The sequence below is a fragment of the Dysidea avara genome, chromosome 13 (assembly GCF_963678975.1).
Source record: "Dysidea avara chromosome 13, odDysAvar1.4, whole genome shotgun sequence".
Lineage (NCBI taxonomy): Eukaryota > Metazoa > Porifera > Demospongiae > Dictyoceratida > Dysideidae > Dysidea > Dysidea avara.
In genome coordinates this window covers 9,126,525-9,198,613 of record NC_089284.1, presented here as the reverse complement: position 1 = coordinate 9,198,613, position 72,089 = coordinate 9,126,525, and the positions used below count along the sequence as shown (strand labels likewise).

Here is a 72,089-nt window from a genome sequence, read left to right as displayed (position 1 = left end):
CCTTAAAATTGTATAGCTAGATCTGGCTGTACAAAAATTCTATTGGAGATCCATCAGACCCTTTTTTTCCTCCACAAAAATAAAAAGTAGTCTGCATGGGCACAAATTGGTGGACATATCAAGAGTCCATGCCTATTAATTAGTGACGTAGTATTTTTCTTTGTCCATTAAGTAAATAAATAACCAATTATTCTAATTAAGCTATTTTCACAAATGATGACCTGAGCTGTTTATTTGATGTTATATTATAGCCAAATAAATTACCATTTGTGAGAGAAAAACCATCATGAATGATGAAAATATGTAGCCACAGTACACAACAAAAAAATGTAAGTATGTGCATCCACAGACAACATGCGACCACAAATAGGACCACAAATGGAACCAAAACAAGGAAAGGGAAAAATACAAAAATAAGATACTACTTAACTTACACTCCTTACAGTCCTTTGCCAGAAAACTTTCCAGAAGCCAACTTACTAGCAAAGGCAGAATTGCATGTCTAAACATTTCTTGATGAAAGACTTTGATGTACTCAACTCAGGATGAACAAAATTTAATTAATTAAGCAGATTCTTAATTATAGAAAGTTGGTACACTGTAAAAAATAAAGTGTGTCTGACATACCAAAAATGTTGCAGTATACACACCATGTGCAAATGTGCAAATAGTGTGTATATTGCAACATTTTTGGTGTGTCAAACACACTTCAAGTGTGCTTGAACATTTCATTTTTCACAGTGTAGTGTCCCAACACTGTTATCTCAATTGTCTCATACTGAGTAATTAGGGATGTTAAGATGGTCAAATTCAGCCAGTAAATGGAGATATTCAACTTTATTCTGTTTCCTGTCTCGTGCAGTCAAGACAGCAAGTTAACTCCAGAGGGAGAAAATGGGCTCTGGGAATTGTATATCACAATATCTAGACAGTAAGGAGTTATTAGTAGGTTAGTTCGAATGGTTGTTTGGGGGGCATTATCAGCAAAGAAATTTGATAAATCAACATACACCTTGACAGATGGAGTATCAGCAAAGACCTCAGCAAGTGTAGAGGCGAGAATGGAAATAACTTGATTGTGCCTGTAAGTATATCATTGCTAGTTTAAAGCAGTAGGTAAGCTGCTTAAAATATGGGCTGTTGTAGGGCGATTTGAGTCACAAAGTGAGCACTTCGCATCACATTGAATTGACTGCCGCCGTAAATTAACAGCTGTTGGTAGAGTATCAGATGCTGCATGTAGGAGGAAGGATAGTTTACCAGGGTGGAAATCTCCCAATAGCCGATTCCAAGTTTTACGGAAATATTCTAAATCAGCTGAACCTTCAAACTTGGACTGAACAGTCAGTGTCTGTAAGTGATCTTTACATTGAGTTGTGGTATAATCTCTCAACAGATGTTTAGCTTTGATATTATTAACTATATAATTTCTAAAAACCAGGGTGCCAGCCTGTTTGACCATCACCTTTATTCTTCCCTTGACTACCACTGAGACGTGCACCATTATTGTGATGTGGGGTGAGCCTGACTGACTAGGTTAAATTGTCAAATGGCAGTGTTTTGATGTGAATGTCAGTTTAAGTAGTATACCTCGGGTGTCCGGAGTTTAAGTAGTATACCTCGGGTGTCCGGAGTTTAAGTAGTATACCTCGGGTGTCCGGAGTAGTCAGCTATCTAGAATATGTCAGTGCATTCTGCATGTTTATGTTTACAAGATCATATATTTATTTTTAATACAGGTTCAACAGACGTTTACAGTATGCTTTAAATAGCTAGCTACAGTATACCTACTGCGTCGTGCTGCATGATACTGTCGATTGTCAAAGGAGCTAGCATCCTCGCTAGTGTGGGACTTCACCCTAAAGCCAGGCATACTCGGTTACTTGTTTCTCATCCACACAAATAAAATGAATTTCCATGTGGGCGAGAGGTCATTTTTGATTATTCATTATTAAAGAAAATGCTCCAAATCAAGCTGTCTGTTACTATAAAAGTTAGCTAAAGCCTTTTTAAGAACTAGTACTTACGTTTTACCACCATTTCTGAGGTGCAAGTGACATTTACTGTGCTGTAAAATGTTAGCCAGCCTTCTTAGCATCAAAATACGTGTGCACGTGATTGATAACAGCAATAATGAAATTAGAGGCGGCGGTGGGGTAATAAGGAATGCAGGCGGGGATGAGAACAATTAATCAAGTTTGCCTGGCCTAATTAACACTCTATGGTTGCTTATTAACATATAGCACCTGCAGCATAACCAGGCACTTCGTTACAGCTAAGGGCTTGTGGATGCAAAGGAATATTCCACAATGGTTTAAACACAGCTAGCTTGTTGCGCCCATTGCGGCTCATATGCGGCATGAGTTCCTGGTTTAGTACATACTCTGCTGCATAGCTAGATCTATGAGTATTTACATAAATCACGACACGTTCAACCACCCCCTTAGACTAATTGCTATTAGCTACAGATACGTAACTATTTTACCTACAACTGAATTTCTTACCGGCATCAATGGCTGATGTCACAACTAAGAAAAGTAGAGCCACTCCTTGCCACATTAACATTACATAAGGCATCTTTAGTGCCAAGTAACCTATAAAGTGTTGCTGTTTCACCTTTTGATGTTAGACAGAGGAGTGTTGATAGGTCTAGAGGGATTACCTCTGTTTCCTGTTTGTGTCTAAATTCTCGCAGTATTGTTGCCAAATGTTCTGATTTGTTTGCCTACCTCTGTTGTCATCATGTTGATATTTTAGCTATTACTGAAACATTTCTGGATGAATCAATTTTGGATACTGAGATTTGTCCATGTAACTATGTCACATTTCGGAGAGATCGTTCTCGACATGGTGGTGGTATCCTCCTTATGTTTAAACAAGACCTGCAAGTGTCTCATCGAGCTGACTTCGACTCCATTTGTAGTGAGCTCTTGTGGATGGAGGTGGCTACTTTAAATGTACCACTTCTTTTTGGAGTTTATTATAGATCGCCTTCCCAAAGCAACAGTGATATCATTTCTTTGAACTATTGTTTATTGTCCATATCTGATTATCCTATTGTATTATGTGGTGACTTCAATGTCCCTAACATAGATTGGTCAGTTGGGTTCCATACGGTTTCTTCACTTCCAGCTAATAGTTTATGTGACTTGGTCAATGATAACTATCTTTCTCAACTAGTAACCGTTCCTACTAGAGGTGACAACATTTTGGATTTATTGTTTTCTAATTCTCCTAATTTTATTACAAATGTTCAAGTAACTGATAATCTCCCTGGTACTGATCATGATGCTATTAAGTTTACTTTATCAGTGGTCTTACCTGGAAAGTCTTCATGTAAGAGGTTACCTTATAATTATAAGAGAGCCGACCTCTCTCTATTGTCAAATGTTATGTGTCAGGTACCATGGAACACTATGGAGTTAGCTGGCACCATTGAAAGCTCTTGGATGCTGTTTAAAGATCTCTTTTTCAGCTGTAGATTCTGTTGTCCCAAAAGTCCAATGGAAAAAGAGTAAAATGAAGCATTGGTTCTTTTGTGATACAATCCATCTCATTTACAAGAAGCGACGTATGTATCAACGTCTTCAGTAATTTCAACGTCTTCGACACTCACCACCTCCAGAGTTATTGGCTGTTTACAGGAAACTCAGTAATAGAGTTTGCTTCCTTACTAGATTAGATTCTCGCAACTATGCTGAGTCACTCTCTAAGCAATACTCTTCTAATCCTAAGAAATTTTGGAGCTGGCTAAATTCTTCCAAGGGTAAAAGGGATCCTATTCCCTTACTGAGACACGATGATGTGCCTATACTAGAGGACTCTGCTAAAGCAAATATTTTCAATCAATATTTTCAGTCAGTTTTTACGAAAGAGGATGTTTCTAACCTTCCTGAGCTTCGTAAGTCATTGAATTTTGTTCCTCCACTTATTTTATCAGTGGAGTTCAGTCCTACTGTTGTATGTGATTATCTATGTGCTATTGATGATAGTAAGGCTTGTGGACCTGATCTGATTACTGGATTTTTGCTAAAGTTCTGTGCTGAGAGTATATCTATATACAAAGTCAATGGAAACTGGTACCTTGCCACGTGACTGGGTCGCAGCCAACATTGTCCCAGTTCAAGGGTGATAAATGTGATGCTTCTAATTATCGCCCAATTAGCCTTACCTCTATTGTTGTTAAAATTATGGAGCATATAATTCACTCACAGCTAACTTCATGCTTAGAGGCTCATGGTCTCATATTAAATCATCAATATGGTTTTTGTAGACATCATTCAACAACTCATTTGTTGTTGGAAGCTACCTATGATTGGGCACATACTTTAGAATTACGTCAGAGCTGCCATTGTTTGTTCCTTGACTTTTCTAAGGCATTTGACACTGTCCCTCATTCACGTTTATTATTAAAGTTGGAGAGTCTTGGAATAACTGGTGATTTGTTGAACTGGATCAAGGCTTTTTTAACTACTCGAGCTCAGCGAGTTGTTGTCAATGGATCTCATGCTAGTTGGTTGCCTGTTATTTCAGGAGTGCCGCAAGGCTCTATCTTGGGCCCACTGTTGTTTATTTTATATGCAATGATATAAAATCTGTGATCTCACACTGGCTCCTATCTAAAGATGTTCGCTGATGATCTTACTTTGTATCGGAACATTGCCAGTGTGAGTGATTGTGAGTTGTTGCAATGGGACCTTAGGAGGATATATGAGTGGACCTTGACTTGGTTGTTACGACTAAATCCACTCAAGTGCGAAGCCTTGAACATTACCAACAAGCGCTGTCCTTTACATTTTAATTACTATATTGGATCTCATTTGATAAGCTGGGTTCAGAAGGTGAAGTATCTTGGTGTTTTTGTAACTTCAAAATTGAACTGGTCTGACCATTGCAAATATTGTGTGCATAAGGCTACAGTTTGTCTCAATCATCTTCGTTGTATTATGTTTGGTGCTTCATTTTCGGCTAAGAATATTGTGTACAAGTGCCTTGTGAGACCTTGAATATGCCTGCCCTGTTTGGTCTCCCTTTACTTCTTCTAACATTAAATTGATTGAATCAGTGCAGTGCAGAGCAGAACGCTGGATCTGTAGCACCTGGAATCCACAATCACATCAGTGGTCCAAATCATTGGATGACTGTATTAGTGAATTGCAATGGCCATCCCTGCAGTCTAGACAGCAATTCTTGTCACTGTCAATTTTGTATGATATTTGGAAGGGGCGTACTGGAGTAAGCTTTAGTGATTACTTTGAGTTCAATACACTATGTACAAGGTCGCACTCCCTAACTTTAAAAGTGTTTCTTCTACTATCAATGCTTTCTGTTATTGTTTTTTTGCATCTGTGGCATTCTTGTGGAACACTATTCCTGAGGAAATTTTGGCCCGAAGCTAGGTTAAACATTTCAGATCTAGATTGAAACAGTTTATTTTAATGTGATTGTTTAATTCTGTACTTGTATTGTGTATGTTGTTCTGTTTTTGTAATTGTATTTTTGTAACTGTAAGGATTGTATGTAAGGGTATCACCTTGTACAGGCACGTGCCTTTTGTGTATCCCTTTAAACAATTTGATAATAATAATAATAAGCTCTTGTACGTATCCGTAGTCTGGCGCGGCTTCTGGCGCTTATCGATTGGAAATTGTAAGCGTTTGCTCGAGAAAGCGCGGACGCTTATCTCCACTAAACTGCGTGTAGTGGAGAGCCGAATCAGTTATTTACAATAGCGTTTCTACACTTGCTGTATTATTTAATTTTACAGTATACTAGCTAGGCCATACCTATTGGATTTTATGTTGCACGGGCCCGACCGACTGTCTTTTTCATGACCTGAAATGATAATCACGTGATATAGGATCACGTGTACCAAGATGGTCAATCTCGTTTGTGCTAGTGAAAATCAGCTATTGGGATAATTCCTCTAGGGATTAAGCTCTTCAAAAAGTTGAGCTTTAATGGTGAAGCTAGATACTCCAAACGAAGTAGTTCTCAGTTATACTCAAGAGGTTTGTTTCATTGTACAGTAATACATTACGGTGCTGCAGAACACCCTATATGTTTCATGCAACGTTTTTTTTGTAGTTGTTGCTCTTTTTGTATAGTAAATTTCACCATAATACTTGAATTTTCTATTATGTACTAATTATTATTATCATTATCAAATCGACCTACCTACCCAAATTCTCTGAGGTTTTGCCTGCTCACATCCTGAATACTTGTAACAAAGCAAATCGAACACTGGGATTCCTACCAAGAAATCTAAGAGCCTGCCCTACTTACTTGAAAGAACAAGCATACAACAACTAGTGCTTCCACTACTTGAATATTGTGCTCCTATTTGGGACCCTCACCATCAAACAGACATCAACAAACTAGAGTCAGTGCAACGCAGAGCAGCAAGATTTATTCTCAATAACCATGTAATACTTGAATAATTTGGACAGTGTAACTGTGATGCTAAATGATTTGAAATGGCCAACACTCCAAAGTCATCATAAATATCTTAGATTGATCCACTATTTAAAGTTGTAAATCGTCTTCAATTAATACCTGAGCAATATTTACCCTCACACTGTAAATTTAAATGGGTACAAATGACCCAAATTTTTGGGTTGTTTTACCTGCAATTTAAACAACCGATTTTTTGGTAGTAATGACCCAAGGATGTATTGGTTTATTTTAACTTTGTAAGATACAGTCATATTACCCAGATGCTCTATAGTCTCTTCAACCTCTAGCCAGGTGTTTGAAATAACCTTGCCATCATGGTCATTTTAACCATCTGTGGTAAAATTAATCCATGCCACAAAAGATTTATTTATTTGTTTGTTTACATTAATTAACAAGTCAGTCATCATTAGTAATAACATACATTAATCTATCTATGACACATATTCACAATAATTGTTACATACTGCATTTTAATACTTTAAACATACCTGGTCTTATAGAGTTTTCAAATTGTATTTAAAACCTATGTTCTCCATGTTCACTTTTGATTGTGGGATGTAACACAACTGTTATAACGGCCAGTGTACTGTAAATTTAACCATGTAGCTGGTCATCTAAACTTTACCATAGTAGACTTGATAATTCACATTCAAATCACCAAAATATGTTATTTCAACATCTTAAGTGAACAGATGTATTGACCTTCCCTGGTTATTTTGACTGATTTAGTTCAAACACCTACCCGGGTTACAACCACTTTTAGATGGTCATTTTAACCAAAACTTCTGCAGGTCAAATTGATCCATTTGAATTTACTGTGCACCTGCAAGACTGACATCAACTAGATCAAATCATCCTTGTAAATTTTACCACGTTCAAACCTCTTGTGATACTTACAATTTTTTTCTCCTTCTTCCCCAGAACGATACCTGAATGGAACAGTCTCCAAATCAATAACATTAATAACCTATCCCTTGCAGATTTTAAACTTGTATTAACTAATAACTAACTTAATTTTTGTATTAGCGTTTTATCCCTTTAGGGGCTTTGCTAATTAATGAAATGAAACATGTTACCTCCTAAGTCGACGATATGATAAGATGAGTAACCTCAACTCCCAAATATTTGTGTTGAGTAACTTCCTCTAATTGCTGAGCAAGTAGAGGAAGGCTCAACACAAATATTTGGGATAGTTGGCCATCACTGGTATAGCTGAAGCCCATATGCATGACCATACAGTTAGGTAATTTAATGGTTATCATGAATGCCAAGGAAGAGACCATCCCCAAACAAATCATTTAAATAAGTCAGCAATTCTACTTAGTATCATCAGCATGCAAGCACAGACACTGAGTTCATTTCCTCTAATAACATCAGGTATGTAGATCATTAATTAACAAAGATGAGGGAAAGCTGTGTGCCTATGACAGGCCCTTGTGGGACACCACTTGTAACTCCTGCACAATCAGAAACCTATCTCCATCTACAGCACATAATAAGCCTGGATCTATATATAGCTATACTGAAGTATATAGTCTTCCTCCAAAGCCTATTTTTTTCAACAGTCTCACGATGTTTTGCAGAAATCTAAATATACAACATCCACCAAGAGTGACTCTCACCACTCTCAAGAATAGTAGTCATCTTATTAAGAACACTTAGTAGCTTAATATGACCCATACATAGCACAACCTGTCAGTTGTTCGCTTGTTGGTCTACGATGATTAAGCATGAAATCTTAATCATAGATTCAAAGATAATAATCAAACTTAAATCAAGATCATTAGAGATCATTTGTATTATTAATAAATGGCTATAGAGCAGACTAAACAGTTTATAAACAAATATAACCTTGCCTGTGTTCAACTGCATTAATATTAGCCAGTGTTTATTCTAGAATTTCTCTTTTGATGGGAATCAGGAATTTGGGAAGTGACCAGGTGAAAGTCTACATAAAACTATAGTTGTCCAAATTCACAACTATGTAAAACAGATATAACTCTGCCAGCCTACATTGATATTAGGTTTATAAGCTGATTTTTGAGTATTGGTGGATGAGAACCTAATATGTACATGAACACAAAAACAGCAATCCTATTCAGAGCACATAGAGGAAAACATATTCCAAAGAAACTTTTTTAAACTAGAAGACAGAAGAACATGACAATATAGTTAGTGTTAACCCAACTAAACAGAAAACCTCAAGTAAAAAGGCACTACTTTAACTGAAGCCAAACAAGCAAAAGAACAAAGGCTGAAGCTTAAGAAATCAGTACCAACTGAAAAAAGACCAACCAGCTAGGACCTACTCAAGGTACATAGGACAGTAGTCTAAGGATTTGAACTCAAACACCTCTTTTTATATATTAGTTGAGTTTGAACGCCCCTGTTTTCATTTGCCTGTAGCATGACTAGTATAAATATTTTCCCATAATTTGATTATTATACCTTTTAGTTATATTTCCAACAATAATACACTACTGTATATACCATTGTGCCTTTAACTAATGGAAGTAGCTACTTTGTTTTTCAATTGATGGACTAAGATTAATTGTTTGGCTACAGGCTTGTCTCTGTGGTGTGGGAAGAAAACTATTACCTTAACTTTTGCTGAGGTACAAGCAAGGGGTCAGCAACCAACTAATTAGCACACAATATCGCCTACCAAATTTCACTGAGATGTTAACAAAGATTTCAAGAATTCCGATCAGTTTCACAGAGATTTTGATCATCTAAAAAACATAGACACGAAAACTAATGTATGTTCACATAATTTCCACGGATATCTGACAGATTCCAGAAAAAACAATGAAAGGTTTCAGATTTCAAGAATTAACTTACAAGATTTTAAGCTTGTTGTTGACCCCACGGGTATGAGCTACTGGACTTTAAGGAGTGCCCAGACTATATGTGGCATTAGTTTATAGGTTCAAAGATGGTGCCATCATTGACAATACAACTTGATATTCAGTATGTTATAGTTTTCTGATTTTGTAAAATAGATAAAGTGCACTGTAAATATCATACACAGTAATTGGAACTTAACAAATTCAGCAAATCAGTTTTACCTATGAAATAACAATACAAATTTTATTTTATTTTGCCCTTGGATCAGAAATACCATAATGCTTAATAATGAAGATATTGTCAAATCCGCAAAGATTGCACAAATCATCTACCAAGATATCCACACTACTCTAGCAAGAGTAATCCATCTGTCTAAAGCAGCCACCTGCTTAAAATTTCAGCCCAAAAGTGATTGGCTTTAGACAAGCTTCACTGTATATGCAAATACAAAGCCAGGAATTAACAAGGTCAGCATTAGTACTTACAAAACATTGTAGATGACACTCACTATAAATGGGCATTACATTGATATCAGTGATATATCATCATCAGTGTTGTAAAACATTGTGATTTATTTAGTAAAAATAGAGGATATTAGTTAATGTGATGTGAGGGTGAAGAAAAGGAAGACATCCATTACATGAAAGACAAGGGAGACATTTGACAGGAAAAGTCAAGGAAGACATCAACATGAGTGACATGAAAGACAGGTGGTACAAGGAAGACAAATATGTAAAGAAAAAGACATGTGTGACGAGGAAGACAAGGCAGACATGGATGACAGGGTAGACATGGAAGACATGCAAGACATAAAAGACAGATAAGAAATGGCCAAGGAAGAAAAGAAGACATAATTTTTTTTTATGTGTGACATAAAGGAAGAGGGTTAGGCTAGGTAGACATGGAGTGACAGGAGTTGTACTGCATGAAAGATCGGGGAAGTGGGCAGCATTAAGACACATTAGTATACACTAGTTTAGTCACTTGTATAATCACTAGGATGTATGTACTGTGACTTCAATAAGTGACAATCACTAGAATTGGCTTCTGTTGGAATAGCTACATGGGCTTCTGCTACGTTGGCTGGTAGTTGCTGACTTCTGCTGGTGCTGCTACATAACTACCAGTTATGTTTATACACTGTGTAATTGAATTCCTCTGAACTGGTAAGGAATCTGTATTACTACGTCTCCTCAGGGGTGGGTCCAGGGCAAGGGGTGCACCATGACCAGTGTGGTAGGTACATATTCTATATGTTTCCTGACTGATATTTTTGATACAAAAGTTTTATGCACAGCTAATCTAATAAAATTATACTTTCTAAGAGCTGCATGTAGAAAATAGAAACAATCATGCATGAGTTTATGAGTCCATATGAAGTAACAAGTAGCCATAAGAAAAAATAAGGGATCATAGAAAAAAGGCTCTATTCACCTGGGGAAATCCAATCCGGTCATGTCTGGGAGTTAGTCATTTATGTATTGGATGAAAATCAGCCAATGGTGGTAGTTAGATCAATCAGTAACACATATCTAATCAAAAACAGCTAAGCTGTAAAAAAAGGAGTGCGACCCTTGTAAAAGCTATGGTGAAAAAAGATGTGAAATCCAAGGTGGCGGCCAAGAAATGGCTGTGATGGTAGGTTAATGGTAAAAATTTTAATAACGATAATTCAGGTGAATTTGGTGCCGCTTGGTCAATTGGCATAAAATTCACCTGAATTGTCGTTATTAAAATTTTTACCATTAACCTACCATCACAGCCATTTCTTGGCCGCCACCTTGGATTTCACATCTTTTTTCACCATAGCTTTTTCAAGGGCCGCACTCCTTTTTTACAGCTTAGCTGTTTTTGATTAGATTTCACTTCTTTTTGTATTTGTATACTCAAAGCCGGCCTATGGCCAGCTTTGGGGCTTTTTAACCTATATATTTTTCTTTACCACAGGAAAAAGAAAAAGATGAAGCAGATTTTATAAATACTTTAACTCATTCTGATTTTATCAGTAAATATACAAATTATATATATAATGCATATATCAAGAGTTCATTATATTATGAACTCTTGCATATATTTATTACATATCAATTAATCCCCACAGGATAATTTGCAGCTGATCTCTCTACTGGGTGACTTGAAATGTAGCTGAACTCTCTACAGGGTGATCTGCTTCTACGTAAATGAACTCTTTACAGGATTCTCTCTACAGGGTGACTTGACTCTAGCTGAACTCTCTGCAGGGTTATCTGTTTGTAGTTGAATTCTCTACAGGGTGATTTGTTTGCAGCTGTACTCTCTACATGGTGGTTGTTTTGTAGCTGAACTCTCTAAAAGGTGACTTCTTATAGCTGAACTCTCTAACAGGGTGATCTTTTCATAGCTGAACTCTCTACAGGATGATTTGTTTGCAGCTGAACTCTCTACATGATGATTTCTTTGTAGCTGAACTCTCTACAGGGTGATTTGTTTGTAGCTGAAATCCCTACAGGTGATTTGTTTGTAGCTGAACTCTCTACAAGGTAACTTCTTCTAGCTGATATTTTTACAGGGCATATTTGTTTGTAGCTGAGTTCTCTACAGGGTGATTTGTTTGCAGCTGAACTCTCTACATGGGAGTTTCATTGTAGCTGAACTCTCTACAATGTGACTTCTTCTAGCTGAACTCTCTACAGGGTGACTTGTTTCTAGCTGATCTCTCTACAGGGTGACTTGTTTCTAGCTGATCTCTCTACAGGGTGACTTGTTTCTAGCTGAACTCTCTACAGGTGATTTGTTTGCAGCTGAACTCTCTACATGGTGGTTTCTTTGTAGCTGAACTCTCTACAAGGTAACTTCTTCTAGCTGATCTTTCTACAGGGTGATTTGTTTGTAGCTGGATTCTCTACAGGGTGATTTATTTGCAGCTGAACTCTCTACAAGGTGACTTCTTCTAGCTGAACTTTCTACAGAGTGATTGATTTGTTTTTTTGCAATTGAACTCTCTACATGGTGGTTGCTTTGTAGCTGAACTCTCTAAAAGGTGACTTCTTCTAGTTGAACTCTCTACAGGGTGATGTTTTCATAGCTGAACTCTCTACAGGATGATTTGTTTGCAGCTGAACTCTCTACATGATGATTTCTTTGTAGCTGAACTCTCTACAGGGTGATTTTTTTGTAGCTGAACTCCCTACAAGGTAACTTCTTCTAGCTAATCTTTCTACAGGCGATTTGTTTGTAGCTGCATGAGCTCTCTACAGGGTGTTCGTTTGCAGCTGAACTCTCTACATGCATGGTGGTTTCTTTGTAGCTGAACTCTCTACAATGTGACTTCTTCTAGCTGAACTCTCTACAGGGTGACTTGTTTCTAGCTGATCTCTCTACAGGGTGACTTGTTTCTAGCTGAACTCTCTACTGGTGATTTGTTTGTAGCTGAACTCTCTACGGGGTGATCTGTTCGTAGCTGAACTCCCTACAAGGTAACTTCTTCTAGCTGATCTTTCTACAGGGTGATTTGTTTGTAGCTGAATTCTCTACAAGGTGATTTATTTGCAGCTCAACTCTCTATAAGGTGACTTCTTCTAGCTGAACTCTCTACAGAGTGATTGATTTTTTTGCAGCTGAACTCTCTACATGGTGGTTTCTTTGTAACTGAACTCTCTACAGGGTGATTTGTTTGTAGCTGAACTCTCTACAGGGTGATCTGTTCATAGCTAAACTCACTACAAGGTAACTTCTTCTAGCTGATCTTTCTACAGGGCATATTTGTTTGTAGCTGACTTCTCTACAGGTTGATTTGTTTGCAGCTGAACTCTCTACATGGTAGTTTCTTTGTAGCTGAACTCTCTACAATGTGACTTCTTCTAGCTGAACTCTCTACAGGGTGACTTGTTTCTAGCTGATCTCTCTACAGGGTGACTTGTTTCTAGCTGAACTCTCTACTGGTGATTTGTTTGCAGCTGAACTCTCTACATGGTAGTTTCTTTGTAACTGAACTCTTTACGGGGTGATTTGTTTGTAGCTGAACTCTCTACAGGGTGATCTGTTCGTAGCTGAACTCCCTACAAGGTAACTTCTTCTAGCTGATCTTTCTACAGGGCATATTTGTTTGTAGCTGAGTTCTATACAGGGTGATTTGTTTGCAGCTGAACTCTTTGCATGATTGTTTCTTTGTAACTGAACTCTCTACAAGGTAACTTCTTCTAGCTGATCTCTCTACAGGGCAATTTGTTTGAGCTGAACTCTCTACATGATGGTTTCTTTGTAGCTGAACTCTCTATTAGGTACCTTTTCTGGCTGATCTGACTACAGGGTGACTTGTTTGTAGCTGAATTCCCTACAGAATAACTTGCAATGTAATATAATTGAGTAAATTATAAATGCAGCTGAATGCTTTATTAGGGTGACTGTTCTATTAGAGTATCTCGATCTCGCATTTGTTACACGTAGTTGTCTTTCGAATCATAACTCAGTGGTTTGTAATCCGATTCTTCTGTACTACTGCAAGGACTTTCTATGATGATTATTCCAGCTACATACTGATTTTCAGCTCGTTGCTCTAAGCGGTTTGCCTGGTAGACACGAAAACTAATAGTTTTTTTATTCATAAAAATCGATTGCGTAATTTTGACACAGGTCGGGTTTTGTGTCATATCTCCATGGTCTTTATCCCGATTCCTTTCAAACCACAAAAAGGCACTCCTACGATGGTTGCTCCATCTACATATCAATTTTCAACTGATTCCTCAAAGGAGTTTACCCTGTAGGCGTGACAGACCTCCGACCTTATTTTACGCAAATAATCGATCATAACTCCGTGAATGTTCATCGGATTCCTACCAAAGTTGCAGGGGCGTAGGGAGGGGGGGTTCCGGGGGGTTCAGGAACCCCCCCCCTGTAAAATTTAGACTTCTGCAAGCAGGATCCTAACACACCATTTAGTGTGGCAGGACAAAATGAGTGAGTTGATAAAACTTACATTCATCTCTCAGGGAAGGATTTACAGAGGTAACATGAGCCCTCTTCAAAACGTGTTAAAAAGATCGATATACTCTAATAGAGCAGTCAGGTATATACTCTAATAGAACATGCATGTAAATATCCATGTCCATATGAAGTTTATCAGACATTCCAACATTAAATGCAAAACTTAGCATGACCTTATACTGCTATAGCTTTGGTGTGCAGTGTTTAAAGATATAGAGCTCCAATAATTTATCACTTTTGTTATGCAAAATTAATTCATGCTATGCATATTTGTATAGTTAGCTATATTGTTTTGATTGTCATTTGTATCAGTGGATTCATGGCTCCTATACCACAGTGAGATATAACCATCACTTACAGATTACTATATGTGTCTCTATGTGTTATGCTGTCTGTTTCCACTAGGTGACTTTATCTAGTACTACCTTCATCCCTGGGGCACTTAATGCATCATAATTAATGTACTTTTTGCATAAAATATAGTAATTTGCTGAGTTTTGATTTATTAAAATATTGAAAGTCTCTCAGCGGCTGGGGGCTGCGCCCCCAGACCCCTGCTTCTAGTAACTCAATGCTGGTGCTGGAACCCCCTCCAAAAAATCCTGGCTACGCCCCTGAAGTTGGTACAGAGATCCGCCTTAATGAGCCCTTTACGTGTGCCAAATGTCAGCCTGATCCGAGCACGCATTCGTGTTTTATGGCGGATTTTGCGAAGTGTGCGAAATAAAGTAGAAGAAAAAAAACGAAGAAATTAAAACGAAATTGTGTTCGCTCGTATCTCGGAAATGGCTGGAGCGATTTTCTTCAAATTTGGTGTGTAGACTCCCCTAGCTGGCCGGCACGTCTGTAGCAAATTTGGTTCCAATCGGATAAGGGATCACAGAGCTACATAGATGTGAAAATTGTGTTTTCTTTCTTCCTGTTAATATACTCACGGGTGGCACGCCGGCTTCTTGGGCCGCACGACACACTACCGTGTGTCTTGATACATAGAGTAACTCACCTAATATCGGACGGGCTCCAAAATCGGACGCGATTACTCGAACTACAACAAGAAATTTTGAACAACTTATATGTCTTTAGATAGTTCAAGGCTGTGGGACTTTGCACACCAAGTATCAGCTTTCTCGGCTTCTTTGTCTGGTGGCAGCAGCCCTGCAAAGTCATTTCCGATTAATACGTATAATCGGAAAAAAAGTCGATTCACGGACAGCCAGCATTTATAGACTAGATCTGCAATCCATCAACCATTCGTTATATTGGTGGTGAAGGGCAACTCTTCTACTTTCTAAATATCTATAGTTTATTTATTTTAAATCCCTTTCACTATGAATTACAACTGAAATAAAACAGGATGTCACTGGAGTGATGATCGCACGTGATTTTGTATTAGTTCCGGTTTTGTAATTAGTGAAGCGCGGTCCGCAGCGTGTGCTTTTGATTGCACGTCTACTGAAATGATTAATTCCCTGTTGAAGTGGTAGGTATTATATAGTATAAAACAAGCAGTTTTTCAGCTTTTATTAGCATGCGCGGCTTTTTCTGGTAGATTGAAATCCACACAATTTCAGCTAGTGGGTGGTTTTTTTGATTGAAAAAGGTTGCAACTATGCAAGTACAGCTGAGAACATGGAACAAAGCTCAAGAGGGAATTCATCGTACATAGCTGCCTACCCAGTAATAATAAAAATAGCTCACTGAGTACCAGGCAAGCTTGTCTGTCCAGTTAGCCACTTTTAAATGTATATAAACATCTCGTCACATTAAACTATGCTGAAGCCACTAAAATGATCACATTCTGCTCTAAACTAGCTAGCTAACTCTACACAATTCACAACAGTTTATCATAAACAACTTTTGTCCAAAAAACAAATGAACATCTGAGTGTAATTTAATTTCAACGAAAGTAATGTATAATCACAACATGACTCAGTAAATAGTTGAAACATGTTTAGGTTTTACAATCAGAACAATACCAGGAACCAGATGGCTTCCTTGATAATCCAACACAATTAAAGTGGAACCAGCCAAATTTGCAGCTTTTGTTTTCACACAAAATCATTCGACCATATTCTTCTTCACGACATATACACCATAGTTGATCATCTTCTTCTTCAATGACACTTATTTCTTTACTCTTCTCTTGATCCACTATTAAGAAATCAACAATGCATTACAGTAGCATCTCCATATAATGCACACTGTGGGACCAATCAGTGATTGCATAAGAAGGAAAACTTAAAACATATTTACTCAGATTATGCCACACACACTCCCAAATAGTACTGCAGTGGTGTGTGCTTTCAAATGTTTTTGTTTCAGTAAAATAATAAATATGTTCAATTACATCACACCCTTGAATAGTGTAACACCCCATTTTTACTGCTATCATTAGCCATCAATGGCATTTATTTCCGTCACTTTGATAGGCCATGACAGTCAAATTTCAATTACTGCTTCAATGTTATAGTCACCAAACAATGAAAGGAACAAGTCAAGCCATGCCGGATGTAGGCGAGCACTTGGAGAAATTACCACAGATAAACACTGTGACGGCAACTGGTCCAACTTGATACTTGAACTGTCATTACCTAAGAAGATATGGAAGCTGTTTTCAAGACAGAGGTTGGCAAGAATATAGTTGAGAACACTGTCAACAATCTAGCCAATTGCTAAGAGACACAATGTGTCCAATACTCATTTCCACTACTGGCGTGCTAACATCCAGAAACCACCAAGATAACCAGAACCGCGCAAAGAAAAGAACCTACCTATGGTAGGAAACTAGTTGCTCCACTATTAAAACAGTACTGTAGAGTTGTTAAATGACCACTGCGTGTTGAATTATCAAGCAATTTGTGTGCATTTTTATTTAAAAATTGTAACTGTGTGAAGCAATTTTACGTATTGAAAATTTGCATTGATGTCTGTTAGACACCTGGAATTTATCAATTTTTAGTGGTTGATGATGGCTGTAGGTGTGACATACTGGTCAGTAATTTGGTAATCTTCTGGTAATTGTATCATGCAAGCTAATGGCATTCCAGTGATTGAGCCAAGGTTCGGATAAACGATTACTTTGACTCTGCACATTGTCCTCTGTTACTGGTCAGGGGAGCCATCTATTGATACCAAACTTGGTACACAGGAAGATGAATACCTCTGCCAAAAATTGTGTTCCAGGAATGTTTGGATGAGAAGGTATGTGTGGCAGAATAAATGTCTATTAATCGGTTGCTTACGTTAGATAAGTAGCAATGTGTTGTGCCTATTAACAGGATGGCTAGTAGTCAGTAGATTTAAAATAGTAGCAGCACATCCTCAGATTATATTGCAGTGCAGCACTATTCACAGTTTGTACCCATGTGGTAAACATCCAAGTTATGCGGTATTTAGGCCACATGTATAGTGTTTGTGTGGCTGATAATACTGTGCCAAGAACTTTTAAGCTGTACAATACATAAGCAGTTTTAAACTCTTTGGACATACCACAGCACTTTTACCTGTGAAAAGGGCAGCCTCCTTAATTATATAAGTAATACTGAGTAAAATTTGATCTGCATCAACTGCTGCGGCAGTCCCAAAAGTGTGCATTATTTTGGGACCATGCAGTGCTAGGAAAAGGGTTAGACATTTAGGCAGCTAATTTGAAAGACATCGCTCAGTTTAATATACTACTGCTAAGCAAAGTCTTACAACTTTACAAAATATCAACATTGTATATATGTACATCATACATGTAGCTATAATGTAATTTTACCTTTATCTTTTACACTGTCCAATGTGGTAGGGTGTTGACTAGGAGCTTTAGCATTGTTGGCTGCTGTAATGTAAGAAAATTAGTTTTTACAATGCATAATACACATACATTGAGTATACGTATCCAATGCTCTATATTCCTAGATTGACCAGTACATTTTCACATATATTAATAATCACAAAGATCATTCCAGACGCATTTAACTTTGGCCAGCAAGCACAGTGTTGTTGTACTATATGATAACCTTGAGGGTAACTCAATGAGAATAACATCTGAAAAACCAATAAGAGGGGTTTGGGCAGAGTAACACTCAGAATTATCAACTGCATCTCACCATATTAACAAGTATATAGTGTACAGTTACAAAACAAGGCGAGAAACAAGTTAATAGCATGTTCTGTGTTAATTTGTAAAGAGCTGATAAATTCAAGGAATAGTATTTACAGGGAGTCTAGTTAGCACAGCATCAACTTGTTACATAAGAAATTTAGTTAACTATGAAAGAAGCTATTACAGTATTTGGCAGTTAATACATACAGTACACATGATTTATAAGTAAAGTACCACAATGTCTAATTGCTATATAGGTTTTGCAAATGATAAAAGCATTACTACAATGCTTTGGTGTAAGCACCATGCCCTTATTGTAAAAAAAAAAACAACAAAAAAAACATTCAGTTATATACTTGTCAGTCAACAATGTAGCTAGATAAATTAAGTTTTATAGCCAACAAAATTTATCTAATATAACTAGTAATAAATTCCTACCTTTTTTCTTTTCTTTATCCATTTTAACCTTCTCCTTTTCTTTTCTCTTCTTTTCTGCTTCATCCTTACGCTGTCTCTTCCTCTCAGCTTCTTCCATCTTCTTCTTTTCTGCTTCATCCTTACGCTGTCTCTTCTTTTCAGCCTCTTCTATTTTCATCTTTTCTTTCTCTTCTAACATTTTAAGGTTCTCAGTACTTGTTAATATGCGAGCTGATGTTTTAGGGTGTTTGGCAACAGTCTTGACATCTATATGTTGTGAAGACAGAACTTTAGAAAGTGCTGATGAGCGCTTCAGCAGAACAGGAATACTTTTAGCAGCACCATCATTCTGAGTCTCCTTTGTTGTAAGTCCCTTGTCAGCAGCAAGATCAACATTTTCCAAGTGCTTGGGCACTATCTGTACCTCAGAATTAGGCTCAACCTCTTTTGATGTATCTTTGGGTGGTATCAAAGACTTAACCACTGGACACTCCTCTACAAATCCAGTGCCACCTCCATCGGTATTTTTTCCATCCTCATCCAATACATTACTTTTATCTGCTTTCAACTGAAGCCACCGATTGTAGCGCTTGTCATGAGTAAGATCATACCCTTCCTCATACCTACGAGTGAAAAGCATAGTTTCTTCTTCGCTGAAATAAGTTGATGGTATTGATTTGCTGCTTGATGGACTGTAAACAGGGAGGAATTTCAACTTTGTGCCTTTGACCAGATGTTCAGGATTAAATTTTGAAGGTGTTAAAGCTGCTAGTGGTGTTAAAGCATTTCTGTTAAATGGGAATATTCCAGTTGTGTGAAAGCCTGCAGTTATATTGGCCATGGTCATGCTTTGAGCCCATGCCTTAGCAAACAATTCTGAGAAATTGTAGCGTGTTATGACTTTACCTGGGTTGTTTGTCATGTATTCATGGCATACCTCTTTCCAGGCAGCCTTCAGTGGCCCAAAACACCCTTTGTCTAGTGGTTGAGTCAAATGGGTGGAATGAGGTGGTAAACAAAATAATATTACATCCTCCTTCGCTGCCATACGAACAACACATGGTTGTAAATGTGTTGAGTGACCATCCATTATAAGTAGAAGAGGTCTACAGGAAGGTGCATGAATAAGAAAATGATGCTTGAACCATTCTTCAAAGAGTTCGGTATCCATCCATCCATTTGATGATAGTGCATACATGGTTCCTGGTACTTCGCCAAATGCATATTCTGGTCTCAAAGTTTTTCTATCAAGTACCACTAATGGTGGAATTGCATATCCAGCAGCACTACAACAAGCAAGAACTGTGATCTGAGATTTATCATTTGAGGTGACAGAAGTGGAGTGCTTTGCGCCTTTTGCAACCACGATTTTTGGTGAAATTGGATTTAATGACATTCCTGATTCATCTAAGTTGAATATCTGATTTGGTCTGCCTTCAAGCTCATGATCAAGCAATGTTTGCTGCAACAAGTCATAGTAGTGATTGAGAATTTCTGGTTGGGAACAAACAGCACGCACATATGATAGTGACTCAGCCATGCGTAAAGCTAAGGTGCCATGCCTCTTCATAAATGACTTCCACCATCCTTCTCCAACAGTACGGTTTATTCCTTTAGTGGAAATTACTCTTTGAACTAAAGCGAGAACTTGTTTCTTCGAACGGGCATATCCCATTGATGCACAGCCTTCTAAAAATGACACCATTTCATCCTCTTCTTCAGCACTTAGGAAAGGAAGCGGACCAGGTTTATTCCCTGTTACTCTGCCGGTCATTCTGTCATAGAGCGTACTTTTTGGAATGTTATAGGTCACTGCTGCTCTCCGAATTGATTGACCTGCACGGACACCATCGCATGCTGCCTGCATGTGTGCATCATCCCATTTAGTGTACGTTGATGGTCTTGAGGAAGGTATCAGTGGAGTATGAACGCTTAATCCTGAGGAACGTATGATTCTACTCTTGGAAGAATTCTTAGCCGCTATAGTCTGAGCTGCCATCTAGAAAACAACACAGAGAATTCTTTAAGTGATAGAGTTTACCATCATTGCAAACAATATCAGGCAGCCTATAGATATAGTTAGGTACCCGGCATGAAATACGTATACTGAATATTCGTATTCATAGCGACTAGACTAGCTTACTGCTATAGCTTTAAAAACTTATAGGCCTACATCAAATTCAGATCATACATAGATTTATAAACCCCAGGTTTATAAGTCTACGGGATTACATACAGGTATATAGTACTGCTAGCTACTCCGCATCTATAATGGCGTCGTGCATGTCAACTCACGTTACCAGTAGCTACCATGTATGGCTATTACGCTCACATCATGCACACTCTACGTACCTTTACTTCACTTGAACGGCGACAAACCAGGTAGACTATAGTCTAAGCATCAATTAGCAACTGCAGTAAGAGAAATTTTGGCCCGCGCTTCACTAATTACAAAACCGGAACTAGTACAAAATCACGTGCGATCATTACTCCAGTGACATCCTGTTTTATTTCAGTTGTAATTCATAGTAAAAGAGATTTAAAATAAATAAACCATAGATATTTAGAAAGTAGAAGAGTTGCCCTTCACCACCAATATAACGAATGGTTGATGGATTGCAGATCTAGTCTATAAATGCTGGCTGTCCGTGAATCGACTTTTTTTTCCGATTATACGTATTAATCGGAAATGACTTTGCAGGGCTGCTGCCACCAGACAAAGAAGCCGAGAAAGCTGATACTTGGTGTGCAAAGTCACACAGCCTTGAACTATCTAAAGACATATAAGTTGTTCAAAAATTCCTGTTGTAGCTCGAGTAATCGCGTCCGATTTTGGAGCCCGTCCGATATTAGGTGAGTTCCTCTATGTGTTCAGTAGCACTAGTGATATCATGAAGTGTGTTCTGTTAGTCCAGATTTGCACAATAATTAATTATCAAAGCTCATCTTAAAATCATCATTTGACTACATTGGCCTAATGTATTTCGCGGACTGGACTCACGGACTGGACTCACGGACTGGACTCACGGACTGGACTCACGCACTGAGCTGGAAACAACTTGTAAACAATAATCCAGGAATTATCCATCTCTTGCAACACTGGAGACACCACTATCGCGTTACAACTGCTGATACTGCTCAGTCTGCTCTTCCTTACAAGTTAACAAACTAGCGCTTGCACTAATTTATTAGAATACACTTACGATACACGAGTACTAGCAGTGATAACGTGTGATAGAGGCTATTGTTGTAGCTCAGCTGTTTTTCCTTTGTTGCTCCAGTACTTAGCACTGGAGTTAGGACTGTAGTGATGAGTCAGTTTATTTGCATAGCCCCATCACATCGCTGGGCAGTGCCACCTATAGCTACCCTGCTAAGAATTATTACTAGCTCATCTCTACAACCCTAGCACTAGTGCTAAAGCAATAAAGGAAAAACATCTAAACTACAACAATAGCCTCTACCACGCTTTATCACTGCTAGTACTCGTGTATCGTAAGTGTATTCTAATTAATTACTGCACCGCTAGTTTGTTTACCTGTAAGGAAGAGCAGTATCAGCAGTTGTAGCTCGATAGTGGTGTCTCCAGTGTTGCAAGAGATGGATAATGCCTGGATTATTGTTTAAAAGCTGTTTCCAGCTCAGTGTGTGAGTCCAGTCCGCGAGTCCAGTCCGTGAGTCCAGTCCACGAAATACATTAGGCCGACTACATTGAGGGGCAAACTGTTCCATTTGTATTTTACCCTGTACAAAAAAATCTCTCTGATTTTGGGAGTCTTGTGTATAATTTGTATGGATGGCTCCGATATGTGTTGCACACGAATTAGTATTCAAAAATTTCTGTATATACTGCGGCATTAATGTTCCTATATCCCTTTAATATTAGAAACATAGTTAACATGTTACCCCCTAAGTCGATGATATGATAATAAAGGTGAGTGCTGTAACCTCAACTCCCAAATCTTTGTTGTGCTGAGTAACTTCCTCCAGTTACTGAGCAGCTAGAGGAAGCTACCCAACACAAAGATTTGGAGAGCAACTGGCCATGGAGGAACACTCAACACAAAGATTTGGGACAGCTGGCCATCACAGGTGCTGAAGCCCATATGCATGACTGCCAAGGATGAGATCATTCCCAAACACTCTATCTGACATAATTTACTACATAGGTTAGGTAGTTTAAGGCTGCGGCACAAGTTCTTCAGTGCTGGTCACACACTGTAAAGCTATAATAATCATTGAAGTCAGCAATTCCAGCAAACAGCTTAGTATCATCAGCAAGCACAGACACTGAGTTCATCTCTTCTAGGTAGATCATTATTTAACAAAGATGAGGAAAAGCTGTGGGCCTAAGACAGACAGCACCACTTGTAACTCCTATCCACTGAAACCTCATCTCCAACTCTGCATTTGTCTTCTATCACTGAAATGATACTGAAATAGTTTTCTTCTATAAAGCCTTTTTTTTCAACAGTCTCACAATGCTTTGCAGAAGTCTAATATATGACATTCATCCACCAAGAGTGACTATCACCACTCTCAAGAATATTAGAAGTCATCTTATTAAGAACATTTATATAGTGGCCTGAATGGCACAACCTGTTATTTGTTGGTCATACAGTAGTTATACATGAAATCTTTGATCATAGATTCACAGACCTTGACAACAAATAAGGTCAATTAAACTTACTGGACAATAATTATTTACGATCCATTATTGTAACAAACATTGGAACTACATGAGTAGACTTCAAATCCAACAGAAGCTCTACTATCTCAAATGAATGAATATTTTTCAGTGGCCTATGAAATAATCTGCTGCTTCTTTAAAGACTTTATGATGGGACTAGCTGATTTAGAGGGGTTCAAACCAAGTGACTTCTCATGGACTACTTCCATCTCAACCTTAACATTATAGTGTGTAAATTCCTTTCCCTCTGCCCATCTAAAATATTCTTGGGAATAGAAAAGGAAAACTCAATCACCTACTCTTTCCTGTGAAGTCCTAAAATGATTTTAAACATAATTAGTGATATAATCAGTTTCCTGTTATAACCACAATAGTGTGACCACAATAATGCCAATCCTTTACTACAAAATGATCAGTATGTGTTGGTAGGTGTACAGAACTATATAGCAATATGAAGCTGATATTACTACTGGTGACTATTCACACAACACTATGGTGTGGTGTATATGGTGGAGCTGACACTGCTGAAAATGGTGAGTGTGCAATGATGTGTGTAGTCAGTGTGATCTTTGGAGGTCACTTCTTGTTTGTTAATTCACTCGGTGATCGTATAGATGTGCAGTCTCACTTGTGTTCTAGATTATTGTTCAGCACAACCAGGCTACTTCTCTTCTGAATGAGCTTCCCCCTACTACCAGTTCTTCAATGCAGCTGGCTAGTGAGAAGGGGCTTCCAACTGGCTTACCTGCCTTTCTTTGAAGCATCACAATGTTGTTCTACACAAAACTATGTTCCATGATGCTGTTTCCCTATGTCATCACTTGATGCTATTTTGCTTCTGGTTAAAGTACTACTGTATTGTTGGATGAAAACCATCAACAATTGTCAGACATCTACCAGTAATCTCAAAATACCTTGGCAATTTACCATACCAGCTCCAGCTATTGACTGCTATAGTTTATTACACTCCATCTCACTTGCAGAAGACTACGATCAGAATTAATGTTACCACTTAATTTTTCCCAGACATGATGTGTTTTTGTATACTGTTTTTGCTGTATAAATACTTTACTTATTGTCTACAAATTTGAGGTTAAAAAGTTATTTTTTGTTACCAGTGCCTTGCCTTGCGGTATACAATTACTCAACAGACAGTTCTATATACCTAACATTAAACATGTAGCCAAACGTGACAGAAAGAAATAAACCATAGCTGTGCTGATACTGGCCAATGAATAACTCCAACTGTAATGGGTGCTGGTAGGCTGTACCAGCATACCAGTCACGGTTGCTTGTATATATGTTCTATAGTTGCAGCTAAGTCATTATTAAATAAATAAATAAATAGTAATGGAAGTAGTGTAATAAGGCTCTGATGCATGTCCCAGGTCCAAATATTGGACTTGTGCTAATATAGCAGACCAGCTGCAATATCATGTATCATTGAATGTACAGTAAAATTGTTCAGTGTCAACATGATTCCTTCTGTTAGCTAATGAACTATATAATATGTTTATAAAAGTAGGCTAATATGCTCTTCCTTATTTTATTGTAGATGGAGATTTCAGTTTTGCCAGTTACTACAATGACCACATGGTGTTACAGAGAGCTCCAATGAAGGCCACTTTGTGGGGATACCTTCGCAATGATGCTGTAAACAATTTGGTGACCGTGGACTTCAACAATAAGAAATATGATGCTGTTTACATTAAAGGTAACTATCGTGATACACTATTTGCTATGTTAGCAAACTGAGTCCAGTGCCTTTCATGATCAGGAAACACACATCTCATAACTAGTTTGGACTCAGATTTGATAAACTGTTGAAATCACTCTTAGATTTAACTTCAGAGGATCTAGCTTTCAAACATTTCCCTGCATCTGGCAGAGCATGCCCCCAGACCCCCTTAGATTGGCATGCATTGCATGCTGGTGTGTTTAGGAGGTACTAAATTGGGTACCAGTCACCAAAATTCCTATATAGAGCTACCCACGCAGGGAAATATAGTGCTATTGGTGATGTATTGGTTAATCGCATTGAAACTTTGACAGTATAGAACTGAGTTCCCCAGTATAGTATGTACATGTGAAGACCACACTGTACAGCATGTCTGCACTAACCATTTACTATTTGTGTATATATATTTACAGATTCTCCTACAACATATCGGTGGAAGGTGACAATGGACCCAACACAAGAAGGTGGTCCACATGTCATCACAGCCACAGCTTGAGATCTTACCCTCACACTTAATGATGTCTTGTTTGGTGATGTGTGGATGTGTAGTGGTCAGAGTAACATGCAGTTTACTGTGTCATCTGTAAGTAATACACAACATATTGCAAGTGTTTGATTATGGTATCACTGTATAAGGTGTTCAATGCTACAGAAGAAATAGCCGCCTCTGCCAATTACCCTGAGATCAGAGTATTCACAGCATCACTGGAGGAATCAACTGAACCTGAAATTGACTTGTTAGGCATTAATCAGATGTGGTCGGTGGCCGGACCTAGTGAGTGTCATCTGTAGAAATGTTAATCAAGCACATCATTTTTAGACATTTTGTTAGTCTTGATATTTTCAATTTGTAAAGTACCATAGTTAAGTTATTTAATTTAAAACACATACTATAATGCTCTATAGGTACAATTGGACATGATAATTGGACTTATTTCTCTGCCACTTGCTGGTTCTTTGGGAGATATCTTTATGACAGTCTGAAGTATCCTATTGGACTAGTAGCAACTAGCTGGGAAGGTACTGCCATAGAAGTGTGGTCATCTCCAGATGCATTGAAGAAATGTGAAATTGATCAATTCCTACCGCCAGAGTACGTAATAAATGAATGTACACATATACATTAAGTACATCGGAGGTACAGCCAGATGTTTTGCAATGCCAGGGCCTAGCTAAATACTGTATCTAGGTGATATTTATGTAGCATGCGAAGCATGTCAAACCTAAGGGGAAGCTCCATTCAAGAAATTTCTGAAAAATAATTTGAGAGTGAATTCAAGAGTTTATATTAACACTTGTTTGCTGTTGTATTAGAGTGACTGCTCTATTACGATATCTCGATCATCATGTTATAGTAAGTATTTTAATAGGTACAATAAAATTGATACCAGGGCCTGGTCTGGGTAGCTAGGGTTCTGGCTTTTCCATGAGTTATGTAGCATTAATGTGACAGATCAGAGATATTTAAACTTGTAGTAGTTTATCACGTGGCCAAGGAAGTATAAATGCACATGGATAAGCACATCCACTACTGTGAGTTATACATGTAACACCAGTTTTGCAATCCGCACTGCAATTTGCAAAATCTTTCAAACTTCACCATTTTGACACCCTAGCTGATGGACATACACATGACAGACTTTAAATCTGTGCTGAGAAACTTGAATGATTCTTTTCTGTTGCATACAACTGATTAATGTGAAACCAAGCCACAGCAGCTAGGATCTGGAGTGTTCTCTGCATCCAAAACCCGAATGTCCTATTTTATGGCATTGGTGTAGAGGAGAAAACCACAATAGAATAGGGCAGGATAGAATATAAGGCTAGGATAGAATTATATATATCAAATACTTTATTTTCTGATAATTTATTGTTGTACATGCATTTATTAAATAGATCTGTAATTCCCACTACTCCATCAGTATTGTGGAATTCCATGATTCATCCCTTCCTGAACATGACCATTATATGGTGCTATTTGGTACCAAGGAGAAACCAATACTCTAAAGCCTGACACATACAATTGTACCTTCCCAGCAATGATTGATGACTGGAGGGCTAAGTGGTATGAAGGAAGTCACAAAAACACAAATGAAATGTTTCCATTTGGATTTGTTCAGGTAAGTCATAGTTGACTTATGTAATATATAATTGCTGCTGAATTAAGATTTTGAATTGTTAGTGTTTGAGTTCTCAGAGGTGTTAGTGATTGAGTAGCTACTCTCAAGCTACATGTATTAATACCTGAAACATTTTACAAATATTCCAAGTAGCTAACAGCAATGTGAATGTTCCTCACTAGCAAAGTGGAATAAAATACACAATTTCAAGCTCCACAACCTTTTTTGATTGTTTGTAGTATATATTTTATCTCAGCCCTATCATTAATGTATTATTCTTTCAATCTTCTTTTAGCTTTCCACAGTGGGTGGCAGTAATGACACTATGAGTGGATTTGCTGACATACGTTGGCACCAGACAGCCGATTATGGATATGTCCCAAATGCTCGTATGAAGGAGGTCTTCATGGCTGTTACAATGGACCTGGGTGATCCTACCTCTCCTTTTCATTCTGTCCATCCCAGAAGCAAACAAGATGTAGGATATCGACTTGCTTTAGCTGGAAGAGCTGTAGCATACAAGAAAGAGTCACTATACTACACAGGACCCATAGCCAATGGAGCATATTATTCACCACAGTCTATCATAGTACACTACACTCATGTAATGGACAATAATTTAGAAATCCGATCTCATTCTGGCTTTGAAGTATATTGCATAAAGGATGGACAGCCAACCTGGATGGAAGCATTTGTGTTAAAAGCAGTTAGAAATTTTGTCATTGTTGATAATTCCTGTGGTGCTGGTAATTTCCCCACTCATGTCCGCTACAGCTGGAGAGATTATCCATGTGATTTTAAGGAGTGTGCTGTCTACAGTGGCGACCTTCCTTCACCACCTTTTATTCTACCTGTAAAACGTGCAAGCATTTTAAAGTGGTTGAAGCACATTGATTTACATTCAAGTTCATAGTTAACATTACTAGCATACACCAGCTGGTTATTTTTTGGTAGCTGCAGTGGCTATATTACTATATGTTTACCAATACTGTACAATTTTAAAAAAAAATTATTTATTATTACTGTGTTAACTTCGCAAATGAAGACTTTACACAGCTTTGCAAGTATAAAGCTAGGTTACACACAGATGTACAATTAGTAACATGCAATCTTAAACATTCCTCCTACCACGGCAGGGGTAAGATGGGTGTCAGGTGTTTAGGATAGGGCAGTGATAAAGGACCCCTTTAAATTTTTCACTATGTACTAGCTGGGCCATGGGTAGCCAGTAAAAGCTACAGCACTTCTTGTAAAATTGGTACTGATCCATCTATTTGGTGATAATAGTTCTAGGCAGGCAGCATGCCTGATTTGCCTATGATGTAAAATCAATAATAGTAGTACAGTATATTACAATTTCAGCTACAACTTTTTCCCACTCCTATACAATGATAAATGATACATGTTCGTTACTTACATTTCTCAATCAGACAACACTCCTATAGTTTATCACTTACTCAATTTGTGTGTCATCTCTACCTAGCAATTAGCAAATACATCTCATCCTTCCAATACACACATCAGGATCTAAGGCAGACACCAAAAATTACCGCCCAATCTCTCTACTATATAATCAGGATCATGAACATTATATCAGGGGGGAGATTTAGGAGAACACCTGAGGCTTCCAAGAAATGGTCAAATTATTGTGTGGATTTAAAAGACCATAGGGAGCTAATACTCTAATAGAACAGTCAGTACTCTATTATCCATGTAGTTACTACATTCATCAACTGCTATTAATTTTGTGTCAATTGAACAACTATAGGAAAGTTGCTTGGTTGGTGAATTTGCACAGTCAATATACTGCTATTGTGTGTACAGTATATTGTGCAAGCCAGCAATTTCTTCAATGTTTATAAGGCAAAGGATATACAACAGTCACACTGAAGAGCAATTATTTTTATTGTATTTATTTAAAAACATTACAGTGCTGGAGCACTGATGGTCCACTGGTATCCTGTACCAGTGGCCAGAAGTTACATCAACTTATACAATAATGAGTATACATAAGGGTGTTTCCTATGCCTTTTATGTACTCTATATTATATGATTTGTGTTATCCATGAAAAAAACTTTCGGTTCAGTAACATAATAATCCCTTTCACTTCTAAGATCAGCACAATGGTGATTAATAAAAGATACAAGATCAAAATACTCTAATATTCTATCTGATCTCTCTACAGTGTGATTTGTTTGTAGCTGAACTCTGACGTTTTCTAGCTGAGCTCTCTCTTGTTTCTAGCTGATCTCTCTACAGAGTAACAGTAAAGCTGAAGTCTTTACATGGTGGATTTTGGTTGTTAAACTCTCTGCACGAAGACTTGTTTGTAGCAGAACTTCTACAGAGTGAATTGTGTGTAGCTAAACTCTCTACAGGGTGTACGACTTGTTTATAGCTGAACTCTCTTCAGTTTGACTTGTAATGTTCTGAATCACTACAGCAATATATTTGTAGCTGAACTCTCTATAGGGTGACTTGTTTCTTGCTGAACTGTCTATAGGATTAACTGTTTGCAGCCGAACTCCCTACAGAATAGCTTGCAATGTAATAGAATTCTATAATGGAGTAAATAAATTAGCTGAATGCTCTATTAGGGTGACTGTTCTATTAGAGTATCTCGATCTCGCATTTGCTACACGGAGTTGGCTTTCGAATCATAACTCAGTGGTTTGTAATCCGATCCTTCTGTACTACTGCAAGGACTTTCTATGAAGATTATTCCAGCTATACACCGATTTTCAACTCAATGCTCTAAGCGGTTTGCCTAGTAGGCGTAAAAACTAATACTTTTTTTATTCATAAAAATCGATCGCGTAATTGTGACACAGGTTGGATTTTGTGTCATATCTCCATGGTCTTTATCTCGATTCTTTTCAAACAACCAAAAGGCACTCCTACGATAGTTACTCCATCTACATAGCAATTTTCAACTCATTCCATGAAGCGGTTTATCCTGTAGGCGTGACAACAAATCGATCTTGTTTTATTATTATTATTAGCACTTTACAGTGACCAGCACTGAAGGTCTGACAGCAACATGTGCTGCAGCCTTAGGATACCTAACCTAATTTCAGGGACTTAGACCTAATGACTTGACTTACTGACTGAATGATAAGGTGTAACAGAAAAGGGGCCAAAGTAAGGAAAAAAATCCCTCCAACCCAAGGATTCGAACTGCAGGTCACACAATGTCTAGTCGGGGCCACACTCAGTCTTCCTCCAGGAGGGATGGATTTTCTTCCTTTAATCTAAAATATTTATCATTAGCACTTTACAGTGACAAAAACTCTAACCCTAACCCTAACCCTAACCCTAACCGTTTTACGCGAATAATCGGTCATAACTCCCGAACCATTCATCGGATTTGCACCAATTGTGATGCTAGGATTTGCCTTTGGACTCCCTTTCTGTGTGCCAATTGTCACGGCGATCGGAGCACACGTTCGAATTTTATAGCAATTTTTGCAAGTCTGCGAAAATATGGAAAAAAAAACGAAGAAAAAAATCGAAACTTTGGCAGCTCATATCTCGGAAATGGCTGGAGCGATTTCCTTCAAATGTGGTATGTAGACTTCCCTGGCTGGCGGGCAACTCTGTAGCAAATTTGGTTCCAATCGGATAAGGGATCACCGAGTTACAAAGGTATGAAAATGACGTTTCCTTTCTTCCTGTCAATATACCCACGGTGTGGCGCGCCGACTTCTTGGGCCGCACGACACACTATCGTGTGTCTTGATACATAAATAAATAAATAGATGAATAAATAAATAAATAAATCACCAGGCACGATTCTGGCGGGGGGGGGGGGGGGGGGGTCACCGGAAACCAGTCAGTTTTGAATGGTGTATTCTAAAAGAACAGCCTACGAAACCTGAAGTCAAAATTCTTGGTCTAGAGCTACAATTTACATTTCATAAAAATAACTTTGATTTATCTCAAAATGACTGAAACTGCTTCCTTGGCACCTTTTAGTGTATAAGTACCTCTAAAATGTTTATTGCATTATAATTACTATATACGTATAGTGCAAAATTTACAGGGGGGGGAATTTGACAATTCGTAGTCCAGTTCAATGAAATTTCCTTCCCAAAATTAGCACTTTGTCAAACTTTTGCTTGTCAAAATACTCAATCATCCAAATTTTCCCTAGTCAAATATTTGTGCTCTACAGTATTTTGATCTTCCCATAGCTAACTAGCTACTAATGACCTACATAAGTAAAGCAGTCACTTTATCTGATTTGGAATTGGAAACCTGTCAGCAAATTTTCTAGAACTGCCCGTAGACTCCTTCATAATTGCCAGTCACCTTTAGGGTAATTGCCAGTTACCTACAGGTGGCCAGACCGCTTTTTCTCAACATGGCACTTATCAATTAGAATTCTACGAGGCATAGTGCTTATCAATTAGAATTATAACTGCCTGCTATTTTAATCGATAAGTGCCATACCAAGAAAAAGTGATTTGGCCACCCTAAAATATTTGGTAGTTGCATGTTGCACTCAAGAAGTAGGTTAGGTTCTCATCCACCAATACTCATAAATTAATATCAATGCAGGTGGGCAAGGTTATCTTTATAAACTAATTGTGATTTGGAATATAACTGTTTAGTTTGCTCTATAGCCATTTATTAACTTTGATGACAGCTGTGCTAAACCACCAATGGAACAAACAATCATTGATAGCTATAGTAAGGAAAACAATGATGTGGAGATTCAAAACTAACAAGTGGTCTTAGGTGAATGTTACTAGTACTGAAGTGTTGTGGCAGACATTAGTAGTGACCTTCACTACATTTAGTAGTGATCTTCACTAGTTTGTTCTTACTGTGTAGGTAGACATGGAGTGACAGGAGTTGTACTGCATGAAAGATCAGGGAGGTGAGCAGCATTTAGACACATTAGTATATGACAATAGTTTAGAACATCCTCTCCCTATATAGTCACTTGTGTAATCACTAGGATGTGTGCACTGGGTTCATGTAGAGTTCAATAAGTGCAATCACTAGAATTGGCTTCTGTTGGTATAACTATGTTGGCTGGTGGTTACTAACTTCTGCTGCTGTTACTACATGTTTATACAGATTGAATTCCTCTGAACCGATATAGATCTGTATTACTAAGTCTCCTCAGGGGGTGTATCCATTCACTGGACTGGACTACTGGACTGGAATACTGGACTGGACTACTGGACTGGTATATTTTGGTTTTTGCACATTATGTGGTTAAAATTTATTGAGTCTCACAAGTCAAGGGCCCTGAGGGAATCTACAGCCCACTACTAAATGCTGAATATGAGCAGTAGAGTATGCAATAACTGTCTTTTAATATTTTCACTGTGATTTATTATGTCCTACAACACTTATTCCCTACCCTGGTGTACAGTAATGCTGTAGGGAATGTATATCAGCAATAATTAACCAGCGATCGACTTGCCAGTTGACAATATCCTTCAAGATATCCTTAGTGTGAGCTCAGGAATTGAGCTAACATGAACAGACTTGTTTTCAGTGCCGCGGGACGCAATGATTATAATTAAGCACATGCTGAAAAATTTTCTAATCCGTAAGCCTTTCTCCAGAAGTAAAAGTCTTGCCACGCAAGACTATAGCTCACACTAAGGATATCTTGTCAACTGGCGAGGTGATTGCTGGTTAACTATTGCTGATATACATTCCCTATAGCATTACTATACACTAGGGTAAGGAATAAGTGTTGTAGGACATAATAAATCACAGCAAAATTATTAAGACAGTTATCGCATACTCCACTGCTCATATTCAGCATTTAGTAGTGGGCTGTAGGTTCCCTCAGGACCCTTGGCTTGCGAGACTCAATAAATTTTAACCACAGAATGTGCAAAAACCAAAAGTATGCCAGTCCAGTAGTCCAGTCCAGTAGTCCAGTCCAGTAGTCCATTCCAGTAGTCCAGCCCAGTAGTCCAGTCCAGTAGTCCAGTCCAGTGAATGGATACACCCTCTCCTCAGGGGTGGATCCAGACTTTAGGGGGTGCACCATCACCAGGTACATATTCTATGTCTTATGACTTATATTTTTGATGCAGCAGTTTTATGCACAAATAATTACACTTAACTTTCTAAGTACTGCATGTAAAAAAACAGTGACAGTCATGCATGAGTTTATGGTTATGAGTTAAACAAATAACTATAAGGAAAATTAAGAATTTTAAAATTCAATAAAGGATCATAGAAAATAGTCTCTATTCACCTGGAGAAAATGATGAAAATCATCCGAGAGTGGTGGTTAGATCAGTAACATGTATACATATGTGCTCAGTAGTACTAGTGATATCATGAAGTGTGTTCTGTTAGTCCAGATTTGTGTTAGAACTAATTATCAAAGTTTATCCTAAAATCATCAATGGAGGTGTGACTTCAGCCACATACATTGAGGGGTAAACTGTTCCATTAATTTTGTTAATTACCCTGTTAAAATGTCTTTTTCTGGCATCTGTTTTGTGCCTTGTGTATATATAATTTATATGAATGACTTCTGATATGTGCTACACGCAAATTAGTATTCAAAAGGTTCTGTAGCATTAAACATAGTTAACATAAACACTCCTGAAGACCATACAACATTACAACAAGACTTAAACCAGCTATCCAAGTGGGCTACAACCTGGCAAATAGAATTTAATATATCCAAATGTATAACATTTTACGAATATCACATCTCCACACTACAAGTAGCTATTCAATGTATGAAGCTCAACTAAAGTCAGTGAAAGAACATAAATATCTTGGAGTCTGGATCAATGGAAAACTGTCATGTGCATGGCAAACTCACATCCTGAATACTTGTAACAAAGCAAATCGAACACTGGGATTCCTACCAAGAAATCTAAGAACCTGCCCTACTTATTTGAAAGAACAAGCATACAACAACTAGTGCTTCCACTACTTGAATATTGTGCTCCTATTTGGGACCCTCACCATGCAGACATCAACAAACTAAAGTCAGTGCAATGCAGAGCAGCAAGATTTATTCTCAATAACCATGTAATACTTGAATAATTTGGACAGTGTAACTGTGATGCTAAATGATTTGAAATGGCCAACACTCCAAAGTCATCATAAATATCTTAGATTGATCCACTATTTAAAGTTGTAAATCGTCTTCAATTAATACCTGAACAATATTTACCCTCACCCGCAAGACTGACATCAACTAGATCAAATCATCCATGTAAATTTTACCATGTTCAAACCTCTTGTGATACTTACAAATTCTCCTTCTTCCCCAGAACAATACCTGAATGGAACAGTCTCCAAATCAATAACATTAATAACCTATCCCTTGCAGATTTTAAACTTGTATTAACTAATAACTAACTTAATTTTTGTATTAGCATTTTACCCCTTTAGGGGCTTTGCTAATTAATGAAATGAAACATGTTACCTCCTAAATCGATGATATGATAAGATGAGTAACCTCAACTCCCAAATATTTGTGTGGAGTAACTTCCTCTAATTGCTGAGCAAGTAGAGGAAGGCTCAACACAAATATTTGGGATAATTGGCCATCACTGGTATAGCTGAAGCCCATATGCATGACCATACAGTTAGGTAATTTAATGGTTATCATGAATGCCAAGGAAGAGATCATCCCCAAACAAATCATTTAAATACGTATCATCAGCATGTAAGCACAGACATTGAGTTCATTTCCTCTAATAACATCAGATACATAGATCATTAATTAACAAAGATGAGGAAAAGCTGTGTGCCTATGACAGACCCTTGTGGGACACCACTTGTAACTCCTGCACAATCAGAAACCTATCTCCATCTACAGCACATAATAAGCCTGGATCTATATATAGCTATACTGAAGTATATAGTCTTCCTCCAAAGCCAATTTTTTTCAACAGTCTCACGATACTTTGCAGAAATCTAAATATACAACATCCACCAAGAGTGACTCTCACCACTCTCAAGAATAGTAGTCATCTTATTAAGAACACTTAGTAGCTTAATATGACCCATACATAGCACAACCTGTCAGTTGTTCACTTGTTGGTCTACGATGATTAAGCATGAAATCTTAATCATAGATTCAAAGATAATAATCAAACTTAAATCAAGATCATTAGAGATCATTTGTATTATTAATAAATGGCTATAGAACAGACTAAACAGTTTATAAACAAATATAACCTTGCCCGTGTTCAGCTGCATTAATATTAGCCAGTGTTTATTCTAGAATTTCTCTTTTGGTGGGAATCAGGAATTTGGGAAGTGACCGGGTGAAAGTCTACATAAAGCTATAGTTGTCCAAATTCACAACTATGTAAAACAGATATAACTCTGCCAGCCTGCATTGATATTAGGTTTATAAGCTGATTTTTGAGTATTGGTGGATGAGAACCTAATATGTACATCAACACAAAAACAGCAATCCTATTCAGAGCACATGGAGGAAAACATATTCCAAAGAAACTTTTTTAAACTAGAAGACAGAAGAACATGACAATATAGTTAGTGTTAACCCAGCTAAACAGAAAACCTCAAGTAAAAAGGCACTACTTTAACTCAAGCAAAAGAACACTGGCAAAGGAGGCTGAAGCTTAAGAAATCAATACCAACTGAAAAAGACCATTTAAGCAACCAGCTAGGACCTACTCAAGGTACATAGGACAGTAGTCTAAGGATTTGAACTCAAACACCTCTTTTTATATAGTAGTTGAGTTTGAACACCCCTGTTTTCATTTGCCTGTAGCATGACTAGTATAAATATAATAATATACAATATTATACAATAATATACTACTGTATACACTATTACAACTTTAACTAATGGAAGTATAGCTACTTTGTTTTTCAATTGATGGACTAAGATTAATTGTTTGGCTACAGGCCTGTCTCTGTGATGTGGGAAGAAAACCATTACCTTGGCTTTTGCTGAGGTACAAGCAGGGGTCAGCAACCAACTAATTAGCGCACAATATCTCCTACCAGATTTCAATGAGATGTTAACAAAGATTCAAGAATTCCAATCAGTTTCACAGAGATTTTGATCATCTAAAAAAACATAGACATGAAAATTATGTTAACAACCACTCATAATTTCCAGGAATATCCGGAAAATATGAAATGAAAGGTTTCAGATTTCAAGAATCAACTTACAAGATTTTAAGCTTGTTGCCGACCCCTCGTGTATGAGCTACTGGACTTCAAGGAGTGCCCAGACTATATGTGGTGTTAGTTTATAGGTTCAAAGATGGTGCCACCATTGACAATATGACTTGATATACAGTATGTTATAGTTCTCTGATGCCAAAATAGATAAAGTGCACTATAAAAATTACATAATATTATATACAGTAAGTAGAACTTAACAAATCCAGCAAATAAGTTTTACCTATGAAAAAATAATATAAATTTTATTTAATTTTGCCCTTGGATCAGAAATACCCTAATGCTTAATTGAAGATGTTGTCAAATCAAAGATTGCACATATCATCTACCAAGATATCCAGACTACTCTAGCAAGAGTAACCCATCTGTGTAAAGCATCCACCTGCTTAAAATTTCAGTCCAAAAGTGGTTGGCTTTAGACAAGCTTCACTGTATATGCAAATACAAAGCCAAGAATTAAGAAGGTCAGCATTAGTACTTACAGTACATTGGAGATGGCACTCACTATAAATCAGCATTACATTGATATCAGTATAATTATATCATCAGTGTTGTAAAACAGTATGACTTATTTAGTAAAGATAGAGGATATTTGTTAATGTGATGTGAGGGTGAAGAAAGGGAATACATCCATGACATGAAAGACAAGGACATTTGACAGGAAAGTCAAGGAAGACATCAATGTGAGTGATATGAAAGACAGGTAATATAAGGAAGACAGGTATGTAAAGAAAGACATGTGTGACTAGGAAGACACAAGTGGAAAGTAAGACAAGGCAGACATGGATGACAGGGTAGACATAGAAGACATGCAAGGCATAAAAGACAGAGAAGAAATGGCAAAGGAAGAAAAGAAAGACATATGTGTGACATAAAGGAAGAGGATTAGGCTAGGTAGACATGGAGTGACAGGAGTTGTACTGCATGAAAGATCGGGGAGGTGGGAAGCATTTATAGACACATTAGTATACACTAGTTTAGAACATACTCTCCCTATTCACTTGTATAATCACTAGGATGTATGCACTGCGACTTCAATAAGCGACAATCACTAGAATTGGCTTCTGTTGGAATAGCTACATGGGCTTCTGTTTGTAAAACTACGTTGGCTTGTAGTTGCTGACTTCTGCTGGTGTTGCTACATAACTACCAGTTATGTTTATACACTGTCTAATTGAATTCCTCTGAACTGGTAAGGGATCTGTATTACTAAGTCTCCTAAGGGGTGGATCCAGGGCAAGGGGTACACCATGACCAGTGTGGTAGGCACATATTCTATATGTTTCATGGCTGATATTTTTGGTGCAAAAGTTTTATGCACAACTAATCTAATAAAATTATACTTTCTAAGAGCTGCATGTAGAAAATAGTAACAATCTAAAGTACTTGGTAAAGGCAGAGTCTGTATATATACCAGAAGGCCTTATAAAGGCCTAAGATGTTTATATTAACTGCACTAAGTATGTTTGAAAAGTAGGAGAAAGAAGAAAAAATCCATGACTGGACCTGGGCAGCCTCAAACCTGCAGCCATTCAATTAACGCTCGAACGCTTACAGGAGTCTGCCAGGTGGTCAGGATATTTTCTTCTTACTATTTTCATGTATTTGTATCCATTGGAACCCTAGAGAGTGACTGTGCATAAGTTTATGAGTCCATATGAAGTAAGCAAGTAGCTATAAGGAAAATTTAGGGATCATAGAAAAAAAAGTCTCTATTCACCGGGGGAAATCCAATCCGGCCATGTCTGGAGGTTAGTCATTTATGTATTGGATAAAAATCATCTGATGGTGGTAGTTAGCTATAGATCAATCAGTAACACATATACATATGTGCTCAGTAACACTAGTGATATCATAAAGTGTGTTCTGTTAGTCCAGATTTGTACAAGAACTAATTATCAAAGTTTATCTTAAAATCATCATTTGACTATATTGAGGGGCAAACTGTTCCATTTGTTATTTACCCTGTTACAAAAAAAACTATCTGATTTTGTGAGTCTTGTGTATAATTTGTATGGATGGCCCCAATATGTGTTGTACATGAATTAGTATTCAAACATTTCTGTAGTATTGGTGTTCCTATATCCCTTTAATATTAGAAACATACTTACCCCCTAAGTCGATGATATGATAAAGATGAGTGCTGTAACCTCAACTCCCAAATCTTTGTGCTGAGTAACTTTCTCAAGTTGCTCAGCAACTAGAGGAAGTTTTGAGCAACTAGCCATGGAGGAACACTCAACACAAAGATTTGGGACAGCTGGCCATCACTGATATTGCTGAAGCCATGCATATGCATGACTGCCAAGGATGAGATCATTCCCAAACATAAGCGGCGGAAATGGGGGGGGGGGGGGGGGGGGGCTAGGGGGCTAAAGCCCCCCCCCTCGGTCTGCTGAGGGGGGGCTTAGCCCCCCCTCAGATTGATATCACACCGAAATTATCTTTCTTGGAGTGGGGCTGAAAACCGTGATAAAGATCGAGATACTCTAATAGAGCAGTCACTCTAATAAAGTAGTCAGTGTGTGGCGAGCTATGTAAGGATTTTTATGTAGTTTATCAGCTAGAAATGGTAGCTGGTGAGGTGGAAAGCTCTTGTCAGTTGGTTGTGACCTTTTTTTTTTTTGTTTGTTTTTTTTGGTCTCACCTTACCAAACTATAGAAATAAGTCTGGGTCAGCCCAGCCCCCCCTCATATCAACTACTTCCTCCGCCGCTGTTCCCTAACAAACCATTTAAATCAGACTGTAATTTACTATGTAGGTTAGGTAATTTAAGGATACAGCACAAGTTCTTCAGTGCTGGTCACATACTGCAAAGCTATAATAATCAATGAAGTCAGCAATTCCAGTAAACAGCTTAGTGTCATGAGCAAGCACAAACACTGAGTTTATCTCTTCTAGGTAGATCATTATTTAACAAAGATGAGGAAAAGCTGTGGGCCTAAGACAGACAGCACCACTTGTAACTCCTAGACCTATACAATCAGAAACTTCACCTCCAACTACTCATTTGTCTTCTATCACTGAAATAATACTGAAATAGCTAGTCTTCTTCTAAAGCCTTTTTTTTCAACAGTCTCACAATGCTTTGCAGAAGTCTAAATATATGACATTCATCCACCAAGAGTGACTATCACCACTCTCAAAAATATAGAAGGCATCTTATTATGAACATTTATATAGTGGCCTGAATGGCACAACCTGTTAGTTACTCACTTGGTGGTTAAACATGAAATCTTGGATCATAGATTCAAAGACCTTGACAACAAATAATGTCAATTAAACTTACTGGAAAATATTATTTGTGATCCATTTTTTTAACATTGGAAGTACATGAGTAGACTTCAAATCCAACGGAAACTCTACTATCTCAAATGAATGAATATTTTTCAGTGGCCTATGAAATAATCTGCTGTTTCTTTAAAGACTTTATGATGGGACTAGCTGATTTAGAGGGGTTCAAACCAAGTGACTTCTCATGGACTGCTTCCATCTCAACCTTAACATTATAGTGTGTAAATTCCTTTCCCTCTGCCCATCTAAAATATTATTGGGAATAGAAAAGGAGAACTCAATCGCCTACTCTTTCCTGTGAAGTCCTAAAATGATTTTAAACATAGTTATGATATAATCAGTTTCCTGTTAGTGATATAATCAGCTTCCTGTTATAACCACAATAGTGTGACCACAATAATGCCAATCCTTTACTATAAATGATCAGTATGTGTTGGTAGGTGTACAGAACTATATAGCAATATGAAGCTGATATTACTACTGGTGACTATTCACACAACACTATGGTGTGGTGTATATGGTGGAGCTGACACTGCTGAAAATGGTGAGTGTGCGATGATGTGTGTAGTCAGTGTGATCTTTGGAGGTCAATTCTTGTTTGTTAATTCACTTGGTGATCGTATAGATGTGCAGTCTCACTTGTGTTCTAGATTATTGTTCAGCACCACCAGGCTACTTCTCTTCTGAATGAGCTTACCCCTACTACCAGTTCTTCAATGCAGCTGGCTAGTGAGAAGAGGGCTTCCAACTGGCTTACCTACCTTTCTTTCAAGCATCACAATTTTTTTCTACACAAACTATGTTCCATGATGCTGTTTCCCTAGTACTACTGTATTGTTGGATGAAAACCATCAGCAATTGTCAGATATCTACCAGTAATCCTGCACAAATACCTTGGCGATTTACCATACCAGCACCATCTGTTAGAGCTATTAATTGGCTGCTATAGTTTATCTTTTTTCCATCTCACTTTACACTACTTCCATTACTATTTATTTATTTATTTAATAATGACTTAGCTGCAACTATATAGAACATATATACAAGCAACTGGTATGATGGTACATGTGTCTACCAGCACCCCGGCATTACAGTTGGAGTTATTAATTGGCCAGTATCAGCACAGCTATAATTTCTTTCTTTTTGTCACATTTAGCTACATGTTTATTGTTAAGTAGAACTGTCTGTTATCTGAGAATAAATGTAATCACACTGCAAGGCACTGGTAACAAAAAAAAAACATTTTTGCCTCAAAGTTGGAGGCAATAAGAGCAGAAGACTACGATCAGAAATAATGTCACCACTTAAATTCTATTCCCAGACATAATGTTTTTGTAAACTGTTGTTGCTGTATAAATACTTATGAGATGCATGTTCCCAGGTCTAAATATTGGGCTTGTGCTAATATAGCAGATTATAGTTGCAATACCATGTACCTTTAAATGTACAGTAGATAGGGACCCGCCGATTATGCTCATAATTTTACCTATTATGCTATGCTGCACTGCTAAAAAATTCACCTATTATGCTTACATTAATGCTCAATATTTACCTATTATGCTCGATTATGCTCAATGTTCATGCCTTAGTTCATATGCTTTGCTATTAGTTTAACACTGCATAGAAAGAAAAAAATGAGTGGCTGAAACACAAATAATAAATTCTTGCTGCATGTAAGAGAAAAGATCGATATACTCTAATAGAACAATCAGTTTGATGATTGTTCTATTAGAGTTACTGATTGCTCTATTAGAGTATATCAATCTTATTTTGCAATTGTCATTTTTCCAGCAAGAATTTATACTATCGTACAAATATTTAACCTATTATGCTGGCATTATGCTCAATGCTTTTAGGTACCTATTATGCTCAAAATTACGCCAGCATAATCGGCGGGTCCCTAACAGTAGATTTGTTCAGTGTCAGCATGATTCCTTCTGCTATAGCTAATGGACTGTGTTTATTGAAGTAGTGTTAACTATGCTCTTCCTTATTTTATTGTAGATGGAGATTTCAGTTTAGCAAGTTACTACAATGACCACATGGTGTTACAGAGAGCTCCAATGAAGGCCACCTTGTGGGGATACCTTCGTAATAATGCTGTAAACAATTTGGTGACTGTGAACTTCAACAATAAGAAATATGATGCTGTTTACATTAAAGGTTAGAGTAGCAACTATTGTGATGCACTATTTGCTACATTAGCAAACTGAGTCCAGCACTTTCATGACCAGGAAAGGACTCAGAGTTGAGTTTGCTTCTCAGGGGCCAGTGGCTCCATGGGATCTCCAAGATATCCTAAAAGAACAATACAGGAGTCAAGCATTTATTAGCCTTTAATAAACTGCTGAATCATTCTCAGATTCAACTTCAGAGGATCTAGCTTTCAAACATTTCCCTGCATCTGGCAGATCATGCCCTCAGACCCCTTAGATTGGCATGCTAGTGTGCTTAGGAGGTACCTGAATGAAAACCAGTCACCAAAATTCCTATAAAGAGTTGCCCATGCATGCAGGGAAACACGGTGTTGTTGGTGATGTGTCGGTTAATATCACATTGAAACTTTGACAGTGTAGAACTGACTGCCCTAGTATAGTGTGTACATGTGAAGACCACACTGTACAGCATGTCTACACTAACCATTTACTGTTTGTGTATATATATTTACAGATTCTCCTACAACATATCGGTGGAAGGTGACAATGGACCCAACACAAGAAGGCGGTCCACATGTCATTACAGCCACAGCTGGAGATCTTACCCTCACACTTAATGATGTCTTGTTTGGTGATGTGTGGATATGTAGTGGTCAGAGTAACATGCAGTTTACTGTGTCATCTGTAAGTAATACACAACATATTACAAGTGCTTGATTATGGTATCTATGCATAAGGTGTTCAATGCTACAGAAGAAATAGCAGCCTCTGCCAATTACCCTGAGATCAGGGTATTCACAGCATCAATGAAGGAATCGACTAAACCTGAAATTGATTTGTTGGGTATTAATCAGATGTGGTCAGTGGCAGGACCTAGTGAGTGTCATCTATAGAAATATTATCAAGCCAATCCTCAAACATTTTGTTAGTCTTGATATTTTCAATCCATAAAGTACCATATAGTTAAGTTGTTTAAATCACTATAATACTCTATAGGTACAATTGGACATGATCATTGGACTTATTTCTCTGCAACTTGCTGGTTCTTTGGGAGAAATCTTTATGACAGTTTGAAGTATCCTATTGGACTTGTAGCAACTAGCTGGGAAGGTACTGCCATAGAGGTGTGGTCATCTCCAGATGCATTGGAGAAATGTGAAAATGATGAACCCCTACCACCACAGTACGTAATATAAATGAATGTACACATACACAAGGTACATCGAGGGCATAGCCAGATGTTTCGTCATGCCAGGGCCTAGCTACATACTGTATCTAGGTGATATTTATGTAATATGCAAAGCATGTCAACCTAAGGGGAAGCTCCCTTCAAGAAAATTTCTGAAATTGAATCTGAGAGTAAATTCAAGAGACTGAGTGTATATTAACCCTTATAAGGCCTTCTGGTATACAGGCTCTGCCTTTACCAAATACTTTAATCATCAACATTTGCTAGCTGTTGTATTAGGGTGACTGCTCTATTAGGGTATCTTGATCATGATGTTTAAAGTAAGCATTTTACATGGGTAGCTAGGTTACTGACTATTCCATGAGCTATGCAGCATTAATGTGACAGATCAGACTCACGGTAGTTTGTCAAGTGGCCAAGAAAGTATAAGTACACATGTCTAGCACAACTACTACTGTTACTTTACACGTAACACCAGTTTTGCAATCCTTACCACAATTTGCATGATCTTTTTATCTTTACCATTTTAACTGGACATATGAGGAAAAAAATTTTGTACCCACAATCGATGCTTGAAAATTCTTTTCCATTGTGTGCAACTAATTAATATGAAGCCACTGTTCCTTGGCAGCATTAATTAGTTACAAGTACCTGTACAAGGAAAAATTAGAAATTTATATATATTTGAATAGGGATAAAAGGCAAGGAGGTCATCTACACCTGTAGCTATACTATAGTGGACATCTAATTCCTATATACTTCAGTCATATTACTGAAGTAGGAATTAATGTCCACTAGTATATAGCTGAGGTGTAGAATGACCTCCCTTGTTTCCGCCTTGCTTTTTATTTCTACGATCCCTACTTAAATATAATATGGCTATTTGTTAGTTTACTTTTTTTAACAATGGCTAGTGTACCAATGTATAACCATATCAAAGAAAAAGAATGATGCCAGCCAGACAAAGCGCTTGCCCCAAATATCAATTATTGGAAAGTGCTGTTACCATTTTGCTTCATTTTCAGCTTTGTTCCACCCTTTATACCATATCAAGTGATGACTTGATCCCTAGCAACATGCAATCTAGGCATGTGACAAAAGAGCCATGAGGTCTGGAATGTTTTTTGCATTCAAAACTGAATCTCCTATGGCAGAGGAGAAACCATTAAGATTATATTTCTTTTTTATTTATTTATTTGTTAAGGCTTTACAGTACAAGTGCTAAAGGTCTGTAGGACACCTGGTCCTACAGCCTGTTTAAAGTTGTTACATAAAGTGTGTTTGAAAAGGTGGAGAAAGGAGAAAAAATCCACCTGGGCAGCCTTGAGCCTGCAGCCATCCGATTAATGCTTGAACGCTTACAGGAGTCTGCCAGGTGATCAGGATATTTTCTCCTTGTCAATTTCATGTATATATATATCGAATACTTTACTTTCTGATAATTGATTGCTGTACATACACATTTTTTACATAGATCTGACATCCCCACTACTCCATCAGTATTGTGGAATTCCATGATTCATCCCTTCCTGAACATGACCATATATGGTGCTATCTGGTACCAAGGAGAAACCAATACTCTAAATCCTGACACATACAGTTGTACTTTCCCAGCAATGATTGATGACTGGAGGGCTAAGTGGTATGAAGGAAGTCACAAAAGTACAAATAAAATGTTTCCATTTGGATTTGTTCAGGTAAATAATAATTGAGTTATGCAATTTAATGTAATTGATGAGTATGTGATTATATAATTGCTGCTGTAATTTGTAAATTAGGATTCTGAATTTTTAGTTACTCAGAGGTGTTAATAATTGAGTAGCTACTCTCAAATGCATGTATAAATACCTGAAGCATTTTATGAATATTCCAAGTAACAGCAAAGTACCAATGTGAATGTTTGTGAATAGCAAAATGAAATAAATCAAGCTCCCCACAGCCTTCTTGGTGGCATATAATTGGGTCACATGATTTGACAAGCAAGCACTTGAGTACTTCTTAATACTATCCAAATACCAAAGTCTATAATGATAATCCAAATTATTTGCAGTACTTTGTCTCAGCCCTATTATTAATATACTATTCTTTCAATCCTCTTTTAGCTTTCCACAGTGGGTGACAGTAATGACACTATGAATGGATTTGCTGACATACGTTGGCACCAGACAGCCGATTATGGATATGTCCCTAATGCTCGTATGGAGGAAGTCTTCATGGCTGCTGCAATGGACCTGGGTGATCCTACCTCTCCTTTTCATTCTGTCCATCCCAGAAGCAAACAAGATGTAGGATATCGACTTGCTTTAGCTGGAAGAGCTGTAGCATACAAGGAAAAGTCACTATACTACACAGGACCCACAGCCAATGTAGCATATTATTCACCACAGTTTATCGCAGTACACTACACTGATGTAATGGACAATATTCTGGAAATCCGATCTCAGTCTGGCTTTGAAGTATATTGCATAAAGGATGGGCAACCAACCTGGGTGGAATCATTTGTGTTAAAAACAGTTAGAAATTTTGTCATTATTGATAATTCCTGTGGTGCTGATAATCCACCCTCTCATGTCCGCTACAGCTGGAGAGATTATCCATGTGATTTCAAGAAGTGTGCTGTCTACAGTGGCGACCTTCCTTCACCACCTTTTATTCTACCTGTAAGACGAGCAAGCATTTTAAAGTGGCTGAAGCATATTGATTTACATTCAAATTCATCATTAACATTACACACATACACCAGTTAGTTATAGCTGCAGTGGCTGTATTAGTATTATATATTATACTATATAATTACCAGTATTGTACAATTTTTTTAATTTATTTATGTATTATTACTGTGTTAACTTCGCAAACGAAGACTTTACACAGCTTTGCAAGTATAAAGCAAGTTACACACAGATGTACAATTAGTAACATGCAATCTTGAACAATCCTACTACCATGGCAGAAGAGAGGTGGTTATTCTATCAGGTAGGCCAGTGATAAAGTATTTTCACTATAAAAAGCAAAAGCTACAGCACTTCTAAAATTGGTACTGATCCATCAATTTGGTGACAATAGTTCACTAGACAGGCAGCACAGCTGGTTTGCCTATGATGTAAAATCAATACGACTGACAATTACTTTCAGCTAAAGCTTTGCTCCGCTCCCATACAATGACAAACCAACTAAATTTGTTATATATAGCTCTCAATCAGACAACACTCCTATGGCTTACTACATTTATCCAATTTGTGTGTAAGTCCTTGTTCTCTACCCAGCAATTGGCAAATGCATCTCATCATTCCAATACACAAATCAGGATCTAAGACAGACACCAAATTATCGCCCAATTTTCCTACTAATCAGGGAGAAATCATGAACTAATTGGGAATATTATATCAGGAGAAAATTGGAAAATATCCAAGGCTTCCAGGGAATGGTCAAATTATTGCATGGCTTTAAATTAAGTAAATTGACATAGGAAGTTAATACTCTAATAGAACAGTCAGTACTCTATTAGAATAATTATCCATGTAGTTACTATATTCATCAACTGCTATTAATTTTGTGTCAATTGAACAGCTTTAGGAAATTAAAGTTGCTTGGTTGGTGAAGTTGCACATTCAATATATTGCTACTGTGTGTACAGTATATAATAATTCTGCAATATTTTTTTAGTGTTTAGGATATACAAAAATTACACTGAAGACTACAACTATGCCTAATTTACACTGTTTGAGGCAAACATTAAAATTAAATAAATAAAACAAATAAAAATAATTGAGCATTAGCACTTTAGCAGTGCTCACAAAAAAATCACCTATTATGCTTGCAATAAATTTCCATTATTCACCACTAATTTTATTATTAGATCATTTACAATGATGTTTGAGCTTAAACTATTCTTTTGCTGGTTACTATATCAGAGTATTTCTGAGCTTACCTGACTACTTTATTAGAGCAGTATAGGTAATGCGACTGTTCTATTAGAATTTTGCCTGCTATAATATACAAAACCACAGATTTTCTTACTGTAAAGCTATACAGTTGCTTCAAAATGCCAACATAACACTTGATTTCCCATGCATTCCATATATCCCCAAAATTATGCTGGCATAATAGCATCATCCCTACACATATTGTACAATATACATGGGTTTCTCATATAGTGAGGTTGGGTGTTTGCTGTATAAGCACGGCAGTCTTCTAGGGGTAGAATCACAGACTTCCCTACAATGTGAAGATAAATCACTCTAATTATTGAAATGTGTAGTTACATTTTCATACAAACAGTCTTAGTCATAGGAGTGAATCTAGCTATAGTCTCATGCAATGTGCATGGTATAATTCTCAAACATGCAGAGGAAAGAAGGGATTAGACCTACAATTTCACCCCAGTGTATAGACGGTAGGGGAATTATATTTAGCGTTGGATCAAATCCACCTCCTATTCCCCCTCCTTTCCCACATGAGGGTACTGAAAACTGTGATAGGTGCATTATAGTTAGCTTAGCATTCTCAAAGAATACTCTTCCTTACAATAATAGAACTATGTTTTAGCTACTAAAAAGTAAAACCACTAAAACTGGGTTTTCACTCAATTTATTGAAATTTGTCCCCCTATGTATGTGAAAACACATGGGTAATCTCTAATCTCTCATAAGTACATACCATATAAGGTAAAAAATGAGCTCAAGTACTAGGACATGCATACAGACACCTGATCACATTCTACAGCAAATCCTTTACAGCATACAATCCATTAGCTAGTGGTTACTTGTAAGTTTGTTCTGTTAGTGCATGCTTGACCATGTAATTTACTTTTGTAAAACAATTTTTGTATGCAAAATTTGTATGAAAATTTCTTACACAAAAATTTTTACATAAGATCGAACTAGCTACTCTAATAGAGCAGTCATCCACGTAAATCATGAGAATATTTTTATCACAAAAATTTTTTAAAGCGAATTATGGTATTATACTACACAGGTTGTACCACTGCCGATTGACTGTGTAGCAACAATGACATCAGAGTTGTATAGCTGTGTGGTTATCATGCAATGCATGCAACAGAAAGTACATGCTCAACTGAAGATTTAGTGTTAATGGATAAAGAAAAATGCTCACACCATAGATAACTGAGGTGTCTATTATCTATGCTCACACTTAACTGATTATTGTTTGCATGAATGTTTCCATGTCAATGAAAATAAGTTTTTTGTGCTAGTCACACTATTTTAATCCGGCAACTTTTATCATCACAACTAAGATTACATGACCAGGGGTGGATTCAGGAGCTGGCAAGGGCAGGGGCATAAACAGGCTAAGTTTTAGGTGGTTGGGGAGAGCCAGATTCTCTTGTTATAATCAGTTGCTGCATTTTTGAAGCAGGAAATAATCACCTCTTTACTAAGTCTCACTGTTGATTTTTTGCCATTTTGGCCTTTGCAAGACAGTTGTAATGTCTTAAAAGCTGTCTAAGGCTCTGAATGTCTTATATAACAGCAACACGATAATTATTTTTAGAGGCTATTAATACGCACGAAGGTACTGGGTAACAATTTCACAACTAATTTGACTTTGGTTCGCTTTGTTTTCAGGTGAATTTGTAATACATGCCAGTAAAATGTGCATACTTTCATGAATTTTATAGCTAAACTGATCTTGGCCTGACATAAAGTTCAGTATTTAATTAGAAGCATGGCTGGCTCCTCCACAGGCGAGGAAGGGGGGGTGCATTTGCCCCAAATGCCCCATCCTGGATCCGCCATTGATGACTTAGACATTTGATCACATTAACAAGTATTTGACAATGTGCTGGTTTTTATGATTATATACCCGGCAATATTTAGTTATACTAAATATGTTTAGTTTTAAATTACTGAAGTATATCATAGAATATTCTAGCTCCATGTAGCAGAGTTGGTAGAAGGACTCTATTTTCAGGCCTGTCAAGTCACACGTATTCAACCTTTATCTCACGCTCACACGCAGTCATCACTATGAATCTCACACAATTCAAAAGTCTCCTCAGCAATGGGTGCTCCTTGGTGCTAGCAACAAAATTTTTGGGGTGTGCATTACTTAGAGTAATAAGTACCGGTGTCACGTGATCCGTAGATTCAAATGTGGATGTTACCGCCATGTAGCACGAAGTAATGAGCAGGAACAGAATCAGAAATTATCAGACAGGAGACTTCATAGTTTTGGGTGACCTCAAAATGTCATTATTTTATACCAGCAGTTTTCTGATAGTTGTCTGAAGCCGAGATTAGATGCACGTGATCCGGTGGTATGAGATTGCAGACAGAAATGAATCTGCATTGAAAAGTTCAGAGATGTCTATGGATATATAATTGTACAATGTATAGTTCTCATAGTCTGGCGCCGCCCGCCCCTTTGCAAAAAGTAAGGGTCTGGGGAAATACAAATAATCATTTCAATTAGACAGCACACTTAAGCTTACTGTTTTTTTTTTGTGACGTCAGATGATTGCCATTCAATTCGAACAAACCGCATTGCGTTGCCAAGGCGATTTATGTGTGAACGTCATTGGCACGCATTGATTGGCTACCGCCGAATCTGGGCGGTAGAAATGATTTAGTATCGGCCGGCTCTATATAGCCACATATACCACTTTAGCGAGGGCGTTCAAAGGCGCCGCTCGGTGTTTAACTCGCATATTGCCCGGGCAATATCATGGGAAAGCGATTTGCCAATGACTTTGATACCCAGCCAGTTCAAAAAATCGATGCGCTTTGACTCGTTATATTGAGCGACATAGAGCTTTGTATTGTGGGACTCGGTTTTGTAGAGGTTGCTAAGCTTAGTACATAGGCTAAGATAGAGTAGTTGGTTGTTACTAAAGGATAATGAAGGCACAAAATAACTGTTTGGGCGATTGTGGATGCGTATTTCTACCCACCGCGTATCAGCCTTTGAACAGACCATGGAACAGCAAAGCTACTACTGCTACGTTGAAATAGGTTAGTAACTTACAGTTCTAAGTACTTAACTTAATATAATAACTTACTTACTGTCCCAATAGCGAAGTTAGTTGGCTTAACTTAGTACAAAAATGATAACAATATAAACTCCATCCCACAATCGCAAGTTTTCTAACATTGCGTGTTGAAAACTAACAGAGCATAGTAACGTATTAATGACATTTTAACGTATGGACAGCGTTTTGATGGCTATTAGCCCACGCTATTAAAACCACAATCGATCTTCAGATGCTACTGTATAAAACAAATGGGATGAGTTCTTGTTAGTTCCTTCACCTATTAGGTGAGTGCGCCCCAAGTAATATATATCACTTGTACCATGGCTGCTTGGGATTTTGCTGACATACACCCGCAGCCATGGTATAACTATTACGTAAAGTATAAAAATTCCATGATAAGTTGGGTCCCCTGGTCCCAGGTACTCGGTCCCCAGGTCCACTGTTTATACCAACCCTTCACCTGACTGCTAAGTTTACTCCAGCGTTTATGGAGGGAGTACTTAATATTGCTGCTTTTACTATTAAAACATTTGGCTAACTTGGTTGGGTGTGTACACACTTAAATGCTCCCAAAATAATTATAGCAACTGAGAGCATATGCTGTTAATAAATATAATTAACACTTACGTCTTCTGTGCTGGATTTCACCCTTTTTGTAGGTGGGATATTTTCAGAATTCATAACTTTCCTCTTCTTACACCAAACTGTACCACTGTGTTTTGGTCTCCCGCATGTCTTAATACGTGGCTTTACCTTCATTGATGTTGCCAGCATTGATAAAGACAGTCCATGCTGAAATTGAAATAAAAGGAGTGTCTAAAGTATAGCATTGCGGTACTGGTTTTTTAAGTTCATGTGCTTATTGAGCACACATGATGCATATACTTGTGGTAGACACCTGTTTGTTAAGTGCATGTGTTGAAGCAAATGTTAAGATATTTGGGAGCAGCAAAACAAACTAAGTACACGTGTCACGTTGTCTACCACCTAACTCACTGCCATCACCTTTTAGTTATCAAGACAGACTATTAGCTATTCAAAAAGCTAGCAAAACAATGTGGATGCAAATACTGCTCTCCTAGCAGAAACTCTGGGCAAGGTAATGCATAAGAACGTGTTAAACGTAGTAAATTTTACAAAAAGCTCCTCTGAAAATGATAACTACATGCACCTTATGACCAGACTGGTGTCTACAATTTTCATATGGAAAAAAATCCATAATGTGTGCATTCAGAGGAGGTTGGACGCGCATTAAGCGCTACTTAAATATATTGCTCTTAATTGCATTCTTTGCACTAGTATTTCACATGATCCTCAATAGTCACAATACTAAACTGAAAAACGATGGGGTTCATTAGATAATCAGATCATCCTTCACATAGGCTTCAAGGCTATGTACTTTGTTTTCATAAAGCACTCGAGATTTTGGGTGAAATTAATAAATTGCAATTTAATCCATACAATTTTCACCAGACTTGTCACGTACGTTTTTCTACAATGAAACAATGACCCTTCGCTGCATTACACTGAGGTCGCTGTATTATCCTACTCATAAAAACAGATTTTGCGTAATTCTTTATATTGACGCTTCAAACTTTGGCTTTGTTACCGGCCAAATCAGCGGGGTTCACTGGGGTTCACCATGCTGTTAGATTTAGGAATACATAAACTTTCAATTGCACTATAGTTTTAATACAAATTGTCTTGAAACATTTTCCAATGAAAATGTACAGCTCACATGAACGCGTCCAACCTCCTCTGGTGTGCATTCAATGTATACTGAGAACTGAGGGTGTGCTACACTAACTGACTTACTTTAGTACTTTGGCATGTATTATAGCACTGCTATGGTTGTTGCATGTAGGACGAGAGCTTGGTTCATTCCTATAAGGGACAATTTATAATGATCAAGTTCTGTTAACATTACAATACCTGGGTCCATTAGCTGTATTAACACATTCTAGTGTAGTGGTGTCACCACTAAATGCAGGAAGAGAGCTTGGTTCATTCCTGTAAGGGACAATTCATAATGATCAAGTTCTGTTAACATTACAATACCTAGGTCCATTAGCTGTACTAATACATTCCAGTGTAGTGATGTCACCACTAAATGCAGGACAAGAGCTTGGTTCATTCCTATAAGGGACAATTTATAATGATCAAGTTCTGTTAACATTACCATACCTAGGTCCATTAGCTGTACTAATACATTCCAGTGTAGTGATGTCACCACTAAATGCAGGACAAGAGCTTGGTTCATTCCTATAATGGACAATTTATAATGATCAAGTTCTGTTAACATTACAATACCTAGGTCCATTAGCTGTACTAACACATTCCAGTGTAGTGATGTCACCACTAAATGCAGGACGAGAGCTTAGTTCATTCCTATAAAGGACAATTTATAATGATCAAGTTCTGTTAACATCACCATACCTAGGTCCATTAGCTGTACTAACACGTACATTCCAGTGTAGTGATGTCACCACTAAATGCAGGACGAGAGCTTGGTTCATTCCTATAAAGGACAATTTATAATGATCAAGTTCTGTTAACATTACCATACCTAGGTCCATTAGCTGTACTAACACATTCCAGTGTAGTGATGTCACCACTAAATGCAGGACGAGTGGTTGGTTCATTCCTATAAAGGACAATTCATAATGATCAAGGTCTGTTAACATTACAATACCTAGGTCATTTTTGGCATGTACCGATATCCGATATTGATGCAACCAAAAGAAGCCGATAACCGATAGTCCATCCAATATTTGCATTAATGTTTTAAGCAAACAAAAGTGTACATTTACCTACCCTACAACAACATGTGCATGTATTCATTGCTATACTCTGCCTGTGGTGGTATACAGCTTGGGTTTCTATTGTGCAATCCAGACAATTAGGTACCCACAAACATTTTTGTGTACATATACACCCATGAAGCCTTAAACGGATATTTCTGCATTACTCTGCATTCTAATGGCTTGTGAGAAAGCTGGTACAGCAAGTTTCCTTGGTTATCTTGTGATCCTTCTTTTATTACAAAGGTACTCTATAACTGCTTCATTTGTAAAGACTGTAATAAGCTTTCCAGCAACAAACACTAGAATCGCGTGTATTTATATGGCTTCTTGTAGCGTTTGTTGCAGAGTGAACAATAAGCCAGACTGTCAGAGCCACATAGATAACATAGAACACCAATGCATAATCCATTTATGTACAAACTATTGCTACTGTATAAATATCGGTAGCAATATCGGTCCTCCTCCTGTTCTGTACCGATACCGATATTGGTAAAAAATACCATATCGGTGCCCGATATTGTAGCCGATCCGATTATCGGTACACCTCTAGTTAACATTACCATACCTAGGTCCATTAGCTGTACTAACACATTCCAGTGTAGTGATGTCACCACTAAATGCAGAACGAGAACCTTGGTCATAGCCAGGTCCATTAGACACATCCATTATTTGTCTGGTAACTGTATAGTCTCCATTTTGTTCCCAATGCTGCACAATGTCTTCTATGTCTTCATATTTCTTTCTAAAGTCTGGCATACCACAAAGCAAAGCAGCTGTAGCTAATTTCTGGCACAAACTCATCATTTTATTATACTTCTACTTCTGAACAGCCTTCGATACTCTGGTGATAAGACGATTTCATTACTTTAAATTCTTCATTGAATGTAGAGTACTTGTATTCAGACTCGCACATTTGAGCAAACAGGACAACATTATTAAACATTTCAGAAAGAGTGGAGGTACACGAGGTGACATCTTTAAGTTTTTGATTGTGAGACTCAAGCCGGTTGTTGGTTGTGTTCCCAAAATGCATGTACTGGTCTCTTTTAAATGCTGCCCACATTTCAACACAACTTTCCCAGTTCTCTAGGAAGTACTTCCTAAACTCAGCATTTGTGGCATCAAATAGTTGTTGCTTGTTGATGTTGTAATCATACATTACATTTCTAATAGCATTCCTAGCTACTTCATGTTGCGCTTTCTCTACTCCTGCATCATTAAGTTGCTTAAAGTAAACCTTCAGGACATGCCACTGACAAAATAGCACAACAGCATTCGGGAACTCCTGTGTAAGCATCTTCCACTCAGCAAAATCTTTATCTATCACAACAACCTGTGTAGAAGAAAATTTTAGATTCCTTTCTTTGAAACACTGCATGATCTTCATGAGGTGCAAAGTGTCTTCTTCCGTAGTGGCAGCATAGTACACAACTCGCCCATGCCCATACCCATCTTACACCATGACACAGTACAATGGTATTCCATGACCATTTACATTGTAGGTGCCATCGATGAACATGATTTCCGGGAACCTATCAAACAGTTTAGTCATGTGATTTGTCTGCAAATAACGAATTTCAAGGATATTATTCTCATCTACCACAATTCCTGCTTGGGCATCCTGGGTTGTGGTAATATTTTGGAGTGTACTGAGTAGCAGTTGTGGTTCCTTAAGACCTTTTCGGGTGTGCTCTTTTACCTTTGTCTTTAGGTTACTGATGTCTTTGAGGGTCACACATTTTCCAAACTTCTTCTCAACTAATTCTTTCACTCGTTTGGTATTGGGTTTCACAGTCAGCATCTCAGAAATTGTGGCTTCTTCTGCTGCAGTCAACCTTCTATTGACTGGATAATGTGCAAATATTGCAAGACCCACTCGATGAGTATGCTCAAGGTGACAATGACGTACGCACAACTTTTTATAAAGACTGCAGTAATGATTACATAAATGACAGCATTGTGTGCGAATTAGTGTAGTGCTTACCTGTCATAAGATACAGTTATCTTTGTCTTGCAGTTCATAGCAAAAGTGTGCTGATTAGCTAGGTCTAATGTTCTTTCCACGACTTCTTGGGTCTCCATAGTGTACACACACAACACTATAATATGTGTACTTTATTTTCTCAGCATCTACAAGGTCAGTAATTATCTTCTTCTTTTTCCTCTGCTTGTTGTAATCTTCAGCACTCTGACTGTTATACACAAGTAGTGGATGGTAACCATTTCGCTTTAAATCGTCCAATGCCGTATGAAGCTGTTCAAAAGTGTCGAATTGGGTGCCAACTTCCATTACAAGTTCTCAGTACAGCTCTGAAAAGTGTCCGATTGGGCGCCAACCACCATGACACATGCGGAGCACTGCTGAAAAGTGTCAAATTGGGTGCCAATTTCCATGATACATGCAAATCGACACGTGGTAAGTCTGCGACACGCATGATTTAATCACGTTATCAAGTGACAGGCGCAGGCCCATCAGCAGATGATCCTATGAGGCACCGGTGGAAATAAGACGTACGTGGCTCTAAGAATAACCGGTACACCGGTGGACATAGACACTCCGTTTAGTATCTGTATCTACGATTTCACCAGACCCTTACTTTTTGCGAATGGGGCTGGCGGCGCCAGACTACAGTTCTCAGTGAATGATGCTAGTGCACGTGAAAAGAGACCAGCCAGATAGTACAGTTTATCTAGGCAGCTAGTTCACTAATTCAGATGCGCACACCCATAATATATTGTTCTGTAATATACTCACACGTAGCTGTAGCTAGTTATAGAATAGCTAGCCACAGTACAGTGTAAATGGTTAACATTACAATTTTGCTATAACCAGCACGGAAAAATCATGCTGGTATAATGACATGGAATCCTAAGCTGCTGGTTATAAATTTGATAGTTGGTTGCATGATGCAACTCCATCATGGTCATGGCTTGGAAGAATCTCAGGATTGCTCAACTTGTCAACCCTGTATCTGCCTGGAGAAATTCTACTAATCCAAGTCTAGGAGTTAGACATTTATATACTGGATGACAATCAGTCGATGGTGGTAGTTAGATCAATCAGTAACAAGTATACACATGTTAGAGGTGCCATGTTCAGTAGCACTAGTGACATTATAAAGTGCACGTGTTCTGTTAGTCAGATTTGTACAATAACTAAAATAATTATCAAAGTTTCTCCAATTTTTTAAAAATCAATGGAGATAGTTTTGACTGCATTGAGGGGAAAACTGTTCCATCCACTGAATTAGTCTTCCTACTTCTAAAGTCACATGAGTTTCACATGTGGAATGGAGTCAAATGTTTTGCAGAAGTCTAAATATGTGACATCCACACTATCACCACTCTCAAGAATAGTAGTCAAACTCACCTATATTGTAGTAGAGATTTACATGACCTACGTACATGGCACAACCTGTGTTGTACTTCAGGTGGCCTAAACATGAAATCTTTGACTAAGACCTCAACAGCTGAGGTCAATTAAACTCATTGGCCATACATGACGACATTCATTTTATGGACATTGTAATTACATGACTGACCACTTCCAATCCAATGGAAGCACTCCTAATGTTGAAATATTTGTCAGTTGTGCCACTACAAAATAATCTGCTGCTTTAGTCTTTCAAGATTCTAGGATGGATATTGTCAGGACCAATTTAGAGAGGTTCACACTAAGTAACTTCTCATGGACTGCCTCCATCTCAACCTGTATAACTGATAAACAGTACAATGGCAGATCCAGCATGGGGCATTTGGGGCAAATGCCCCCCCCCCCCCTCCACCTTGTGGAGGAACCAGCCATGCTTCTGATTAAAATAGCTAGCTACTAAACTTTGTGTCAGGCCAAGATCAGTTTATCAACACATGAAAATATGCACATTTTACTGGTATTTAATACAAATTCACCTGTAACCAAAGGGAACCAAAGTCTAACTAGCAGTGAAATTGCCACCCAGCACATTCGTGCGTACTAAGCGCCTCTAAAAATAATTACTGTACTGCTGGTTCAAAGACATTCAGAGCCTTTTAAGCAGTTTTTACGACTTCACAACCATCCAAAAAGGCCAAAATGGTAAAAATCAACTGTGAAACACTACTAAGAGGTGATTATTTGCTTCTTCATAAATGCAGCACTGAACTAGAGAATCTGGCTCTCTTCAACCATCTACAACTTAGCCTGTTTGTGCCCCTCCCCTTGCCAGCTCCTGGATCCACCCCTGCAGTATGCATTCCTTCTCTCTTTCCAAGGAAAGCAATTAGGAAAACTCAATTGCTTACTCTTTCCTGTGAATCCCTAAGTACATACATCACCATAATGAGTTTTAACATACGATGTGATCAGTTCCTGTTATAACCAGTGTGACCGCAACATTGCCAATCCACTACTACAGAATGATCAGTATGTGTTGGTAGGTGTATAGAACTACGTATATAGCAATATGAAGTGCATTCAGCTGATATTACTACTGGTGACTCTTCACACGTCACTATGGTGTGGTGTATATGGTGGATCTGACACTGCTGCAAATGGTGAGTGTGTGATGATATTGTGTGTAGCTAGTGTGATCTTTGGAGGTCAATTCTTGTTTGTTAATTCACTCAGTGATCATCTGGATGTGCAGTCTCACTTGTGATCTAGATTATTGTTCAGCACCACCAGGAGTGCAAAAAACTTGCTACTTCTCTTCTGAATGAGTTTTGCCCTACTACCCATTCTTCAATACAGCTGGCTAGTGAGAAGAGGGCTTCCAACTGGCTTACCTGCCTTTCTTTCAAGCATCACAATTTTGTTCAACACAAAACTATGTTCCATGATGCTGTTTTCCTATGTCATCACTTGATGCTATTTTGCTTCTACTTAAAGTACTACTTTATTGTTGGATGAAAACCATCAGCAATGTCAGACATCTACCAGTAATCCTGCACAAAATACCTTGGCAATTTACCATACCAGCACCATCTGTTAGAACTATTAATTGGCTGCTATAGTTTATTTCTTTCCATCTCACTTGCAGAAGACGATGATCAGAATTAATGTCACCACTTAAATTCTATTCCCAGACATAATGTTTTTTTGTAAACTGATTTGCTGTATAAATACTTTACTTATTGTCTAGAAATTTGAGGCAGAAATGTTATTTTTTTGCTACCAGTGCCTTGCAGTATGATTATATTTATTCTCAGATAACAGACAGTTCTACCTAACAATAAACATGTAACCAAACGCGACAGAAAGAAAGGAATTATAGCTGTGCTGATACTGGCCAGTGAATAACTCCAACTGTAATGGGCACTGGTAGGCACATGTACCATCATACCAGTTGCTTGTATATATGTTCTATAGTTGCAGCTACTGTAAGTCATTATTAAATAAATAAATAGTAATGGAAGTAGTGTAATGAGATGCATGTCCCAGGTCTAAATATTGGACTTATACTAATATAGCAGACCAACTGCAATGTCATGTACCATTAAATCTGTACAGTAGATTTGTTCAGTGTCAGCATGATTCCTTCTGCTATAGCTAATGGACTGTGTTTATAAAAGTAGTGTTAGCTATGCTCTTCCTTATTTTATTGATAGATGGAGATTTCAATTTTGCCAGTTACTACAATTACCACATGGTGTTACAGAGAGCTCCAGTGAAGGCCACTTTGTGGGCTGTGAACAATTTGGTGACTGTGAACTTCAATGATAAGAAATATGATGCTGTTTACATTAAAGGTAACTATTATGATATACTATTTGCTATGTTAGCAAAATGAGCCCAGTGCCTTTCATGATCAGGAAATGCACATCTCATAACTAGTTTGGACTCAGATTTGATAAACTGCTGAAATTACTCTCAGATTCAACTTCAGAGGATCTAGCTTTCAAACATTTCCCTGCATCTGGCAGAGCATGCCCCCAGACCCCCTTAGATTGGCATGCTAGTGTGCTTAGGAGGTACTAAATTGGGAACCAGCATGCCAATTAAGTTAAGATGTGAAGACCACACTTTAAGATATGAAGACCAGTCTTCACAAGTTACAAGTTAACATGTTAAGACCACACTGTACAGCATGTCTGCAATAACCATTTACTAATTTGTGTATATATTTACAGATACTCCTACAACATATCGGTGGAAAGTGACAGTGGACCCAACACAAGAAGGTGGTCCACATGTCATCACAGCTACAGCTGGAGATCTCACTCTCACACTTAATGATGTCTCGTTTGGTGATGTGTGGATGTGTAGTGGTCAGAGTAACATGCAGTTTACTGTGTTATCTGTAAGTAATACACAACATATAGCAAGTGTTTGATTATGGTATCACTGTATAAGGTGTTCAATGCTACAGAAGAAATAGTCGCCTCTGCCAATTACCCTGAGATCATTACTGGAGGAATCAACTGAACCTGAAATTGACTTGCTAGGCATTAATCAGATGTGGTCGGTGGCCGGACCTAGTGAGTGTCATCTGTAGAAATGTTAATCAAGCGAATCATTTTTAAACATTTTGTTAATCTTGATATTTTCAATTTGTAAAGTACCATAGTTAAGTTATTTAATTTAAAACACGTACTATAATGCTCTATAGGTACAATTGGACATGATAATTGGACTTATTTCTCTGCCACTTGCTGGTTCTTTGGGAGAAATCTTTATGACAGTCTGAAGTATCCTATTGGACTTGTAGCAACTAGCTGGGAAGATATTGCCATAGAAGTGTGGTCATCTCCAGATGCATTGAAGAAATGTGAAATTGATCAATTCCTACCACCAGAGTACGTAATAAATGAATGTACACGTATACATTAAGTACATCGGGGGTACAGCCAGATGTTTTGCAATGCCATGCAGGGCCTAGCTACATACTGTATCTAGGTGATATTTATGTAGCATGCAAAGCATGTCAAACCTAAGGGGAAGCTCCATTTAAGAAATTTCTGAAAAACAATTTGAGAGTGAATTCAAGAGTTTATATTAACACTTGTTTGCTGTTGTATTAGAGTGACTGCTCTATTATGATATCTCGATCATCATGTTATAGTAAGTATTTTAATAGGTACAATAAAATTGATACCAGGGCCTGGTCTGGGTAGCTAGGGTTCTGGCTTTTCCATGAGTTATGTAGCATTAATGTGACAGATCAGAAATATTTAGACTTGTTTGTCACATGGTCAAGATAAGCACATCCACTACTGTGAGTTATAACTAGTTTTGAAATCCGCACTGCAATTTGCATAATCTTTCAAACTTCACCATTTTGACACCTTAGCTAATGGACGTACGCATGGCAAACTTTTAATCAGTGCTGAGTAACTTGAATAATTCTTTTCTGTTGCATGCAACTGATAATTTGAAACCAAGCCACAGCAGCTAGGATCTGGAGCGTTCTCTGCATCCAAAACCTGAATGTCCTATTCTATGGCATTGGTGTAGAGGAGAAAACCACAATAGAATAGGGTAGGATAGAATATAAGGCTAGGATAGAATTATATATATCAAATACTTTATTTTCTGATAATGTATTGTTGTACATATATATTTTATTAAACAGATCTGTATTTCCCACTACTCCATCAGTATTGTGGAATTCCATGATTCATCCCTTCCTGAACATGACCATATATGGTACTATCTGGTACCAAGGAGAAACCAATACTCTAAATCCTGACACATACAATTGTACCTTCCCAGCAATGATTGATGACTGGAGGGCTAAGTGGTATGTCACAAAAATACAAATGAAATGATTCCATTTGGATTTGTTCAGGTAAGTCATAGCTGAGTTATGTAATATATAATTGCTACTGAATTAGGATTTTGAATTGTTAGTATTTGAGTTCTCAGAGGTGTTAATGATTGAGTAGCTACTCTCAAGCTACATGTATTAATACCTGAAACATTTTACAAATATTCCAAATAACAGCAATGTGAATGTTCCTCACTAGCAAAGTGGAATAAAATACACAATTTCAAGCTCCACAACCTTCTTGAGTGATTGTAGTATATATTTTATCTCAGCCCTATCATTAATGTATTATTCTTTCAATCTTCTTTTAGCTTTCCACAGTGGGTGGCAGTAATGACACTATGAATGGATTTGCTGACATATGTTGGCACCAGACAGCTTATTATGGATATGTCCCAAATGCTCGTATGAAGAAGGTCTTCATGGCTGTTGCAATGGACCTGGGTGATCCTACCTCTCCTTTTCGTTCTGTCCATCCCAGAAGCAAACAAGATGTAGGATATCGACTTGCTTTAGCTGGAAGAGCTGTAGCATACAAGAAAGAGTCACTATACTACACAGGATCCATAGCCAATGTAGCATATTATTCACCACAGTCTATCATAACACACCACACTCATGTAATAGATAATAAACTGGAAATCCAATCTCATTCTGGCTTTGAAGTATACTGCATAAAGACGGACAACCAACCTGGGTGGAATCATTCGTGTTAAAAGCAGTTAGAAATTTTGTCATTGTTGATAATTCCTGTGGTGCTGGTAATTTCTCCAGTCATGTCCACTACAACTGGAGAGATTATCCATGTGATTTCAAGGAGTGTGCTGTGTACAATTGTGACCTTCCTTCACCACTCTTTATTCTACCTGTAAAATACGCAAGCATTTTAAAGTTGCTGAAGCACATTAATTTACATTCAAATTCATAGTTAACATTACTTGCATACACCAGTTAGGTATTGTTTGGCAGCTACAGTGGCTGTATTTAGTATTATATATTACTAGATATTTACCAGTATTGGAAATATTTACTAGATATTGTACGATTTTATATTGTTTATTTATTTGTTATTACTGCATTAAATTCGCAAATGAAGACTTTACACAGCTTTGCAAGTATAAAGCAAGTTACACACAGATGCACAATTAGTAACATACAATCTTGAACATTCCTCCTACCATGGCAGGAGTCAGATGGATGTTACTCTATCCAGGTGTTTAGAGTAGGGCAGTGATAAAGGATCCCTTTAAATTTTTCACTATGTACTAGCTGGCCAGTAAAAACTACAGCACTTCTTGTAAAAATTGCTACTGATCCATCAATTTGGTGACAATAGTTCTTTATTGCTAATTATTACTAGGCAGGCAGCACAGCTGATTTCCCTATGATGTAAAATCAATAATAGTAGTACAGTATATTACAATTTCAGCTACAACTTTTTTCCCACTCCTATACAATGATAAATGATACATGTTCGTTACTTATATTTCTCAATCAGACAACACTCCTATAGTTTATCACTTACTCAGTCATCTCTGCCTAGTAATTGGTAAATATATCTCTTCCTTCCACTTCCAATACACACATCAGGATCTAAGGCAGACACCAAGAATTACCGCCCAATCTCTCTACTATATAATCAGGGGAAGATCATGAACATTATATCAGGGGGAAGATTTAGAAGAATACTTGAGGCTTCCAAGAAATGGTCAAATTATTGTGTGGATTTAAAAGACCATAGGAAACTAATACTTTAATAGAACAGTCAGTACTCTATTAGAATAACCGTGTAGTTACTACATTCATCAACTGCTATTAATTTTGTGTCAGTTGAACAGCTATAGGAAAGTTGTTTGGTTGGTGAATTTGCACAGTCAATATACTGTTATTGTGTGTACAGTATATAATCACATTCAATAATTCTGAGCAAGCCAGCAATTTTTTCAATGTTTATAAGGCAGAGGATATGCATAGTCACACCGAAGAGTAATTATTTTATTGTATTTATTTAAAAACATTACAGTGCTGGAGCACTGATGGTCCACCGATATCCTGTACCAGTGGCCAGAAGTTACATCAACCTATACAATAATGGGTATGTTTCCTATCCCTTTTATGTACTCTACATTATATGATTTGTGTTCTCTACGAAAAAAACTTTCAATTCAGTAACACAATAATCTCTTTCACTTCTAAGATCAGCACAATGGTGATTAATAAAAGATAAAGATCGAAATACTCTAATAGAGCAGTCAGCTAACTCTAATAAAACAGTCAGGTGCATGTAAAATTTCAATGAATAATGAGTCGCTCTCCCACATTGGTTGGGCTAACTAACTTTCACTGGTCTGAAACATAAAATTAACAATAAGTGGCCTTAAAGGGCTAGATCAAAATGTGAGTACTTTTGGGGATAAAAACTACATGGTTTTCCTTCCTATGTCTTTTTTTATGTCCATGACCTATTTTTAAAAGCATACTAGGCCAGGCAAACTTGATTAATTGTTTCTCATCCCCCCCGCATCCCTAGCTTTTTACTCCACTGCTTCTAATTTCATTATTGCTGTTATCAATCATGTGACCACTTACTTTGATGCTGCCATTTTACCAGCACAGCAAATGTCACTTGCACCTCAGAAACAGTGGTAAAACGTAAGTACTAGTTCTTAAAAAGGCTTTAGCTAACCTATATAGTAACAGACAGCTTGATTTGGAGTATTTTCTTTAATAAATAATGAAAAATAACATTCCACTGTTCCAGCTGCATGGAAATCTGAATTTTTGCGGATGAGAAACAAGTGATCAAGTTTGCCTGGCCTTACAATGATAACATCCATTCTCAAGTAAATTTGCTTCTTGTAGGTTCACTTCACCATTGATCTTAGGGGTAACCAATGTAGTGTTAACAATCTATTCATGTTAACACTTTTATTTGGAAACCCAGGGGCGTACGCAGGAAGTTTGAAAAAGGGTTTCCACTACAGATAGTGACTGTTATATTAGAGTAGTTTATAATACCTGACTGCTCTATTAGAGTATCTCGATCTTTTCACCAAAATCATAATTCAGAACAATGCTATAAGTGTTGTTATCATGTTACAAACTATTATTTAACTAAGATAAAAGTTTAAAATATGTCCTGTTCCATGACAGATTTCAGATTCTGGAAACCTGTAGTTTCAATTCCTTAATGTTTCAAGTAGTGTGTAAAATCCAAAGGGGTTTCCTGAAACCCCTGGAAACCCCCCTTGGTACGCCCCTGAAACCCTATCATTACCTATATTTAACTACTTTTTAGATTTTTTTGATATAAAATACAGCATTTCAAATTAAGAAAAGAAAAAAGTCAAAGTTACCTGGATTTCACCACTGTATATTAAGCAGGGGCGGATCTAGGATTTCAGAAGGGGGGGTGCTAATATAATGGTTGGTTGGTTAAGAAAAGTGACAACTGGTTAATACAACTAGCTATAGTGTGCAAAGCATGCTCTATCTAGGGGGTCTGGGGCATGCCCCCACAGAAAAATTTTGCAAATTTAGCCTATTTAGTATTAAAATTTGGCAATATTTTTGACTGAAAAATGAAGCCATTTTGTTTAAGTGATTAACAAAATGATGCAATTTTGTTTAAGTGTGACCTAAGTGTAATAATAATGAAATGACACCATTATTCGTCATTGGTTAGTTCCTCATATAAAAGTCACGAAATACATAGGATAAGTATTTATAAATACAAAGAAATCGTATTGTTGATGACTCTTATGTTCTAATGGTTCTGTTGGTTCTACTGGTTCTGCTGGTTCTCCTAGTAGTTCTAATGGTTCTGCTGGTTCTCATGGTTCTAGTGCTTCTGCTGGTTCCAGTGGTTCTGCTGGTTCTAATGGTTCTGATGGTTCTGCTGGTTCCAGTGGTTCTGTTGGTTCCAGTGGTTCTACTGATTCCAGTGGTTCTGATGGTTCTTGTGGTTCTAATGGTTCTGCTGGTTCTCGTGGTTCGCTGGTTCTAATGTTCCCGTGGTTCTAGTGGTTCTGCTGGTTCTAGTGGTTCTGCTGGTTCTAATGGGTCTGATGGTTCTGCTGGTTCCAGTGATTCTGCTGGTTTCAGTGGTTCTGATGGTTATTGTGGTTCTAATGGTTCTGCTGGTTCTCGTGGTTCGCTAGTTCTAATGGTTCTGTAGTTCCTGTGGTTCTCATGGTTCTGCTGGTTCTAGTGGTTCTGCTGGTTCCAGTGGTTCTGCTGGTTCTAATGGTTCTGCTGGTTCTAATGGTTCTCGCGGTTCTGCTGGTTCTAGTGGTTCTGCTGGTTTCAATGGTTCTGCTGGTTCTTGTGGTTCTAATGGTTCTACTGGTTCTACTGGTTCCAGTGGTTCTGCTGGTTCTCGTGGTTCTAATGGTTCTGCTGGTTTAGTAGTTCTAATGGTTCTGCTGGTTCCAGTGGTTCTGCTGGTTCTCGTGGTTCTAATGGTTCTGCTGGCTCTAATGGATCTGTAGTTTCCGTGGTTCTCATGGCTCTGCTGGTTCTAGTGGTTCTGCTGGTTCCAGTGGTTCTGCTGGTTCTAATGGTTCTGCTTGTTCTCGTGGTTCTGCTGGTTCTAGTGGTTCTGTTGGTTTTAATGGTTCTCCTGGTTCTAGTGGTTCTAATGGTTCTACTGGTTCCAGTGGTTCTGCTGGTTCTCGTGGTTCTAATGGTTCTGCTGGTTCTAGTAGTTCTAATGGTTCTGCTAGTTCCAGTGGTTCTGCTGGTTCTCATGGTTCTACTGGTTCTGTAGTTCCCGTGGTTCTCATGGTTCTGCTGGTTCTAGTGGTTCTGCTGGTTCTAGTGGTTCTGCTGGTTCTAATAGTATTACTGGTTCTGCTGGTTCTTGTGGTTCTCATGGTTCTAGTGGTTCCAATGGTTCTGCTGGTTCCAATGGTTCTACTGGTTCCAATGGTTCCAGTGGTTCTGCTGGTTCCAGTGGTTCTGCTGGTTCTTGTGGTTCTAGTGGTTCCAATGGTTCTGCTGGTTCCAGTGGTTCTGCTGGTTCTTGTGGTTCTAGTGGTTCCAATGGTTCTGCTGGTTCCAGTGGTTCTGCTGGTTCTTGTGGTTCTAGTGGTTCCAATGGTTCTGCTGGTTCCAATGGTTCTGCTAGTTCCAATGGTTCTACTGGTTCTGCTAGTTCCAGTGGTTCTGCTGGTTCTTGTTCACATGGTTCTAGTGGTTCCAATGGTTCTGCTGGTTCTAATGGTTCTACTAGTTCCAATCGTTCTCCTGGTTCTAATGGTTCTGATGTTTCCAGTGGTTCTGCTGGTTCTCATGGTTCTGGGTAATGTCTAATCACTGGACTGGACTATTGGACTGGAATAATGGAATGGACTACTGGACTGACATTTTTTGGTTTCATGCATACTTAAGGTGCACGGGGTCACTGTGCATGTGACAACATTTCATCACTGAGTGGTGTATATTTATGCTACTTTAATCCTACAATGTAGCTGTGATAAGCCAAATGGGTTCAATTAAATACATTCTAATCATTGCTTGACAGTATCCACTCTACTGTATAGCAGATACACTGACATGTAGGTATACCTAAAAATGTTTCTCTCACTGTTAGGCACACTTGATTATTGTGATGCAATTTTCTATAACATATGGTGTGCGTGTGAACACACAAATTTGATCCCATCACATAACTGGTTATAGTTCATTACTGGAATGAAATGTCTGCATTTTGTTAATTGTATTACAATGCCATTTACGTAGCTGTTAATAGGAGTAGAAAATAGCATGGTCATAGCACAAAGTATGTGCAAGTTTTAAAAGTAGGTAAATTAAATGTACCCCATTACACAGACTAGTCACCAATTCACACAATATACATATGTTATATAAGGTTATATCACAATAATCAATTGTGCCTAAGAGTGAGAGAAACATTTTTGGGAATACCTACATATCAGTATCTGCTATACTGTAGAGTAGACATTTGATTGAACCAATTTGACAGCACCTTTTTAGGATCATATTCACCACTCAGTGCTGAAAAGTTGTGTGGGAAAAAAAAATCTCCAGTTGTGTTAGCACCCATTTCTTCTTTTACCGGGAGAAGGGCTGGCAGTGACAAACCAGGTAGCTAGTAACTCATTCTGCGGCAAGAAGCTGTACACCCATAGATCTACATTGCATGGCGGCCATCTGGATGAGATTTTGAGTAGAAATCACTCCTCTTCAACTACCCACTCGTCCTGTCGAGATACTAAGCAAACTCTCAGTCTCACCCACATCGCGCCATTTTTGAATACCGATTGGTCTCGTGACTTTCCCCCAGTATATTTACGTGATGATCTGTTCACTTCCTACAGTATTATACTACATTTTTGTAGCTGTGCAGTGTAGCTTTTTATTGTAGCTGACTAGCTGTGTGAATTCACTGTATAGCTATACAGCCAACTGTGTAGTCGATTAATTATATCCTAGCTAAAGGGGGCTATGCTGCATGGGTTCCCTGTGAAATCAAGGGAAAGTTGCAAGTTTCTAGCTAGTTTTATCAGTTTTAAAATTTAGTATCAACTTTAAATTTTAAGGCGTTTTCAAGCCTTTAAATAGGCATTCCAGCCCGATTTTTAAATTTTGGAAAAATGGGCTTTTTCTGTGCTCAATAGATAGAGTATTGATTGCCGATCTCAGAAATATATAGTTTGTTGGGTTGGAATTAGCTACTTTGGCATGCACAGTGCTTAAAAACTGAAAATAAGTACATCGTTTTTTCTCCGGGGCTCCCATACATTTTAAAGGGAAAAATGGCACAATTGAATCAGAAAGCCATCTAGCAATCTGGACTATCTTGAAACTGCAGGTGCTTCTAGCTGCAAGTTTGTACATGTAATGAGAGTAACTTCAGAACTTATCGGATCTCAGCGATCTTTCTATGCTTAGTGGTGAGCAAATATGTTTCACCTACTGTTACAGTACTCTTCTCAATGTAATGGTGTATACCCATAGGCAAGTGGCTAACTCAAGTAACTAAAAACATCAAGTTAAAGGTAAACAACTAAAAGTGGAGGTGCCGCAATGATGCAACAATACCTAAGGTGGAGTTGTGGTTTCAATTATGGCATTGTTATGCCGACTTTGAAGCGGTCTATACTTTTGAGCTGATGACACAGCCATCAGAAAATTGCTCTGGAGCTGAAAATCGCTAACCCGAGCGAAGTAACTACGCACTTTAAAGTAAGCACCAATGACTACCTTCCACCCAACAGTACGTTTTTTAAAGTTTTAAAGTATTCTACTTACATTTCAAGGCTTGCAAAGATTACAAAACAACACAAAACTTACTTATATGTAACGCGCATGATAAAACTAAGATTTTCATGATGTTCACTGCGTAGACAAACCCCACAGTGATTTTCATCCTCATAGGAGCTCGGATGACGGAGCAATCCCAAGTTAAACACGACTTGTTAATTTGTGCCAGGGTTCTATTGGGGAATATACGGAGAATTTTTTAATTAAAAAATCTCGGATACTGGAATGCCTACTTTAAATTGAAAAAATTCTACAGTTCCTGGGGGTTAGACCCCCAGAACTTCTAACTGCCATAACTAAATGAATTCGAACATACAGCAAGTTTCATGCTGTGTCCCATGTATGTCAGGTCTACAATTATAGAGAGTCTGAAGAACAACAGATATAGGCTTGAGCATATTTATAATAGCTAGCTAGCAGTGAAATATCACTAAAATTGCATATTTGAGTGTCTAATTTTCAAAAATTTCCTGTGGGAGCATGCCCCCAGACCTCCCTAGAATGCTCGTGCTTCGCACTTCGCAGAGTATGCTGCGCACACTGTGCAGCAACTCCTCTCTCATTGGCATGTATATAATAGCAATTTCAACATTATAGTCAATGGCCTGACCAACTCAATTTTCCCTCCTCTGGCCCTGCATAGATTATAGTCCATAGATATAATCTATGGTGTTGCATACCATCGTTCGTTTTGAAATTTGAATTTAGTCGCCCCCATGTAATTTGTCCTCTAAGGGCGCGGTTTAAAGACACAGAGTACAACTGCGGTTACCAGTTGTTGACACAAGCTGTGAGTAATTAGCACATGTAGCTAGCCTAAAAGGAAGTGTGCAAAATCACCTAATAATCTACAATTGTCACCATGCATTATTGCATTTTATAGCACCCCCACACAAAATTGTAATTACAACATACAGAGGACACGTGAATACCAAACACTTTTCACAACAATAATGTACAATAATGACTGTAATATAACTGCTATGAAAATGTTTTCCAGTGGCCCGACATGGTAGCAAGTCTCACATGACAACATGTTTATTCATCCAAACACAATGGGAGTAACGAGTATATAAGTACGATGACAAGTTGGTATGACTCCATTTGTAGAATCCAGATGAGTGGGTGTGGCTCCAGTATGTCTAAACAGTCAACAAACATTCCTGTTATAAATACGTGCTAGAGTTGCAATATAATAATATAGTATTTAAATGCAACAATACATAGTCTCCATTGCATCACTGTCAAACGACACTAAGCGGAGGATATTGTTGCATCTCTAGTATGTACACTCCATCAGTACAACCTGTCTTAATGGCCACCAGTATAGAAAAACAACCTCTCTTGAAAAGCCAATTCCAATTGAGAATTTATACACTGTTACCTGCATATTGAGTGAAGTTGGCAATAAACAAGTTTCACCGTAATTTATACACGTGATCTGATCCTGTATATTCTGTTAGTGGATGAGATCCACTTGGCTAGGACAAAATGTGACTCAAATGTCCTGGATTATCCATACTCAACCCACTTATGACCCAGTGGCACAATGGAACTGAGTATAGAAAATACAATTATATTTATTTCTAAGATGTGTGGATGTGTGGACACATTACAACACATTACATGTACATACAAGACGTGCTACGTACTGTTTTAGCATTTCAAGTCACCACATTATGTATGGAACAGTTAACAATGCTTCATAGTGCCCATCAGTAAACCTGAATAAAAGTAGCGAAAAATAAAAGTTCACATAAGTACAATGAAATCTCATTAATATGGCCAGCTGTGGGACCAAAAAATTTGGCCTGAATAACAAGGTGGCCTTATTAATGAGGTCATAAAGTACTGCTTAGCTATATTTGGGACCTACTAGAGGTGGCCAATATAATGAAGTGGTCTTATTAAAGAGGTGGCTGCTAAATGAGGTTTCACTGTACATACAGTTCACAATGGTGAGCAATAGTAATGGTTAATACACTGAACCTGCAGGTCACCTCTTGCGGAAGATTGCTCTCTACACAAAATGACACATTCAGAGATTGTATTTAGATGGATGATACAGTAACGCATTGTGACTTCACTACTCATGATGTGTCACTGCTAGGCAGCAACCATATACACGGCACTGCCACATCGCACTTGCTCGCAAACACAATTTTACTCAAGATTTTACAAATTGATAATTAAGGGGTGTGGCAACTAGCTGTTTCACTCGCAAGACTGTGTGGCAGCTGTTTCCCTTCTGTACAAGTGGCCACCAAGACAGGTCCACTGTGGATGAAAGCCAGGTATTAGATATTAATTTTGGTATTTCATGTGTTGAAGGCATTCCAGGGCTTCTGGTAGTCTCAAATCTCACCACAGTTTAACTCAGGCAGTGTTGTGGTCACCACTAAACTACTCTGGAATGCTGTGTTATGTTCATCTTATGCTTGGCTACTATATTGTAGAACTGAAATGGATACTCTGAAAAATATATCCTATGGATAATGACTTCATCACTTTCTTCATCAGGAGCTTATAAGGACCAATAGTGAAACTTTTTACACTTGGGGCTGACAGCCAACTGCCTACATCTGAAGCAGTGCCTTTGGTGCTCTAACAGATTGGCTGCCCCCTTGCTGCCAGCACTCACTGTCTCATACGCTGTCACACACAAAATCCATCTCTACAGCCAGTTAGAACAGCATTCTTCTTACCTTTTTTAAGGCCGCAAAATGCAGCCACCTCTTTAAAAGGCCAGGTCAGAAAATTTTGTCTCTACGGCCTGAATAATGACCAGTTTTCACTGTACTATTAGTGATTAGTGATCATGGAGGATTATTTATTAAGATACTAAGATATAAAAATGCTAAATATAGCAGTAAATTTTTTATCCTGGTCCAATGTCTAATAATCGTGAGAGACTCTACTGTGACAAATACATGTTTTATCATATGTGCTAATCGCCTTTTTAAATTAAAACCAAACACATGTATAGTTAAACTCACCAATTGTGACTAAATCCCCTCAACACGAAAAGACAAGCAATGAGACAACAGCCTCGCAAGCCTATTCTGGTGCGCTTATTTAGTAGTAATATAAATTTTAAAGGCGTTTATTTACAACAGGACATAATTACATGGCCCTCTATTGTCTCTGTACATACTTGCCTTTTCTTTACTATTCTCATTTCATTTCACAAGATCTCTTATTGATATGGGTAGGGGCATGGCTTCTTCGCTTGAATTAGTCAATGCTTGAAAATAGATCGAGATACTCTAATAAAACAATCACATTTCTACAAGTGCTATATGTTTATATTGTAAAGTCTGTAAGTAGCTAGTAATTTAAATTATACAATCCGTGCTAGGTAGAAGTTGTATCTATGTTAAATATTGATTGCTGTGTTACAGCTGTTTTGTAACTGCTCTAATAGAGTATCTTGATCGTTTTAATGCAGTACAAGATGAAAGGCAAAATATTATTAAGGGCTTACTAGTTAAAATGGGTATTAGTTGACTGCAGTTACATGCCACTAACAGGGCCGCCCAGAGAAATTAGGGGGCCCAGGGCAAAGAGTTAAAGTGGGGCCCAAGGGCAAGGAAGGGTCTAGATCCTGACTGCTCTATTAGAGTATATCGATCTTTCTTTAAACAGGTATTCAAGGGGGCCCTTTCAGGCTGGTGTCGGGGACAAAATACCCCAGTTACCCACCCATGTGGGCGGCCCAGGCCACTAAAATTACAGTTACATTTTAATATTCTGTCACTGTAATCTGGGGTTTCTGTCAAAACCATGGAAACTCACCTACTATTATCAACAGTGCATTGCGTATTCTAACAAAAAGTATTGAAATCCCATCCAAAAACAGCTTATAGCTGTAAAAAAAGTGCGCGTCCAAGTAAAGCAGAGTTAACTGCGACAAAAAGTAATGATATCATAATGCGGCCATGTGCGAGGTGTGCAAGTTGTAAAATTAATATTAGCTAATCAGATAATACAATGTTATTGTTAAAGTGTTAATGAGAACTATGTGATGCTGCTAGTTTTTAAGTGTGTGAGCATCTTCATAAATGCCACACAAATTTAATTCTCAATAAAGCAATGTGTATAGATTCTCTGATAGCAATAAATAGTTGGAGTTTGGCCGC

At 37.8% G+C, this 72,089-nt stretch overlaps 2 protein-coding genes and 2 pseudogenes across 2 annotated transcripts; 3 read left to right on the top strand and 1 right to left on the bottom strand.

Annotated features, from left to right (window-relative positions):
- Positions 1-16,216: 16,216 nt before the first annotated feature.
- Positions 16,217-20,639, bottom strand: LOC136243475 (uncharacterized). Its single transcript, XM_066034976.1, has 3 exons — positions 18,794-20,639; positions 18,026-18,088; positions 16,217-16,416 (listed from the first exon to the last, which is right to left on the bottom strand). Exons 1-3 carry the CDS (start codon positions 20,637-20,639, stop codon positions 16,217-16,219), a joined length of 2,109 nt encoding a protein of 702 aa, XP_065891048.1.
- Positions 20,640-25,055: 4,416 nt separating this feature from the next.
- Positions 25,056-28,341, top strand: LOC136243474 (sialate O-acetylesterase-like; annotated as a pseudogene).
- Positions 28,342-40,239: 11,898 nt separating this feature from the next.
- LOC136242711 (sialate O-acetylesterase-like) lies at positions 40,240-46,038 on the top strand. The gene is made up of 7 exons (XM_066034162.1): positions 40,240-40,322; positions 41,783-41,941; positions 42,449-42,618; positions 42,672-42,810; positions 42,931-43,117; positions 44,598-44,820; positions 45,226-46,038. Exons 1-7 carry the CDS (start codon positions 40,241-40,243, stop codon positions 45,868-45,870), a joined length of 1,605 nt encoding a protein of 534 aa, XP_065890234.1. The 5' UTR covers position 40,240; the 3' UTR covers positions 45,871-46,038.
- A 3,792-nt stretch (positions 46,039-49,830) lies between these two features.
- Positions 49,831-61,744, top strand: LOC136243473 (sialate O-acetylesterase-like; annotated as a pseudogene).
- Positions 61,745-72,089: the final 10,345 nt, after the last annotated feature.

Bases quoted from the DNA above. Each gene is read 5' to 3' on its own strand.
- LOC136243475 (XM_066034976.1), bottom strand. From the start codon at position 20,639: ATGCAGGCAGCATGCGATGGTGTCCGTGCAGGTCAATCAATTCGGAGA. The intron at 18,089-18,793 runs GTAGGAATTTAT...CTTACATTACAG, and splicing joins GGATAAAGAAAAGAAAAAAG to CAGCCAACAATGCTAAAGCT. The intron at 16,417-18,025 runs GTAAAATTACAT...ATTTCTTAATAG, and splicing joins GGACAGTGTAAAAGATAAAG to TGGATCAAGAGAAGAGTAAA.
- LOC136242711 (XM_066034162.1), top strand. From the start codon at position 40,241: ATGAAGCTGATATTACTACTGGTGACTATTCACACAACACTATGGTGT. The intron at 40,323-41,782 runs GTGAGTGTGCGA...ATTTTATTGTAG, and splicing joins AGCTGACACTGCTGAAAATG to ATGGAGATTTCAGTTTAGCA. The intron at 43,118-44,597 runs GTACGTAATATA...TTTTTTACATAG, and splicing joins GATGAACCCCTACCACCACA to ATCTGACATCCCCACTACTC.